The sequence below is a fragment of the Microcebus murinus genome, chromosome 1, assembly GCF_040939455.1.
Source record: "Microcebus murinus isolate Inina chromosome 1, M.murinus_Inina_mat1.0, whole genome shotgun sequence".
NCBI lineage: Eukaryota > Metazoa > Chordata > Mammalia > Primates > Cheirogaleidae > Microcebus > Microcebus murinus.
The window spans coordinates 106,677,284-106,749,372 of NC_134104.1; the positions used below are offsets into that span (position 1 = coordinate 106,677,284).

The window sequence follows — 72,089 nt, forward strand, 5'->3', positions numbered from 1 at the left end:
AAATATTAATACTTTCGTATTACAGAAAGTTCAAAGGGAAAGTATGGTACACCTAGTATATTTTCTGATTAATATTTTTTAGTGTAAATGAGAAAAAAACAGGCATACTTTTAAAGTATCAGTAGCATTTATGAAGCAAGATGGACATTGCCTCTGCTTTCACAGACTGAATATCCCCTTATATTATGTATTACAACTACTATTCCAGTATAATTATAATATGGATAGTGATAATAATAGTGATAATAATGTTAGAATTATTATTATGGTAATAGCTAATATTTGTGAGCACATTTTATATGACCTGGGCAGTATATTAAAGTACTTAAATTTTAATGAAATCTAAAATTTTTTTGTCTCTTGCCATAAACAACTAGAAAATAGACAATCTACCAAATAAAAGTTTTCAGACATTAGACCATAGACTGTACAGCACCCTAATCATTGATAAAAGAGAAGAAACAAGGTGAACCCTACAATTGCCCCAGTTCTCTGCCTGAAGGATACTGTAAGCCATGGAGTAAGAAGAGGATACTGTGGCAGAGCACAGGAAGCTAAATTTAGAAGATAGAAGTTGAAGATTACAGAAGCAGAGGCAATAGGAAATGACAGGCTAGAGTACGTGATGGGAAGGAGCTATGTAAAGGAAAATCTCTACAGAACTGAATAAGGGTCTCTGAGTCTTTGGATGAATAATACAGAGCAAATGCTAAACAAGAAATTCCACAAAGAACAACCATGCAATGTTCAAATAAAAACTCCAGAAAGTCATACAGAACTTGGCAATAACTGAGACCCAAGCAGCCACAGTAGAGAGTCCTTGCTGATAACCTGGAGCTTTCAGAAGGGACCCAGAGAGTTTATATGTATGTATATATATATATATACACATATATAGATACACATATATAGATACACATATATATATCATATATATACACATATATATATGAATGACAGTGTATTCAGCTTAACAAAGTTTTAAATCTTTAGCAAACTGTAAAACTAATCCTTGAGAGAAACAAATGGAACCATAAGAAACTTTACTTGCTAAACAAAAACTCAATACTCTTTATAGGAAAACAGCAGAATCTAGATAGTTTACTTTGTAACATTCATAATACTAAGGTTTCAATTATAATTACCAAACATGAAAAAATATGTGACCCATAGCTAGAAGAAAAGTTTAGTCAAAAGAAATCAATCCAGAAATGAATTAGCAGATACTGACTTTAAAGCAATTATTATATATATGGCCAGGAACTTATTTAAAAAGATAAAAATAATGAGGTAGAAATGAAAAGTATAGGGAAAAATCCAATGAGAAGTCTAGAGCTGAGAAGTAAAATATATCAAATAAAAATTTTAGTAATTATGGTAAAAAGCAGATGAAATACTGCAAAAGGAAATATTGTTAATTTTGAAGACAGAAAAAAATGAACTATCTAATTTCAAGTACAAAGAGTAAAAAATACTGCAATAAAATCTTCACTCAAAATTATACATATATGAAAAAAGTAAAATTAAAATTATATAATAATTAGGTTATTTTATGCACAGAGTAATAGAATTTACTTTGCATTACCAAATTTTTTTGTTAACTCTTTGTGCTTTTTGACATACTCTTAAATCATTGTGAGATTCTTTATTTTAAAAAATAAGTTCTTTAAACCATTGTTGTTTATTGCTGCATGTTTATATATTATTGACTTTAAATATTTGCCTTTGGAAACTTATGATTAATGTTTTGTGTCCTCTAACAACTAGTCTTGACTTTATCTTTCCCAACTACAGATCCCAAACTCAAAATAATAAAACTAACAAGTATATTTTACACCTAAACTATTTTTCAGTTTTCTAAAATGGTCATTATGTAACACAAAGATATGCTCCTTCACGATTAAAAAAAAAAAAAGACAAAAATACAATAAGAATTACATAATGCTCCTTGACTTGCTATGCAGTTATGACATAGTAAGTTGAAAATATCATAAGTTGAAAATGCACTTAATTTCACCTAACTTACCAAACATCATAGCTTAGCCTAGCCTACATAAAATGTGTTCAGAACACTTACATTAGCGTACATTTGGGCAAAATTATCTAATACCAAGCCTATTGAATAATAAAGTGCTGATTATCTGATGTAATTCATTGCATACGGTACACTATAGAGTTCAGTATGGATCGTTGTCCTTGTGATTACTTGGCTGAAGGGAGCGGTGGCTTGCTGTAGCTGCTCAACATCATTAGAGAGTATTGTAATGCATATCACTAGTCCTGGAAACGATCAAAATTCAAAATCTGGAGTACAGTTTGCAATGCATGTGCATCACTTTGTCACCATCATAAAGTAAAAAAAAAATCAAGTTGAGCCATCACAAATTGGGGACCATCTGTAGTTGGTTTGTTTACAGGTCTCCACATTTTAATAAAGTCTCAAATTGATATAAAAGCTTTTGAAACAGCCTTATGTCGATAAATTTCACAGCATAGATGAAGTGTTATTATATATCTACTGCTGTTTAAAAATTAGTCCAAATATCAGTCACTTAAAAGAACAACTTTAATTATTAATATCTCATAGTTTCCGTGTGACAGGAATTCAGCAGAGGTTAGCTGTGTCCTCTGTTTCAGGGTGTCTGACAAAACAACAATCATAGTATTGGCCTCATTTAAAGCTTTCGCTGGGGAAAGATCCACCTCCAATCTCATATCATTGATGGCAAAATTTAGTTCCTTGCTGTTGGACTAAGGGTCTTAGTTTCACACTGGTTGTTAGGGGAAGCCTGCCCTCAGATCCCTCCCATGAGGACCTCTCCCTAGGACCTCTGACAACGTGACAGCTTGCTCCACTAGAGTGAGCAAAGAAGAGAGTCAGTGAGAGAGCAGCTGTGAAAGGCAGCTCAGAGTTTCTCATAACCTAATCTTGGAAGTAACATCCCATCACTTTTGTCATATTCCATACCTGAAAGGCAAAACATTAAGTACGCCTCACATCAAAGATTGTATGTGCGTGTGTATAAGTGTTATAGCTGTATATCCATTGCAGAAATTAGATTCATAATAAAAAAATCTTCCTACAAAGAAAAACTGTAGTCCCAGATGACTTTAATTGTGAATTCTTTCAAATATTTAAGGAAGACATAGTGTTAATCCTACATAAACTTTTTCATAAAATCACTTTCCTGCTCATTTTTTGAGTCCAGCATTACCATCGTATGAACCAGACAAAACAAGGGAAATGTAGATCACTGTTCCTCATGAATATTGATGCAAAGTTTGAGCAAAACATTAGTAAATTACTAATATAGAAGATTATACACAAAGAATTGCATTCCATTATGGAGTTTATTTCTGGAATGTAAGATTTGTTTAACCGTTTAAGATTAATCAACCACATAGGCAGAATAGAAGGGGAAAGTTTATTATTATTATTTTACTCCATAGCAACCACATTTGACAAAATTGAACAATCATTTTTTTTTGTCCTGAAGTCTCTTAGCAAACTAGAAATAGAGAAGAACTTACAAAATTTCATAAAGAGCAACTACAAAATACCTACAGTTAATACCAAATTTAAAGACTGAATATTTCCCACTAACATTAGAAAAAAAGAAAATAATATCCATTCTCATGACTTTCTTTGTTTCAACATTAAAAAAGATAGCGCAATAAAGCAAGAGAATGTAGACTGGAAAGGAATAATTAAATCTATTTTTTCAGAGAATATTATTGTCTATATAGAAAATAATAAATCATTTATTATAAAACTATAAGAATTTTAAGTGAATTTAGCAAGGTTTCAGGATACAAAATTCAATATGTAAAACTGACTATGTTTCTATATATTAAAGATAAGTGATTAGAAAATGGAAATTATAAAAAGGAAAAATTCATAATTTTAACAGACTCAGAAACATGAAATAGTTATAATAAAACATACATATGTATGATATGTACATTATGCTTTTGGACCTCTATTCTTATCAAATCCATGTGCATTCATTTATTTGGCAATGGTTTTACCTCTTTTATGTGAAAGCATCATATGCAATATTAATAATATAATGATTTAGTCAAGCAAAAATTGTTACTATACTAATATCTGATTAACAAGTTCCTGGCACTGGCTTTATATGCCAAGAGTTTTTGTTGTAGCATAATGTCCCTTGATGTGGGCAAAGGGTGAATAACTGCCAAACACAAGCAAGGAAAAGATTCAACAAAAGAGTTTTGAAAGACTTCAAATTATTACGCTCAGACATGTTACAGAAAAACTCCATTTAGGAGCATATATACAATGTTTTAAAAATCCATCTCATATAAAATATCCTCAAACTTACTTATTTCTTCAGGACTATTTTATTTTCCTAGAATTATCTTAAAATATATATTGCTATTATTATCAGTGACAGGTACAGTCAGTTTCCCTTCCATCTTCATTCACTTTCTTATTTATCCTAAAGAAATAATGGTATTGTTGAAGACAATGTGTTAAACTAAGTGAGTCAATTTCCTGGCTCAATGGCAGCTGGATATTTAAAGGTGTGATAAAGTTCTTCCATAATAATATGTACATGGAAATATTCTTGGTGGGACTTGTAGCCGTTGTTGGATTACATGCCATGTGTCATCAAAATAGTACATGCCATGTGTCATCAAAAATTTTGCCCTTTACTATTCTCCTGCCTGGAATAACAAGCAAATTCATAGAGGTGCCACAGACATCTTGCTAACAATAAAACAGAAGCCATAAGTAAGAAAGTAATGAACCTGGATGCTTGGGGCCCTGAGAAATTATGATCGTAATCTTAGATTTTCTATTTCTGTACTTCTATAATTGTAAAATACAGTATATAATATACTCACTATAATCATTTCCATAGTCTCATAACTTAGCCAGTTTCATTTTTCCTTTGACAACATTAGGATGGATCTATGACTTTGGACAGATTTTTTTTTTCCATTTGTGATTTGGTATATATATATGAAAAAATATGTGTGTGTGTATATATATATATGTGTGTGTGCATGTGTGTGTATTTATGTCTCTTCCATATTGAAATATAAAAATACAATATCCTCTATCATGTCTGCATTTCCTTTTTGTCTGACTCATATTTCTCATTTTTCCTTCTCAATTAAGCTTCTTGAGGGTCTTCCAAGTGAAAGTCTCTGCTTCATTTTCCTCATCTCTCCACTATTCAGCCATCATAACTGATTTAACATCCTACCATTCTATAATTTCTGCACTCACACAATCAATAAAAATGTCCAAGTTCATGACGCATTTTTTTTCTCTTAATATCTCAATATCCCTTCAGCATTTGGTACAACTAACTCCATCTTCTTTTTGATATTCTTTTCCCTCTTGGCTTCCCTTATATCTCTCAGCCTTCTTAGTCACCTAGATTATATCTCTTCCTTCACCATTTGAAAATAGTTTCATGTGAGCACTCTCTAAGCCCCAACATATAACACTGCCAATCAGAATACCTTTTAGATCTAGGTAACTGAGGCCCTTGCCCTAAGCCCCACAGTTAGGACTGTCTATCCATCCTCTGATTGCCTGTTTTACCATGGAAGACAGAACCAACAGAGCGAAAAGGCATGCCCTTTGTCTTCTAGGCCATACTCCCAGTAACTGAGACCTTGAGCTTTGAATAGTCTTTCTATTTTTAATCTAGTATCCTGTTCATTGTCATAACCCACATGAGGAAAAGATACTAAATGTCTTATTATTTAAACATGAAAGATGAACTATTTTTCTGGAGAACATTTTGATCTTAGAAAAGAATAAAAATATTGTTGGAGAAAAAAAATGAAAAGGAAAAGACAACCCATTATTTAGTCTTATAATATTAAGCAGGAGATAATTTGAAGAAAGCAGACTAGGCCTTAATATTTAATTTTAATAAATGGAAGCATTAGGAAAGCATATTTGGAAAATAATTATTGATTTGAGTCTTGAAGGAAAAATAAGATATTTCCAGTGGTATGTTAGCAAGCCCAAAATGCACAGAGATTTTTATATCTTCCAAGGACCTTGGTCTTTATCCTGTAAAATTTGTAAGTTCTGTCAGTGAGTGGTAGGGTCAGAAACTCTTAGATTTTTTTGTAATAAAATGTTTCAAATTCCAACTATTAATCAATTTTTATTTAAGCTGAGATTTTGAAAACTCTATTAATTCATATTGCTTCAATGAAATAAACTTCAGAAGCAAAGGCATGATATTTAATCTGTAGATTGTGACATGGGAGTAGGCAAAGTAATATTAAAATTGTATTAAATAAAGTAAAATTTCCAACATATCTCACTTACCATAACTATTCAAATATCAACCACCATGATGGATATAAAATAAACATCTTAATGATTCTGGCTTCTGCTTTGGCACATATATGTGTACAGGAATGTTATTAAATGTTGCATCTCAGTTACATTTTCATCTAATGTTGGTGGCACCTCTAGAAAGAAAGATTGAAGAGAACATCATAGATTCCATAAAGTGGTTTAGTTTTGACATCTCAGCAAACAAGGCCTAAAATAAAACATGTATACATACACATATACATTCTCAGCATCAAAAATATTCTTGCACAAAGAAATACACATTAATATTCGACATGATCCAAATTAAATTACAATCTTTTGGAAAAATTATAACACTAGAAAATACAGAAGTTCAAATGCTGTAATCATAAGACTTACTCTAAGCAAAACTAATCCTCATTTATGCATTACTCAATAGGGATACCATTATGGGTCTAAATAATGGGCCTGTGGGTATAATTCTGTGCTAACTACTGTGAATATTAAGCAGAACCAGGCAAATTCCTCATATTCAAAAAACTCAGAGCCAAGTGAGGTCATAAATTACAAAATAATGTCTTATTATAGGTATGAACAAAGTTCTTTGGGATAATTGCAAGGACATGAGAGAAGAAAAAGAGCTTTTAACTTGGAGTTGAACTGGAATTTGAAGAGAAATAACAGTTTGAACAATCAATTGAGCAGAAGGCCTTTCAGGTAGATTCAATGAGCTCAGCCTCGAGAAAACAGAAAACATTGTGTCAGAGAAGAAAAGGTCTTCTTCTATCCCTAAACTTCTAGAGCTCACCAAGGTGAGTGGAAGGAGAGAATCCTTAAGAAGAATTTATTAAAATACATATACATTAAGGAAAACCAAAAAACATCGGAAACCATGATAGAAATATTGATAAATCCAATTTGTTTAAGATTAAGGATTTATGTTAATCAAACTATCCTGTAAAATGATTGAAAAGACAAGCCACAATGTGGATAATAAAATCTATAATACATATAAATAAGAAAATATTAGTGTCTCAGATATATAACAAACTCATAAAAATTAGAAATAGACCAACAACTCAACAGAGAAAGTGGGCAAAAGATATCAACATATTTTGAAAGTCCTAGAATTGTTGGGATTTCAAGAAAAAAAAATCTACTCATTTTTAAGTAAATATATCAAAAGGAAGGACAAGATGTTTTAACCTTCACTTCCTTCTGTAAAAGAGAAATCTTAATACAATGATGTTAAGGAAGAGAAATATATTCATATAAACTTCTAAAAAAAGGACTATTACCAAGGATGAATTCATTTCATAATGACAGAAAATCCAGTTCTCTAAGGTGACATAGCGATCCTAAATGTGTGTGTACATAGTAATGGAAGTTTATGAATACATGAAGCAAGAACTGAAAAAAAAATGAAATGAGAGATTGTAATATCCAACCTTATTAATGAGAGATTAACACTCCTATCATTAATTAATAGAAAAAGTAAGCAGAAAAACAGAAAGCATACAGAAAATTATTTCTTGTACAATCTTCACAAGGTATAGGCAATGTTAAACATTAAAATTCCATTGTATAATGTATATTTTAAATTAATTCAGAGTTACATAAAACTGATTTGTTTAAAGAGATAAATCTTAAAAATTTATTTCACAAGAACCAGCTGCTCCAAATGTACTAAAATTTGTTTTAAAATAATATATCAGAAATATATTCCCATGTTTTCACAGCCTATAAAATACTCTTCATAGCTCTAACTAGCAGTTGCATCAGAAGAATAATCTTTTTTCAAAATTAAAAATTATCAAAAATTATGATCTTGCATTTGCCAAGAGCAACTGATTTCACTTTCTATTATATCAATTGAAAATGAAGTTGCTGAAAAATATAATTTGAATGACCTAATAAATGAATTTACAAAAATGTAGGCCAGAAAAATCTTACAATCAATCAAGGTATCACATGGATAAATTGTTAGTATTTATTGCATTATATAAAATGATATCAACATATATTTTTGTATTTATAACTTTATGGTATATTCATGTGTCACTATTACCCTTGCTATATTTTATAAGTAATAAAATTTTTAAAGGAAAAGACATTATATTTTAATATTTTTAACTGCATTTTTTCCTGCCTTTTGAACAAGGTTCTTTGCATTTTTATTTTGCACTGGGTTCCACAAATTATGTAACCAACTCTGATATGCACTTTATATGCACATTTAATGATATGGGTACACAGACAGGAGCTAGGCTATTATGATGCTTGTCTAATGGAATTTGATAGCCTTTATCATGAACATCAGTGCACTTATAAAAACTGCAACAAAGCTAGCAGTTACAATGGTGAAGACATCTCATATTTCCTTAGCCTGTGCAAACATTCCCAAATTTGGCGCACAGTAGTAGCATTATATCTAAGGACTAACTGTGGAAGAGAAAAGTTCTGTTCTCTGAGCTTCTTAGGAAGAGTGTAAGGGCTCTATGACTAATAGCTTTTGTGCCCTGTCATGAAATTAGCAGTCAAAACTGGTCCTTTCCCAGTTCACAAGTGTCTTCTGCTTTCCTTCACATAACCTGTAGCCCTGCTAGTGACAAGAGCTGTGCTGTGTGCTGTCAATAACGTTTTACATTTGAATGGCTGTAGTGATGTGCTGCATTGATTTACAGCAGGTTTAGTCCTAGTTTAGCAGGTTTAGTGTTTTTCTGCAGCTCTACAGGTAGGTTTATTTGGTGGCCTCCTTATTCCTCAATATTCAGTAACAGTGTGCTTCATAAATTTTACTTTTATAGGTCAGTCTATTTCACCTACATGAGATATAACAAATTTCTTGCCTCTCTTTTCAATTAGAACCATTCAGTGTCCATAATTACAGATATACCAAAGCCTGATATTCCAAGTTTGTGGCCAGATTCCAGAATTCTTAAAAAGAAAGATATTTACTAAGAAGCTCAGATGAATTTGGCAAGAAAAATATAAATCCAAACTGGAATAATTTTTCAAGTTCTGAGAAAAGCTTTGATTTGCTACCAGAAACAATCATTAGTACCTTTTAGAGTCACACAAAATCTAGATTTTGATTACAATTTAAATTCTAAAAGTATTTTCCTGAACAATTTTGGAAACTTTATCACAGCTGAAAGTTTGAAAGTCATCAACATTACCTGACTGGGTTAATGTTTCTTTAAATGCAAGTGAAACTTTAAATATAAGGAAAAATTTCAGAATTCAGGTTCATAGTAGGCTCCTGTGATAGTTTTCCAGTGTTTTTGAGTATAGCACTTCAAATTGCCATTTTTGCTCTCATTTTTGGCCACCTGTTTTGCATTTAAGGAAAATCAACTCCTTTGTATCGAACACACCACCATTGTTTTTTTTTAAGAGCAGACTCTGCTACTCAACATCCATATCTTTATCTTACAAATCCTCATAGATAATGTAGGAAGCATTTCCTTTCAGCTCTTTCTTAGATGCCTGACTTGCATAAATCTTTTATATCAACCTTAAATCACTAGGGCTTTTCCAAGAAATGATACCGGATAGCAAATTGGAGAAAAGTAAAGTTTGATTAATAGTTCTCACTATTTATTAACATAAATTCCAATAGGAACAAATATTTAAATATTAAAAGGAAGCCATGAATACCCTGGAAGAGAGCATGGGTGAATTCTCCTATAGCCTTATAGAAGACCTTTATAGCTATGAATCAAATTCTAGAAGTTAAAAGTTGATAAAGTATAATTTTAAAAATTAAGAATAGTAAAAAAAACTTTATCATGGCCAACTTATGTAATAAAGGCAAAAGATAATCTGGGAACAAAATCTATATTTTCCTAGTTTAGAAAAAAATTTTTTAAAAAACCCAGTTAAAAGTTGGACAAAGAAGCTTTTCAGAATTAAGAAAAAGAAATGCAAATGACTCAAACAGATTCTAAAACTTACTCTTAATAAGTGACATATTAAATAAAATTATACTAAGATGTCATTTCTCATTTACATTGAAAAACAAAATCCAGAAAATTATAACATTCTTCTTTGAGAAGCTGACAGGACATAGATATCTCATGTCTTGCTTGTGGGAGTGGCAATTATTAAAGGATAATTCTGCAGAGAATAGCAAAATTACAATTGGTCAAACAATTTAACTTCATGGATTTATTATTGACAAAATCCAGCCTTCAAATGAAGTGTGTTATTCATGTAATACTGTTTTATTGTCTGTAGCAACAAAACACTAGAAAGAATAAAAATTCCCATCTGATTAAATAAACTATGGTTTATGCATATATTGAATCCTATCCAGCTGTGTAAAAGAATGAGGACGATTTACATGTGAAGATGTAGAAACATCTATAGGATATATGATTAAATGAAAAACATAAAGACCATAATAGTATACATGTGATGCTGTTTCTTGCTTAAGAAAGTGGGATAAGAATACATGCTTTTAAATTACTTGTATTGTAATTACTGGTATTACTTTTATGAAAAATCACCTGGATGGATCACAAGACGCTAATAAAACTGATGACCTATGGAGGCCTGGTTGAAAATAGGATGGCTGAAGTTAGGAATGGAAGCAGGATGCCTCACCGTATTATACTTTTTTCGTATTGTTTCGATTTTTGAACTATATGAATGTATTATTATTCAAAAAATAACATTTATTTAAAATTATTTTATAAGTATGAGGTAGGCTACATAAGAAGGAGTGAGCTCTCCACTCCTGGAATGTGCATGTGAAGGGCTCTTCCTGTCTAGCAGTTTCCAATATTTACCACGAAACAGTCCTGCTGATAATAGTTAAAAGTTATTCTATGTAGAGACAGAGACAGAGTGAGACAGAAAGAGATTGACAAAGAGAGAGACAGAAAAAGTTAATATTGTACTGAGAGAGTTTGAGTGGTCTTTCTCAATGAAATAGTCTAGGGAGGCATTCATTCTGCCATTGCTATTAACCACATCTCTCATAGCTTTTATCATACATTTTTCAGTCAGCGAATCTATAGTATATTCCATAAGAACTTACATGTCTACAGTATATACACCAAATCCACTATTAATGCTTAAGTGTTATAGATAATTACAGAGTAGCTCAAACACATGACTTCTGAGTTTTGTCTGAAATTTTAAAATCACACTTCAGTATGACTTTAGGGTGGTGAGCAGGTGGGGGGGGAGGAGGGGAAGGGTGTGTACTTACATAATGGGTGTGGTGTGGACCACCTGGGGGCTGGACACGCTTGAAGCTCTGGCACAGCAGGGGGTGGGCAGGGGTAATATACGCAACCCTAACAATATCTGTACCCCCATAATATAATGAAATAAAAGAAAAAAGTATCAGATATTTTTTATGACCTTACTGCTACTAGAAAAGATCATTTTGTTATAAACATAACCTGAATACTTCCTTGTTGTTTACCTTGTTAGTGGTATGCTTTTGGATCATACTGGGGTATAATAAAGAAGCCAGCAAAATTTGACAATAGAAAACCAAAGACATTAAAAGAAAACACAACAGAATCCTGAAAAACTTGTCTTTCTTGAACAATAAAATTTTTCACTTACCCAATATGATGACTTTTCATAACAGCATTATTTTCCATGGCTCCTCAACATTATCTGGGAAGTATGTATAAATATAATATGCTATGAGGACTTAATGTCAGAAGTTAAAAAAATTTTTTTCCCATATTGTTATTCTGTTTCTTCAGCAAGAGAGCATTATAGGTTATTTCAACACCTGAAATTAAATAGACATTGGGCAAGCCCCATTCAAAAGTATTATCTATCTTCCTAGCCCTGAGACTCCTAATTAGCAAAACACCTTGTCATGTTATAAGGATCAAGTGTTGTTGATAAGACTGCAAGTTCCAGAGAGCACTGTGAAAAAGAAAAAACTAACCTTTGGCAAGTTCTGTCAAAACTGCCAGCATTATGGTATCTTCAGATAGTCACTGGACAAAGATCTGGAGACCACCAACTTGGAGAAGAGCATGCTAATTCTCAGAGATTCTGGAAAATATAGTAGAAGCACATCCTCCCAGGAGGGAAAACTGATTCATTAAAAATTTTGAACATATTGTTAATGATTTATGTTTATCTTCATTCTATCTTTAATAAAAGCCAAATAATTATGTACAGATTGAATATTTTAAGTACTGATTGGAGTGGTTTATAGTGAATAATGGAAAAATTAACTGATTCATGTCTTAGAATAGTTAATTATTTGATGTATATATTAAAAAGGACCTTGTAAAATAAAAGAAACTGAAGTGGACTTTGTTAATACAACTTTTAAAGTGAATTTCTCAACTTAATATGTAACTTCTTCCTCTTTCAAGTTCTACCTTCATTAATATATAACCTTAACTGATATGCTGTTGAACAAAGGCACTTAAGAAATGAAGGAGTCCTAAGTGTGTCCTTAAGCTAATTCTGCTGACTTCAATGTAAGAGTAATTCTTTCTTTGCCACTGTTATACATTTTAGAAAAGCAAGAAAAAGAATTTGGATAACCACCTTTTTGTGTTACCAAGAGAATTCCTTTATGGAGAGTGATGGTATGAAAGGAAAAATGTCAACTTACAGCAGAGGTTGCCCAGGAGAGAATCAAAACTTAATGCTGTGTTTCACTACAACTCTTCTAATACTAATCTTCTTAACAAACCATGTCCCTGTTAGTAACCCTGTTAACCCTGACCTGAAGCCATCGGAAGATTGTTTCCTGACTAAGAATCAATGAGGCTTGTTTAAACCAATTGTAACCAGGCAATTGGACTCATCTCTACTACAGGAGGGCTAGTTATCAATAATTAATAACAAATTGTGAAATGTAATTTTAATCTTATGCAAAAGAAAACTGTTCTCATATAAAAATAATATGTGAAAATTAAACTTCAGTTTTACAGTTATTTTCTTAACTGTAATATTCTCATTTTCAAATGCTGCTCCTCCATATGGCATAAAATTCCTTTTCTCCAGCTACAATGTACTTTGACCAATGTCTTAAGGGCAACTTTTTTTTGATGCCCTTTTCCCTACATTTAAGGTTTTGCTTCATAGGAAAGAGAAAGGATAAGAGTCCCAATGGACTTTGGTCGCCATTCTGTAGCCGCTGCTGTTTCCCTTCCAGGTCTATGGCATAAAGGAAGCTTTCTCAGGCGTCTCCCCAGTCTTGTGTGTGTACAGGTGTGTGCGTGTGTAAATCTATCCTATCTACTCTATCTCCATAGCATATAGATAGCATAAATAGACAGATTCATTTCTCTTCAAAATACTCCAATTTTGAGTAGGTTGTCCTCTCAATGAGCTTCACTGGCTGAGCTGGATGGCCTATTGAATTTTATCTGACTCATCTCCATATTTATTTACAGAATCCCAGGAAGAAGTGTAGATTCAAAAGTAATATGAAGAAAGCAAGCTAAGGTCTGTAGACTTCAGCTGAAATTCTGTCAGAAAACACTTTTGCATTCATTACTTTGGGGCCAGTCCAATTTCAATGTAATCGAAAGTTTGCAGTGTGCTAGAGATCAAGAAAATGGAATTCTGAGTAAGATCACGGTAAAGAAAGCTAAATAAACCCTCTTTCATACAAGCCCATGTAATAAAGTTACTTATTGTTTAAAAAATACTCCAGTATAAAGCTATATTATGTTTACTGTTTTAAAAATGAGTAACCCCCACATAATTACTGGCTTTATGATCTAAGGCAGGTTTTTTTAGACTGTTCTTGATGTAGTTCTTTCATTTATAATAATGGTATGCTAATTCATATCTAATAATGTTATTTGGATTAAGCTTGTAATGAATGAAAAGAATTAAGCGCAGTTCTTGGCATCTAGGAGCTCCTCAATAAATGGTAATGTTATATTTACTGTTGTTATCACTGTAGGTAATGTTATTATCATTATAATGAGAAAGGAACATAATCTTGATTCATGCTGAGGTGGATCTGAATTAATCCATCCCCCATTTTAAAAAATTTATGCCATAAACTGCTGACCTGAAATATGTAGCAATTTAATACATGAGCCCTAAGAACTGTTTCTGCAAATTGGGTGGTAGTACAGGAAAGCCCAAGATTATACAGTGCAGAAAGCATAATATATAAAGGCATGATGACCAATGAAAATTAAAATCTTTTCCTTGACTACTTATAGATTATTAATCTGTTAAAAATGGAGAAAAGAAATAATGCATAAATCATCCATTCTAAGCAGAATTCTATAAATTAAAAGAATGCAGTTTTCACATGATAAGAAAAAGGTTTTGTTGATTTTTTTCTCCTCTGTACACTTAACTCTTTTTTGGATAATACACACTACATAAGGTTCAAGTAAGTCATGCTTCTAAGAGGAAACTGATGGGAAAAGTCTTCTCCCTTATCTATGAGCAAATATTGAGTACACAGAAGCATTGTGCATAGGGCAAGTATGTTAGCAAGGAATGTGCTTGTTAGGAAAAGGATATGTTTCCCTATATGGATCTGTACTAGAGAACAGAAAAACAAAATAGAAATAATGATACATCAAAACCTATATGCAATAAGAACATAAAATACTGACATAAGAGCTTCTTGCTGAACCAAATCCTTGACTTCTTTTTAGATATTTAGTTTTATTGATAGTTGAACAAGCTTTCACCAAGGTGGAAAATGTGAGGCTTCTAATCTTACATCTATGAATAAGTTTCCAAAACGTTCATGGAAATACTTTCAGAATTTAAATAATAGCTAAAATATAGGATCTTATTTTCTGTGACTCAATTAAATGTTAAGATTTAAATGTTTCCAGTAGCAAATTAAGGCTTTTCTCAAGTGGTTAGAAAATGATTGTGATTTAGGAGTATACCATTCTTGCCAAATTCATCCCAGCTTTTTAAATTAATATCTATCTCTCTTTCCGAAGGACTCAGAAATTTACTCATGCACTGAAATGATCATTGTGGATATTGAGAAAGGTCTCCTAAGGGAGAGCAAAACATTATGAAAGTGGTTGCATTTACTCCCTTTAATCTTACCACTCCATCTAGAAAAAATAATTTGATTTCAAGCAATCTGTTTATCCAATGGGTTGATCATTAGTTGTTGACCAAAGGAGATTTAACTAAAGCAATCTTTATTGCTGCAGAAAGACACAAACCTAACAACACTGACATAAATCATGGTATATTAACATACAACCATTCAAAATAAGACAATTATTGATATTGTAACTCAGCACTTCACCCTGGCAGGGCCCCCAGTTGTGCTATGGGAAGCAGGAGAATATTGTGAACTAAGAAATGTTCAGATTGGCTGCTCCCTTCATGTATTGGCCTCCAAAGCTGTAGGTCAGGGAGCACAAAATTGGGGGTAATTTATTTCCCACAGCCAGAATTTTTAGCTATGTCATGCTGCTACTTCTGGTGCCAAGAATTTAAATGCTTACACAAGGCTAAGAATATAGCAGATGTTTTTACCTCTCTTTGAATGCCTGCTGTATACCAAAACAGGCTGAACTTTAATCCATGCAACTGTATACTCATACATATATTTCTATAAAAGAACATGTTTTAATTACCCTCTCTATTTCTGTCTCTCAACACTTAACATCGAGAACTTGTTTTGTGGCTATATGCCTAGTTCCAAACCCAGAGCCTTTCAGTACGTTTGTTGAATAAATGGATTTTTGTTAACTGTGAGGATATGATGATACTTCTGTGACAAATAATTCAAAACTTTTTTTAAATGTTTGCTTCATTTTTTGCATATTTCCAATAATAAGTGTCTTACAAAAAGCAAAGGGTGTGAATTTTTATAAAGTCCAATTTAACTATTTTCCTTTTATAAGGAAAGTACTTTTTACTATTCCACCTCTTGTCTAAGAAATATTTGCCTAAAAGTTAACAAAGATTTTTTCTTGTGTTTTCTTCTAGAAGTTTTAAAGTTTTAGGTTTTGTATTCTATGATTCATTTTGAGTTAATTTTTGTTTATGGTATAAAGTAAAGGTCAGGGTTAAGGATTTTTATATGGATATCAATTGTTCAACCAACATTTAAAAATACGTACTATATTTTTGGAATTAAAATACTGTGACAACTTTGTCTTAAAAAATTGGCCCTATCTGTATAGGTTGATTTCTGGACTCTCATTTTATTACCTATGAGCCTATCCTTATTGAAATACCTCATTGAAATGAATCCTTATTGAAATATCTTGATTACAGTAGTTTTATATAAAATCCTGACATAATGTACTATAAGTGCTCCAGATTTGTTCTCCAGAATAGTTTTTAAAAATATTTCACATGCCTTTTCATTTTTCATATATGTTTTAGGATAAATATAACATTTTCTTTAAAAAAATAAAGCTGTCTAGGATCTAGACTGGAACCATAGTAAATCTAGAGGAGAATTGACATATAAATAATCTTGAGTTGTCAGGCCAATGAACATGTTATTTCTCTCCATTTATTTAGAACACTTTTAATTTCTCTCAGAATAGCTTTCATTTGTATGTGAATATATCTTGTACATATTTTGTTAAATATATCTGTAAATATGTCATTTTTCATGCCACTCTTTACATAAAAGCTCTATTGAGATATAATTCACATATCCAAAATTCACATTTTAAGACACTATTTTTTAAAAATTTTTCAAAATAATTAAGGGTGTACAAATGTTTTTATGACATGGCTTAAGTCGGGGCTATAAATGTACCCCAACTGAATAGTGTTCATTGTGCCCGTTATGTTTTCCCTCCTCCCCTCCCCCCACTTGATTTCTAATGACTTTTTTTTCCCTTTATGCACTTGTGTGCCCATCAGTTAGTTCCAATTTATTAAAGAGTACATATGGTGTTCGTTTTTTCATTCTTGAGATACTTAACTTAGAATAATGATATCCAGTTCCTTCCAAATTGCTCTAAAAGGCATTACTTTAGCCTTTTTATTGCTCAGTAGTACTCCATGGTATAGGTATACATATATCACATTTTGTTAATGTACTCATGAATTGATGGGCACTTGGGTTGATTCCACATCTTTGTAATTGTGAATCGTGCTGCAATAAACATTCCAGTGCAGGTGTCTTTCGGATAAAATGACTTGTCTTCCTTTGCATAGATACCCAGTAGTGAGATTACTGGATCAAATTGTAGGTCTACTTTTAGTTTCTTGAGAAATATCCATACTGTTTTCCATAGAGGTTATACTAATTTGCAGTCCCACCAACAGTGTATAAGCATTCTTTTCTCTCTGAATCCATGCTGGCATCTACTGTTTTTGGCCTCTTTATTAAAAGCCATTCTAACAGGAATAAGATGATGTCTCATTGTGGTTTTAATTTGCATTTCCCTAATGATAGGTGACATTGAACGTTTTTTCATATTTATTGGCCATTTTTTGTCTTTATTCTTTTGAGAAGCTTCTGTTCATGTCTTTTGGTCACTTTTTAATGGGGTTGTTTGATTTTTTTTCTTGCTAATTTGTTTGAGTTGTTTGTAAATTCTGGATATTAGCCCTTTATTGGATGTGTAGATTATGAATATTTTCTCCCATTTTGTAGGTTGTCTATTTGCTCTGTTGATTGTTTCCTTAGCTGTGCAGAAGATTTTTAATTTAATAAAGTCCCATATATTTATTTTTGTTGTTGCTGTAATTGCCATTGGGGTCTCAGTCATAAATTCTTTGCCTAGACTAATATTTAGAAGTGTTTTTCCTGAATTTTCTTTGAAAATTCATAGGTTTCATGCCTTACATTTAAATCTTTTGTCCATCTTCATTTAATTTTTGTGAGTCATTATTCTGTATGTGGCTATTCAATTTTCCCAGCACCGTTTACTGAATATGGATTTTTTTACCCAGTGTACATTGTTATCTACTTTGTCAAAGATCAGTTGGCTGTAGGTAGGTGGTTTTATATCTGTGTATGCTATTCTGTTCTATTGGCTATGTCTCTATTTGTGTATCAATACTATGCTATTTGGGTTACTATAGCCTTGTAGTACAGTTTGAAGTCTGGTAATGTGATCCTTCCAGATTTGTTCTTTTTGCTTAGGATTGTTTTGGCTATTCGGCCTCTTTTCTGGTTCCAAATGAAGCATAGAATTATTTTTTCTAGATCTGAGAAATATGCCATTGGTATTTTAATGGGAATTGCACTGATTCTGTAAATCACTTTGGGTAGTACCAACATTTTAAAAATGTTGATTCTACCCATTCATGAGCATGATATGTTTCTCCATTTGTTTGTGTCATCCACAATTTCTTTCCTCAATATTTCATAGTTTTCCTTGTAGAGGTCTTTTACCTCCTTGGTTAAATATATTACTAGGTATTTTTTGGTAGCTATTTTGAATAATATTGAGTCTTTGATTTGACTCTCAGCTTGGCTGTTATTGGTATATAGAAAGGCTATTGTTTTTTGTATATTGATTTAATAACCTGAGACCTTGCTGAATTTATTTATCAATTCCAAGAGTCTCTTGGTAGGGCCTTTGGGATTTTCTAGATACAAGACCATGTCATCAGCAAAAAGCAATAGTTTTATCTGCTCTTTTCCAATTTGGATACCCTTTATTTCTTTCCCTTGCCTGATTGCTCTGGCTAGGAATTGCAACACTTTGTTGAATAGAAGTGGTGACAGTAGGCAACTTTATCTTTTTCTAGTTCTTAGGGGGAATGCTTTCATCTTTTCCTCATTCAGTATGAGGTTGGCTGTGCATTTGTCATATATGCCTTTTATAATTCTGAGGTATGTTTTTCTATGATTAATTGTAGAGGGTTTTTATAATGAAAGGGTACTGGATTTTGTTGAATGCTTTTTTCGCATTTATTGAGATGACCACATGGTCTTTGTTTTTGCTTCTGTTCATGTGGTGAATCACATTTATTGATTTACATATGTTGAACCATCCTTGCTTCCCTGGGATGAACCCCAGCTGGTCATGGTAGATTATTTTTGTGATGTGCTGTTGAATTCAGTTTGCTAGTATTTTACTGAGGATTTTGCATCTATATTCACAAAGGATATTAGTCTGTAGTTTTCTTTTTTTCTAGTGTCTTGGCTTTGGTATCAAGGTGATACTGGATTCATAGAATGAGTTGGGAAGGATTCCCTCCTACTCAATGTTAATTAATAATTTCTACATTATGGGTACCAATTTTTCCTTGTATGTCTGGTGGAATTTGGCTGGGATTCCATCCAGGTCAGGATTTTTTTGTTGTTATTGGCAGACTTTTTATTACTGATTCAATCTCACTGCTCATTATTAGTCTTGTTCAGGAGTTCCATTTCTTCCTGATTGAACCTCGGAAGGTTTTGTGTTTCCAGGAATTTATCCATTTCCTCTATGTTTTCTACTTTGTGTTCATAGAGATTCTTGTAGTATTCATGGATGATATTTTGTATTTCTTTTTTTTTTATTTCGGCATATTATGGGGGTACAGATTTTAAGATTTCAATAAATGCCCATTCCCCCCTCCCCCCACAAGTCTGAGTCTCCAGCATGACCATCCCCCAGATGGTACACATCTCACTCATTATATATGTATATACCCACCCCCGTTCCCCCTCCCACATGTCCAATATCCTATTACTGTAGTACCTATGTGTCCACTTAGGTACTGTTAATACCAATTTGCTGGTGAGTATATGTGGTGCTTGTTTTTCCATTCTTGGGAAACTTCACTTAATAGTATGGGTTCCAGCTCTAACCAGGAAAATATAAGATGTGCTATATCACCGTTGTTTCTTAGAGCTGAATAGTACTCCATAGTATACATATACCACATTTTATTAATCCATTCTTGGATCGATGGGTACTTGGACTGTTTCCACAGCTTTGCAATTATGAATTGTGCTGCTATAAACACTCGAGTGCAGGTGTCTTTTTTGTACAGTGTCATTGGATCTTTTGGGTAGATGCCCAGCAATGGGATTGCTGGATCAAATGGTAGATTCACTTGTATCGCTTTAAGGTGTCTCCATATTGCTTTCCACAGAGGTTGAACTAGGTTGCAGTCCCACCAGCAGTGTAGGAGTGCTCCTCTCTCTCCGCATCCACGCCAGCATTTATTGTATGGAGACTTTTTAATAAAGGCTATTCTCACTGGAGTTGAGTAATATCTCATTGTGGTTTTGATTTTCATTTCCCAGATGATTAGAGATGTTGAGCATTTTTTCATATGTTTGTTGGCCATTTTTCTGTCTTCTTTAGAAAAGTTTCTGTTCATGTCCTTTGCTCACTTTTTAATAGGGCTATTTGATTTTTTCTTGCTGATTTTTGTGAGTTGAAAATATATTATAGTTATCAGTCCCTTATCGGATGCGTAGGATGTAAAAATTTTCTCCCATTCTCTAGGTTGTCTGTTAACTTTCATGACTGTTTCTTTGGCTGTGCAGAAGCTTTGTAGTTTGATCATGTCCCATTTATTTATTTTTGTTGCTGCTGTGATTGCCTTTGGGGACTTCTTCATAAGCTCTTTGCCTAGGCTGATGTCTAGGAAAGTGTTTCCAACTTTTTCCTCTAGAATTCTAATAGTTTCATACCTTAGATTTAAGTTTGTTATCCAGCATGAGTTGATTTTTGTGAGAGGTGAAAGGTGTGGGTCCTGCTTTAGCCTTCTACAGGTGGCTATCCAGTTTTCCCAGCACCATTTATTGAAAAGGGATTCTTTTCCCCAGTGCATGTTATTGTCTGCTTTGTCAAAGATTAGATGGCTATTTGAAGATGGTTTTATATCAGGATTCTCACATCTGTTCCACTGGTCAATATTCCTATTTTTGTGCCAATACCATATTGTTTTAATTACTACAGCTTTGTAGTATAGTTTGATATCTGGAATATTAATGCCTCCCATTTTGTTTTTGTTGCCTAGAATTGCTTTTGATATTCTGGGTCTTCTTTGGTTCCATACGAAGCATTATTTTTTCTACATCTGTAAAGAATGCTGATGGGATTTTAATAGGTATTGCATTGAATCTGTAGATCAGTTTGGGTAGTATAGACATTTTAATGATGTTGAGTCTGCCGATCCACGAGCATGGTATAGATTTCCATCTGTTTACATCCTCTGCTATTTCCTTCCTCAGTGTTTCATAGTTCTCCCTGTAGAGGTCTTCTACCTCCTTGATTAAGTATATTCCTAGGCACTTCAATTTCTTTGTTATTATTTTGAAGGGAATTGAGTCTTTGATCTGGTTCTCAATTAGATTGTTGTTGGTGTATATGAATGCCTCTAATTTCTGTGTATTGATTTTGTATCCTGAGACTTTACTAAATTGATTTAACAGTTCCAGGAGTTTCTTGGTTGAATCTTTGGGGTTTTCTAGATATAATATCAAATCATCAGCAAATAGTGAAAGTTTGATCTCTTCTTCCCTTATTTGGATACCTTTAATTCCATTTTCCTGTCTGATTGCTGTAGCCAGGACTTCCAGCACTATGTTGAACAGAAGTGGAGATAGTGGGCAGCCTTGTCTGGTTCCAGTTCTAAGTGGGAATGATTTCAATTTTTCCCCATTCAGTATAATGTTGGCTATGGGTCTGTCATATATGGCTTGTATCATTTTTAGGTATGTCCCTTCTATGCCTATTTTCTTAAGTGTTCGTATCATGAAAGGGTGTTGACTTTTGTCAAAAGCTTTTTCTGCATCTATTGAAAGAATCATGTGGTCTTTGTTTTTGCTTCTGTTTATGTGGTGAATTGCATTTATAGATTTACGTATGTTGAACCATCCCTGCATCCCTGGGATGAAGCCCACTTGAACGTGATGGATTATTTTTTTGATAAGCGTCTGGATTCGGTTAGCTAAGATTTTGTTGAAAATTTTTGCATCTATATTCATTAGGGATATTGGTCTGCAGTTTTCTTTTTTTGTTGCATCCTTTCCTGGTTTTAGTACCAGAGTAATATTCACTTCATAAAAGGTGTCGGGGAGGTTTCTGTTCGTCTCGATGTTGTGGAATAGTTTCTGCAAGATAGGTACTAGTTCTTCTTTGTAAGCGTGGTAAAATTCGGGTGTGAAACCTTCAGGACTGGGACTTTTCTTTTTAGGGAGATTTTTAATTGCTGTTGCTATTTCAGCTCTTGAGATCGGTCTGTTCAAGGAATCTATTTCTTCCTGGTCGAGCCTTGGGAGGCTGTGTGTTTCTAGAAATTTGTCCATTTCCTCCACATTTTGCAGTTTGTGTGCATAAAGATTGTTGTAGTATTCATAAATTATATCTTGTATCTCTTTGGGATCAGTTGTGATATCTCCTTTTTTGTTCCTGATGAAGCTTATTAGAGATTTCTCTTTTCTGCTTTTCGTTAGCTTAGCCAGTGGCATGTCAACTTTGTTTATTTTTTCAAAGAACCAACGTTTTGTTTTATTAATCTCCTGAATAGCTTCCCTGTTTTCAAGTTCATTTAGTTCTGATTGATCTTGTTGATTTCACTTCTTCTGCTGGGTTTGGGGTTGGTCTGTTCTTTTTCCAGCTCTTTGAGTTGTTTTTTTAGATTTTCTATTTGTGATCTTTTTGACTTTTGGTTATAGGCATTTATGGAGATAAACTTTCCTCTCAGAACTGCTTTAGCTGTGTCCCAGAGGAGTTGATAACTTGTCTCTCCATTGTCATTTTCTTCATGGAATTTTTTTATTTCCATCTTGATTTCTTCATTTATGATGTAATCATTTAGTAGGAGATTGTTTAATTTCTACATTTTTGTGTAGAAATGTGAGTTTCTGTTAGGGTTGATATCTACTTTTATTCCATTGTGATTTGAGAAGGTACATGGTATGATTTCTATCTTTTTAAATTTCTTGAGATTTTCTTTGTGTCCTAGGACATGGTCAATCTTAGAGAATGTCCCCTGAGCTGATGAGAAGAACATATATTCAGTGGATTTTGGGTAGAATGTTCTGTAAATGTCAGTCAGACCCAAATGTTCCAGAGTTTTGTTTAAGTCCATTATTTCTAAATTAATTTTCTGTTTGGAGGATCTGTCTCGTGCTGTCAGTGGGGTGTTGAAATCTCCGGTGATTAAGTAATTGCTATTAATCAATTTGCTTAGATCCAGTAAGGTTTGCTTTATGAAACTGGGTGCACCTAAGTTGGGTGCATATATATTTAAAATTGTTATCTCTTCTTGTTGAACTGTGCCCTTCATCATTATATAATGACCCTCTTTGTCTTTCACTACTTTTGTTGGTTTAAAAACTAAATCGTCTGAAATTAGAACTGCCACACCAGCCTTCTTTTGGCTTCCACTTGCCTGGAATACTGATCTCCACCCTTTTACTTTTAGTCTATATGCATCCTTGCAGGTTAGATGTTTTTCCTGAAGACAGCATATACTTGGCACGTGTTTTCTTATCCATTCAGCCAGCCTATGTCTCTTGAGTGGAGAGTTTAAGCCATTCACATTTATTGAGAGAACTGATAGGTAAAGTAGATTATTGTTCATTCTGTTGTGTTGGATGTTGTTGCTTTGATTTCTCTCTTCAGCCATTGTATTATCTGGTCTTTAATTCTTGGGTTTTAGTTGTTTTTATATTCATGAGTTTTTATTATGGTGTTCCATGCATAACACTGTTTTGAGTACTTCTTGTAAGGCTGGTCTTGTCTTGGTGAATTCTCTGAGACTTTGCTTGCCTGAGAATGTCTTTATTTATCCTTCATATATGAAGCTTAGTTTTGCAGGGAATAAGATTCTAGGCTGCGCATTGTTTAGTTTCAGAAGAGTGAGAATGGGGCCCCAGTCTCTCCTTGCTTGTAAAGTCTCATAAGAGAAGTCTGGTGTTATTCGAATTGGCTTTCCCTTGTATGTTACTTGCTTCTTTCACCTTACAGCTCTTAGAAGGGCCACTTTACTTGATATTTTGTTCAGTCTGATGACTGCATGTCGTGATGTTTTCCTGTTTGCATTGAATCTCCCAGGGGTCCTCTGAGCTTCTTGAACTTGTATATTGAGATTTTGAGCAAGGCCTGGGGAATTTTCCTCTATTATATCTTTAAATAGCTTGTCCAACCCTTGAGTGTTGTCTTCTTTCCCTTCTGGTAACCCTATGACCCTCACATTAGGTTTCTTCACATAATTCCACATCTCTTGTAGGCTTTGCTCTTTTCTCTTGTTTCTCTGCTCCATCTCTATGACTGTTTTATTTAGTGGGAGGGTGTTATCTTCAATCTCTGAGATTCTTCTGTTTGATCTACCCTGTTCTTGAGACTTTCCACTGTATTTTGTAGTTCCCTGAATTGATTCTTCATTTCCAGGAGTTCAGTTAAACTTCTATTCATTGTGTCTATTTCTTTAGTGAACTTTTTTCTATGTCCTGGAGGCTTTTTGTGTTATCTTTGTGTTGGTTATTGAGTTGTTCTTACAGGATGGTGACTGTTCTTATGATCCACATATGAAATTCCTCTTCTGTCATTTTGGTTGCCTGATTTTGGTTGGTGTCCGTTTCTACGGGGCTGGTGCTCTTCTTTGGGGGTGTGTTTTCTATTTGGTTCTTCATTTTTCCTGAGTTCCTTCACTGATTTCTTCCCATGTCGATCAGTTGTTGTTTCTTTTCTTTAGGTTTTTGTTTGGGTATTCACACGCCTTGTTTATTTTTGAGCCGGTAGGTGGTGTCTGTGGGTGAGATTCGACCACTCTCTGTATAATGAGTCAGTAGGTGCCATGAAAAGGCTGTGCAGGATGTCCTCCCTGTCAGTAGATGGTGCTTGCTTGGCGGAACAGGCTATGCTGTTGTTTATGTGTCCTGTTATCAGCTCTTTTTCCTGTAGATAGGCAATCTAGTGCCTCAGGTAGTCAGTGGGGCCCTGGGACTTCCAGGTGTGCCCTTTTTTTCCCCTCAGCTGGTCTAGGAGAGAGTCTGGGTGGAGCTGGGTTGGGTAAGTCTGCCCTCAGGCACCACCAATGCCGTTATCAGAGGTCAAAGTTCTGTTCTTTGCTTCCAGGAAAAGCTGTCAGGGAGGTGCTGGAATGGCCCTGCTCAGTCAGAGAGTCTGCGTGTGAGGGTGGGGCTGTCTGAGACCCGCAGTCTGGAGCAGGCCTCATTTCTTTCCACCCTCCCCAACTCCGCAGCTACTCCTGGGCCTCTGCCAGCAGGCCAGACCACACACCACTAGGCCTCCCCAGACTGTGATATGGGCGGGGAGGTTCCCCGTGCACGAACGCCACCTGGGCTGGGCATATGGCCTCCTTTTGGGTGAGGGTTGCCCTCTAGGATGCTGATCTGCCCCTGAAGGCACACACACCTCAGTAGGCTGTTCACATATATCCCTTCTGTGCCCCGGGCAATGTGAGCCCTCATGACACGGGATCTGGACTGCAGGTCTGACTTCTGGGTCCCAGAGTTCAAACTATATCCCCACCTGGGAGAGGAGTGCCAGTCCCAGTTCGCCCACAGGGAGCCCAAGCTGGGTCTATGTCTCTCAGCCTCTGAGTCTGCACCATTCTCCTGGGATCACTGTGCCAGTAGCACCTGGGAGGGCTGGCGGGTAGGGAGCCCACAGTCTGAGTTCCCCTTAGTCAGCTGTAGGGTCCCAAAAGGGAAGGTCCCGTTCCCTGGAGGTGCCTCTGGCTAGTGGCTGTATTTTCTCTCTGGGCAGCTGGGGGTAGGGTCGGGGCAGGGGAGAAGGAGGCAATATGGCACCTGCCGCATGGCTCAGGTCTATGCACACGGAGGTGCCAGGAGGGATTTGGGAGCCTGGTGCCGTGTCCGCTACAGGCTTACCACTCGCTGGTGGTGGCCATCTCTGGGCTTGTGTCCGTAGGTCTCTCCACCTGCTTCAGCACCCACCAGCAGTCCCAGATGCAGGGGAGGGTAAAGGTGCATGATCCACCTACCCTTCCCACTGGTCTCCTGGCTGCTCCGGCGGTCTCAGTTTCCAGTTCTCCTCCGCAACCTCCTCCCGTGGAGTCTCCTGTGGTCTCAGGTACCCCTCCTTCCGGCCCTCGTCCGCTATATGCTCGTCTACTTGCTTCTTTTTTCTAATTTCTGCTAGAACCTGTCTTTTCTGCAGAGACACTGCAGACTCTGTCTGGCAGTGTTTCTCGTCTGCCATCTTGATCCTCCCCCCCCCCCCCAGGACTCAGAAATTTAAGCAAAGGTTGATTTCCTTTTACCCAGAGTCCTCAGGCAGCTGTGGCACCTGGGGTTGAGCAGCTTCTTCCTCCACTGCCCCGCACAGGTTTAGACTGAGTCTGCCTGCTTCTGTCTCCACAGCATGGCAGCCGAGCTGGAATCTGGATGAGCAGCTCAAACAGAAGTGTGGTCTGGCCTGGAGTGACGATGCAGATCGATATTTTGTATTTCTGTGCTGTCAATTATAATATCTCATTTTTCATTTCTGATTGAGCTTATTTTGGTTCTTTCTCTTCTATTCCTGTTTAATATAGTAGAATATCTATCAATTTTATTTACCTTTTCAAAGAACCAACTGTTTGTTTCACTGACCTGTTTTATTATTTTGTTTTTTCCATTTCATTTAGTTCTTCTCCGATCTTTGTTATTTCTTTTCTTTTGCTGGCTTTGATTTTTTTTTTCTCTTCCTTTTCCAATTCATTGATATATGGTATTAGGTTGTTAATTTGTGATCTTTCTGACTTTTAGATGTTGGCATTTAAGGCTATGAGTTTTACTCTTAAGAATGCTTTTGCTCAACCCCATATATTTTGATAGTTTTGTGTCCTCTTTGTTATTCAGTTCAAGGAATCTTTTTATTTCCATCTTAATTTCATTATTAATCCAATAATTTTTCAGCAGCAGGTTGTTTAATTTCCATGACCTTGCGTAGAATTGAGTGTTACAATTTTTGAATTTGTTGAGACTTGTTTTGTGGCCCAAGATATGGTCTTTCTTCCTTTCTTACTGTTTTTCTCTGTGACTAAGTGATTTCCTCTGGTTTTATGTTATAAACCATTGCTTTTTATTTGTATTGTATCTATTATAGATTTTTGCAGTATAATTACCATGCAGCTCACAAAAGACTTCTTATAGATATGACAAGTTATTTAAAAGTTGACAATTTATCTTAGATCACAAAGGAAAGAATAAAAACAAACAAAAAATGCAAATAGCTCTATACTTTAACTCCATCCCCCACATTTGACTTTATGTTGTCTCAATTTATATATTTTCATATTGCCTATTTCTTAGTAAGTTGCTGTAGGTATTATTGTTTTTGATAGATTTGTCTTTTGGGCTTCATACTAGAATTGTGAACGGATTGCATACCATGATTATAGTATTAGAGTATTTGGACTTAGTCCATGTACTTAATTTTTCCCCATGAGTATTTTATTTTCAGAGATTTTTTTGGTTTTGTTTGTTTTCTTTTGTTTTTTGGACTTTACTGTTTTTGTCTTCCAGATTGAAGAAATCCCTTTAGCTTTTCTTGTGAGATGCTGGTGGTGAATTCTCTCAGCTTTTGTTTTTCTGGCACAGACTTTGTTTCTTCTTCTTATTTTAAGGATAGTTTTGCTGGATATAATATTCTTGGAAGACAGTTCCCCCTCCCCCAGCACTTTGAAAATGTCCCCTACATCTTGCTCTGTATGGTTTCCTGTGAGAAGTTTATTGCCAAATGAGTTGGATCTTATTTATGTATTATTTGCTTCTCTTTTTTGCTGCCTTTAGGATCCTCTCTCTGTCCTTGACCTTCAAGAGTTTGATGGTTATATGTTTTGGGTGTAGTCTTTTTTAGTTCAAATCTGTTTAGTGTTCTCTGACCTTCCTGTACCTGGATTTTTATCTCATCTCAAGTTTTGGAAAGTACAAATAATATGGGAGATAAAAGACAAGAAGTATGGTCCTAAATTAAGTACTAGATCTCAGATTAAAGTTGATGAAGGCACTGATAAAAGCTTGAGGATGTTGCTCATAATGAACCATGAATTTCAGAGAGCACAGTGGAAATAATATGAATTGGAGAGGGGCTATAGAAAGGACAGAATAAGGTATAGGGAATGCTGTAGAGGGATTAGGGTTTGGGAGATAAGAGTTAGGAATGATAATTGATATAGCGAAGGATAAAGAGCCATTAGCAAGAGGACGTCCTGGTGATTAGAATCCAAGAAGCCACTTGATAAATTATGGGACATACATAATAATTTATTCTATTTTACTTTGTAAAAGCTGAAGGTGGGACCAGGATGGGCTTTTGGACCATAACTTGAACCTGTAAGGAATTTTTTATTTCTGTTGCTTGGTTTGTTATTATTTCCCCATTTTACTATATCTTTCTTCAGGGAAGAGTCCTGGGAAACATGATATAATTAATATCAGTTTATTTCATCATTATTAATTATGTAGAGTTAACAAGGTATTTTGTATCATAACTCATGTCTATATTTAAATGTACCTTCCAGTTCTAAATTAAGACAATGTTCCCACTAGGCAGTTAACAGATTATTTTGATTTATGGACATGTAGTTTAAAGTAGATAAAGGAGTGGGACACAGAGATCCAAGTGAAAAAGAACAGAAAGGCCTTGTTCAACTGAGTACACAAAATATCCCAGTGACATTCCACTGGGAACCATAGGCATGATTCATTTATACATCCATCCCATGCACTATATGACTTCAGATATTCCTACTTCTTATCCACACATAATTTTAACCACAAATTCCTTTAGAATTTTTGACCTATCTTCCAGTTGCCTATATACTACTCACATGGTTTTACTTGAAATGATATTAGTTTCTTCAGAATGATGTGGTCAGGTTAAAAAATATGCTCTCCAGGCAACTTTAACAGATAAGTGGCCATATGAAATATAGTCCTATAAAATGAGATATAAATAGAAATGTATAGAGTAGGGCTTTCAAGAATGAGATTGTCTATCTTGATAACGCAACCAATATAAAAGTGTATGATTTCCCCTGTCACTCTCCACCCAACACCTCTGTGTGCCTGACAACAGCTGAGAAGAAAGGCATTGATTTCTGATGGCTGTCAGGAGCCTGTATACTGCCCATAAACTGTCTTTCTCAGTGAATCTCTAATATGATCAAATATTACATAAGATATGATCACTATGGCTTTTTCTCTGTGGTATAAGAACAAACCAGTTTAATTTTGGTTTTCCCTCCAGCGTACCCATATAGGACATAAGAACTTTCAGAGATTTAATTTTTTTCCTTTGGTTACATTATTTCTTCCATATCCTAAGCTTCACTCACCTCTGTCAGCCACTGTCACATGTGGGGCTATTGCCTTATGCTAGCTTTTTTCCTATCTCAATGTCCCTAATTTGTCACAAGATTATACCTGGCTTTCCCTAAAGTGCCTAAGAGATAATTGCCTTTAAATTTGGTATCCTAACACAGGAATATATTTGTATTAAGAAGTAAATTTTACAGTGATAGGCAAAATTTTTTAGAGTTGGCACGTAATTCATATCCGTTCCTACAGGGCCATATTTCAATGCTCTAAACCCATGCTGACTAAAACTCTGGCATTTCACAAACCAGATGTGTTTGTTTAAAACTTTCTTCTCAACTGTAATACTCTTAAGCAATCAAAAAACTGGGACTGTATATTAGATATATAAGAAGTAAATGATAGTATCAGGAAAAAAATAGGAAAGTATTTTCATAGAAGTGAGTGAATAACACTTAGAATAAGGAATAAAATGGGCAAGAATTTGTTAGATGTCAAAAAAATGCCACTATAGCTGGGTACCTTTGGAAGGTCACAGATAATAAACATCAATGTAAACACCAACCCTTTGATTTTCATTATTTTTTTTCTGTTCTGAGGCATATATATTTTTAATAAACCATTGCCTAGATTTTCACTATAGATTTTCATGTAGCCAACTCATATACTGATTTTCTATTCTATATTCAATTTTAAATCCATTATAGGAAAGTGCTCCATGGTATCCATCCTCAACATGGTTATGGGTCACTTGAACTCCAGCATTCCGAAGTCGGGTGACATACATGATTCCCTCATCTCTTAAAACGTCATATTGACAAGTGATGACATAGGTCACAGGTAAACCACGCAACTTGTTGTCATCAGCCAACAGCGGGGCTGCCCTCACATCTAGGAACCCTGGATATTTTTTAGCTAGCTTGGAACTACCATGAGTTGGATTATTATAAACATGCCCTTTTCTGAACTTCTCAGGGAGCAAGGAACTCCAATTAACAAACTTGAACAGATGGCTTGATTCCACTGGTATGTGTTGATTGAAGAGCATGGCTTTTTCAAGTGATCTATCTGTGGTAAAGTATTCACTCCAGAACCTGACCATAAGTGATCTGGGTAGAAGTGGAAAGTTTGGATATTCTCTATATGATGGTAAATCCATATCAAGTGTCTGAAGGGCAGGATATATTAAAGATTGGATTTTAAGTTTGATCTTGACATCCGGGTCCTCTATGAGCTGAAAAACAATTTAAATTAAGTTGCAAATGAGTAATTTTCATTTAAGATCATATTTTTTCACTTAAAAACAATATATTAACATGACATAAATTCAGAATCTCAAAAAGATAATCAGAAACAACAAAAATATATCTCAAACAACTTTCCAGTTCTCAATATTATAGGAGTCTATTAATACTGTCAATGTAAGCAAAATGGTTTACACTATTTTCCCCATCAGTGGGGAAAGGGGCCATATCCTTTGTGATTAAAAAGCAAAATCTCTACTTCTAAAATAAAAAATGGCCACCACAGGAATCCAATCTTTTTTTTGAAAGTAAAAGTTTACGTACGGCCGGGCGCGGTGGCTCACGCCTGTAATCCTAGCACTCTGGGAGGCCGAGGCGGGCGGATTGCTCAAGGTCAGGAGTTCAAAACCAGCCTGAGCGAGACCCCGTCTCTACCATAAAAATAGAAAGAAATTAATTGGCCAACTAATATATATAATATAAAAATCAGCCGGGCATGGTGGCTCGTGCCTGTAGTCCCAGCTACTCGGGAGGCTGAGGCAGGAGGATCGCTTGAGCCCAGGAGTTTGAGGTTGCTGTGAGCTAGGCTGACGCCACGGCACTCACTCTAGCCTAGGCAAGAAAGCGAGACTCTGTCTCAAAAAAAAAAAAAGTTTACGTACATATATTATTATATTAACAAGCATGAACATTTAAGGGAAAGATAAAATAACTAGGAATTCTAATTTGGCTCTGACAGCAAACAAAATAATTCCTGGGTAGGCCTTAGAGTCCCTCTGTTAAAAGATGTGGGTCAGATTAATTTTTTTTAATGGGAATATTTCAAGTGTATTCTTTTATTTTGTACCGTGATCATTTATGTAATTATGTCTTCAATTTCTATAGGGCAGTGGTCTCTTAATTGGGAAATAACTCTGGTGTTCTGTGGGGGTTGGCAGCCAAAAATACAAGAATGTTTATTAAGGTTAAATAAGAAAGTCTAAGAATTTCCATTCCAATTATGAAAGTCTAATTCATTTTAATTTTTTGTGTTTTAAATATTCAACATACATTAGTTTATTAAGACAAATATTATCTATAAATCAATATGCATATTTTCAGTGTATACTAAAAGTTTCCTATTAATAGGGTATATGACTAAAACTATTTTCAGATTAGTAATATAGAGCATTATAGTTTGCCAGGTGTTTTTATGTATGTTTACTTCATCCTACAAGTTAGAATGGCCCATTGTGTCTCATAAATGAGGTTCTCAAAGTACAGTCTCTGAACAGTGACATTACCTGGGCATTTGTTAGAAATACAAATTCTTACACTATAGCCAAGACTAACTAAATCAGGGGGTAGAGACCAGCAATTATGAGTTTGAAAAAATACTTCAGGGGATTCTGATACATGCTAAAATTTGAGATTCACTGGTATAGGTCATAAATAGTAATTATTAAAGCCAAATACATTCTGATGCTTCTCAGAGTAAAGTATAATGGGTAAATAGAAGTCTAATTTTGAAAACTTGCAACAGAATTTTCTATACAGTGTTGAAAACCACAGTAATCTGACATTCTTTCTTTGGCATAAATATGACATTTTCCATAAGATAAAATAAAATATACACATGCATCAGCAAAAGCAAATGGATGCAGTGTTTATCTTATTGCATTTAGAAAAAAGTTAATAATTAGAGTTAGTTAGATAGTTTTGTGTATAAATAATTTCTCTGTTTAAATAATCAGGCCAGGCGCGGTGGCTCACGCCTATAATCCTAGCACTCTGGGAGGCCGAGGCGGGCGATTGCTTGAGGTTAGGAGTTCGAAACCAGCCTGAGCAAGATCGAGACCCCATCTCTATTATAAATAGAAAGAAATTAATTGGCCAACTAATATATATAGAAAAATTAGCTGGGCATGGTGGTGCATGCCTGTAGTCCCAGCTACTTGGGAGGCTGAGGCAGGAGGATCTCTTGAGCCCAGGAGTTTGAGGTTGCTGTGAGCTAGGCTGACACCATGCCACTCACTCTAGCCTGGACAACAAAGTGAGACTCTGTCTCACAAAAAAATAAAATAAAATAAAATAAATAATTGGTTCAGTGTTATGTCTCAGGTAAGATTACTACATTCCATTTAGTTCAACATCTAGTATGAAGGATGCTGTTTACATTAGTAGAGGTGTGGTAATAATCAAATATGTAGGGAGTAGGTGGCTGATTTTATATAGAGTTAAGAAAAAAAGCATTTTATATTTGACTATTAAATTAAACTTTACAGGTAAGTAAAATCATTGAACCTACAGATTTTTTAACTTATCTATTATCATTAAATAAAATATACATAAAATCAAGTACATAATTTAATAAATCTGAAATGTAAAATATAACAAATATATTTAAGGTTCAGGGAGTTCACCTTGTGGTCTGAATTGATCACACATATTTCTTCCCTACTAGTTATCATTAACTTTTGTTTTGTGATATTCAATATTTTAGGTTTCCTTAGAATTATACCACTTGTGCACATCCTTAATCTATGTAGTTTATCTGGTAAAGGAAGTTCCTCCTACCTCTAGTTAACCAATAATTGTTATTATAAATTTTTCTAAATCCTTTTTTTTGTATTTAGTGAGATGATATATGACTTTACTTCTTTAATTTCCTGGGATAAATTAACTGATTTTTATAAAGTATAATTTCCTTGCATTATTGGCACCTTGGTCATAGTATATAAGGATGTGTGTTTATATGTGTATATTTTCTAATATTTTGTATGTGTTGATAATATCTTAGTTTTATGAGTGTGGCCCACTGCTATACTCCTGAAACTGCTCTTGCCAGATTGAGCATAAAGATTATGCTTTTCTGAAACTAAATCAGGGAATATACCCTATTTTCATATTCTCAGACATATATTTTTGTGTTTATTTAGAATTATTTTATTTGTGAATATTTAATACATTGTGCCACTGAGGTTTCTTACTGGTACTATATTTTATTATAGGTTGAGTATTCTTATTCAAGATGCTTGGGACCAGAAGTGTTTAAGGTTTCAGATTATTTCAAATCTTTTTAGATTTTGGAATATTTGCATTATACTTACCAGTTTAGCATCTTTAATCCAAAAATTCTTTGAATGTCATGTCAGCACTTCTAAAGTTTCAGATTTTGAAGTATTTTGAATTTAAAAATTTCAGATTAGGGATACTCAACCTATATTTATTTAGTTTGTCTAATAGTTATAAAATGGCTCAGAGTTTCATTTCTTGTTGTGTCTGTTTAACAAGTTATATTTTTCTTGGAATTTGTTCCTTTACTTTAAAGATTGTTCAATTTTAATTTAAAAGCTTTTCAAGTTATCTCTTTCGAGAATTATAATGTGTATTCTTAATATATTAAAGGCTAATTCTTTTTCATTTCTGAAGGATCTACAGTGCTATTCCTTTCTTAATCCTATCATTAATTATTTGTACTAATTTCTGTTTTTACTCATTTGTTTTCTAGAGAATTTAAAATTGTATTAGTCCTTTCAAAACATTAAGTTTTTGTTTTTTGTTCATATGTACTGTAAGTTTGTTAGGAATATCATAATTTCTCATCTTATTATTATTAGCTTCCTTGTAATTTTAGGAACTTATTTTGTTCTTTTTAAAAAATTCTTTGAGTCAGATCCATATTTTCAGCCTTCCTTATTTTCTAATATACGCTTTAAAGATGCACAATTTTCTGTAAAATTTCAGTCTAGGAGAAAGGGGAAAAAATGGCAGACGAGGGGTGTCCTCCTGGTTCTCTGCTCCTAGAGTGGAAAGTGAAGAAAGCAGATAACCACATGCTAGTGAGCTGCACTTCCACAGGACCAGCTTCACAGGCTTGCAGAGAATCACTGGGAAATGGACAAAAAGGAAAAACTGCAGCCATAATCAAACGTGAATCAGATAATCTTTGGCAAAACCCAGGGAATCGGAAATATACAACAGGGAAGGAGTGAGGCGCGGATTGACCAGCTGACAGCCAGCTGCAGCATCACCTCTACCTTGTGTTGGGAGATGCCCCACCCCCCACGAGCTCCACACCCACTCAGGCCGGGAAGTGCCTGAAGTCGGTGGGAAGCTGTAGCACTGGGCAAAGCTGTGTGGAGTGGAAACTGAAGCAGGGAATATTTTGAACTCTCCTGAGTGCTCTGCTGAGGCAATTTCAGGTGAGGGAGGGTCCGAACCCAGCAGTCATTCCCCTGCTCAGCAGGAGTGATAGCCTAGTCTGGCCTCTTGCTGCAGGATGCTTCCAGGACCAGATTGAGGGGATTATACTGGAAAGGAGGATTTGACCTTGGATATAGTTGAGGTTTTGGCTGGCGCTGGGTAGACAGAGAGCGCAGTTTGGTTCCTTGAACCGTGGAGTCTCTGCAAGTTGAGGAAAATATGTCTGCTCCTCCAACACCACCCCCTGTCCTCCCATTCCTGCAGCTTGACTTGGACTCAGTGTTTAAAGGGGCAAAAGGTGGAGAGTGGCAGTTCGCATGGCTGCCCCACCAGATTGATCTTGGATGGTCTCTTACTGCACACAACTGCCTGTGCTCTGAATCCAGAAAGCAGAGCCCATCTTGGCAAGGCAGAGTTGTGAAAGAGCCTGCTTTTCCAGATATAACCTGGAGAGGTATTATCACCCACACCCTCCTGTGACTTGGGTCTGGGTGCTCCGTGCCAAAGGGTCTGACTCCACCTCTGGGCAGAATTGAGAAAGAGGCTATTCAACCTGAAACCCGTGTTGCAAGACTGTCACCTTTGTTTTGCTTCCACCTCCCTGCTGGCACTGGCTATGGAAAGGTGGCTCTAACAGCCTAACAGGACAGTCTATCAAGCTGAGTCCTGTCTTTACCTCTATACTGTAGCCTAATAGCTGGTCCTCCAGCCAAAAGGGAAGCTCCATTCCTGGGAATTGCAGATGGGGGAGGGAATTTGCTGTCTGGGCTGAGATCTGCTGGGGTTGAGGAAGACCCTTGGTGGTGACCAGCCTACTGGGGTTTCATGCGGAAGGGTCTAACCTCACCCTGGCAGGGGCTAAGCGACGTGGCAAGTCTCATTCTGGTCTGGGACTCTCAGGGGCCTCAGGTAGGGCTTCTTCAACAACTCTGAGAATTAGGCCACATACCAACTAGATATACTCCTCCATTGGAAGGACAGGGGAACGAGAGTATCCATGTCTTGGTTAGGTAGCCCTAGGAAGTGTTTTTTCCTTAGGCTGCAGAGTTATCTTCCCCTCTGACAGGGTAGACTCTGCCCTTGGGGGAGGATAAAATAAAAAAAAGACGTTTCCAAGCTTAGGACTTTCGAAAGTCTCACCCACTGCTTCCTCCCCAGCCCACCAAAGCAGACTCAGCCCTGGAAGGTGAGGAGAAAGAGAAAAGTCACTTTCCTTCATTGGATAGCTTGAATATGTGCATCATTGGAATTAAGCAAAAGGGGGCAGAATGATGTCTACATATAGCTGGTTGGTTTTGATTATCTGATAAGCTCAGATCACAAGGGCTTTCCTTTGGCACCTAGATTGTTGCCAACTTACAGGCTTGTGGTTCAGGAAGGAAAATCACAACCATAATCCTTAGCATCTGCACCAATTGAATAGCCCCACCAGGAGCTCCCCTGAAAGTGTGACAAAAGATCTCTGAATAACATATTAACAACTCCTCCCTAACTACAGATCAAACAACAACTGAAGTACTCCCTCTTGGGCTCACTGATTCCTGAAGCTCCGTTCACCCCTCCTAGAGTAGTAACAGGTCTATAGGAACCCTAGGGAGTGACAGGACATTCCTAGAAGACTGAGATACCTGCATATCCTCTGTGGAAGCTTAGACTGCAACACTAAGGACTTGGAATAATCTGATAATTATCTCCTTCTCACAAACCACAGAAGAGAGAATAATCTCAGAACCTATTATAGTGCTTCCCACTTCAACCTAGGGGTTGAGAGTGAACTTGCTCTCACAACAGTGATCTAACCACTGAGTCTGTAAGCAAGGGGCCTAAACCCATTAATGTCTGTAGACAGAAGGTGAGGACATTAGGTCAAAGATAACCCAACAGACTCAAACCCTCTAAGATGATACAGGACCAGAGCACATACACCCAACCCTGCCAAAGATCATTCCTTTGGAATCCCAGAATTTAGCTCATAACTCATTCCCAACACCTCCAGTCCTCGACAAAACACCCAGATGAGAAAGAACCAGCGAAAGATCACAGGAAACATGAAGGAGCAGAGAGAAAAGTCACCACCAAAAGAAAATACTCAGCCTCCATCTATCAACACCAACTTACATGATATGATTAAACTGATAAAGGAAGAATTCTGAGTATGGATTGTTAGAAAACTCAATGGAATTGAAGATAAAATACAAGAACAATTCAGGAAATGAATGGAAAATACTCCAGAGAAATTGAAATTATATAGAAAAACCAATCAGAAATTTTGGCAATGAAGGAAACAATCAAGGAACTCCATAATACAATGGAAAGCATCAAGAACAGGATGGACCATGCAGAGGAAAGATTCTCAGAGCTCGAAGATTATGCCTATGTGCTAAACAAATCAGAGAAAGAAAAAGAATACAGAAACAAGAGAGAAGACCAAAGCGTACAGGAAGTGTGGGGCTATGTAAAAAAGCCAAATCTCAGCATGATGGGACTCCAGAAGGGGAAGAGGAACAATTACAAAGGCTGGATAACTTATTTCATGGAATACTGGAGGAATATATGTCGGGCCTGTCCAGAAATCTTGATATCCAAATACAAGAAGCACACAGAACTCCTGGGAGACTCAACATGAAAAGGCAATCACCTCGTTACATGGACATTAGGCTGACCAAAGTAAGTGTGAAAGAAGCAACCCTCCATGCAGCGAGGTGAAAACAACAATTAACCTATAAAGCAAAACCTACCAGACTAACAGCAGACTTCTCATCTGAAACCTTACAAGGCAGGAGGGATTGGGTGTCTACCCCAAATCTTCTAAAACAGAACAAAGCCCAACCTAGAATTCTTCATCCAGAAAAATTAACTTTCATCTATGAGGGAGAAATAAAGTCTTTCTCAGACAAGCAATCACTGAAGGAATTTACAAAGTCCAGATCAGCCCTACAGGAAGTTCTCAGACCCGCATTTCTAACTCAACAGGGCAATAGACACCCCTCAAAGTAAAATCTTCAAAGAATTAAAGATTCGATCTCGATCTGTATGATGGCTCAAGGAGTAAGACAAAGCAACAAGACCTCAACCAACAATATGAATGGAAATCTTCCTCCAATTTCAATCCTCTCAATAAATGTAAATGGCTTAAACTGTCCTCTAAAGAGACATAGACTGCCAGAGTGGATAAAAATCCACAAGGCTAGTATCTGCTGTCTACAGGAAACACATCTAACCCACAAAGATGCCTTCTGGCTGAAGGTCAAGGGAAGAAAAACTATCATCCAGTCAAATGGAAGTCAATAGAAACCTGGGATAGCTATACTATTTGCAGATAACATAAACTTCAAAATAGCAAAAGTAAAAAAGGATAAAGATGACCATTTTATAATGGTGAAAGGGAAGATCCAACAAGAAGATTTAACAATTCTTAATACTTATGCACCCAATGCAGGACCACCCAATTACATAAAGCAAACCTTGTCTGATCTAAATACCATGTTAAACAACACTGCCATAGTAGCCTGGGACTTCAACATTCCACTGATTGAACTGGATAGATCCTCCAAACATAAAATAAGCAAAGAAATAATGGACCTGAACAGAGCCCTTGATCAAAAAGGTCTGACAGATCCCTACAGAACATTCCACCCAAATAAAGTTACATTTACATTCTTCTCAGCAGCCCATGGATGTTTCTCCAAACTTGATCACATCCTAGGCTGCAAATCAGATCTCAAAAAATTCAAGAACATAGAAGTTGTATCTTTTTTGACCATAGTAGTATAAAATTACAGTTCAATTCCTATAGAAACACTCAACACCTCACAAAGTCTTGGAAACTAAACAATCTATTATTGAAAAATCATTGGATCAAGGAGGAAATTCAGAGGGAAATCAAGAGTTTCTTCAAACAAAATGATAATGGAGGCACTTGTCACCAAAACCTGTGGGATACAGTAAAGGCTTACCTGAGAAGAAAACTAATAGCAATAAACACTCACATTCAAACAACAGAAAGCTTAGATATTGACAGACAACCTAATGAATAGACTCAAGAAATTGGAAAAAGAAGAGTAAACTGATACTAATCCTAGTAGAAGAAAAGAAATAATGAAGATCAAAGCAGAACTAAATGAAATGGAGAACAAGACAATTATATAGAAGATCAACAAAATCAGAAGCTGGTTTTTAAAAAAGATAAACAAAATTGATGGGCCTCTTGCTAAATTGACAAGGACTCAAAAGGAAAGGACTCTAATAAACTCAAAAAATAAAAAAATGACAGATCACAACAGACACCACAGAAATACAAAACATTATGTTTGACTACTATAAAAAACCATATTCCCCAAAACTACATAACGAGGAGGAAATTGACAAATTCCTGGATTCATACAAGCTCCCTAAGTTCACCCAGGAAGTAACAGAATTCCTGAATAGTCCAATCTCAAGCTCAGAAATTGGAGCGGTAATTAATAACTTACCCAAACAGAAAAGTCCCAGACCAGATGGCTACAATTCAGAGTTCTACCAAACATACAAAGATGAACTCATACCTATAGTACCCAAATTATTCTACAACATTGAGAAGGATGCTATCCTTCCTAACTAATTGTACAAAGCCAATATCACCTTGATACCAAAGCCAGGAAAGGATGCAACAAAAAAAGAAAATTACAGACCAATATTCCTCATGAATGTAGATGCAAAACTCCTCAACAAAATTTTAGAAATAGACTTCAGCAGTACATAAAAAAAAATAATTCACCATGACCAAGTAGGCTTTATTCCAGGGATGCAAGGCTGGTTCAACATACGCAAGTCTATAAATGCAATCCGCCTCATAAATAAAAGCAAGAACAAAGACCATATGATTCTGTCAATAGATGCAGAAAAAGCATTTGACAAATCCAACACACCTCTGTGATAAAAACTCCTAACAAAATAGGCATAGGGAGCTCATATCTTAAATTTATCAAATCTATTCATGACAAACCCACTGCCAATGTCATTCTGAATGGGGAAAAATTGAAACCATGCCCTCTTTGAACCAGAACTATACAAGGATGCCCACTATCTCCTCTTCTATTCAACATAGTGCTTGAAGTCCTAGCTATAGCAATCAGGCAAGAGAGTAGTATTAAGGGCATCCAAGTGGGTGCAGATGAGATCAAACTCTTGCTATTCACCAAAGATATGATATTATACCCAGAAAATCCCATGGATTCATCCAAGAGACTCCTAGATTTGATAAATGAATTTGGTAAAGTTTCAGGTTACAAAATCAATATATACAAATCAGAAGCATTCATATTTGCCAAGAACAATCAAGCAGAAACTCAAATCAAAAATGCAATACCTTTTACTATAGCCCCAAAGAAAATTAAATATCTAGGAGTATATTTAACAAAAGATACGAAAAACTTATACAAGGAGAACTATAAAACGCTAAAAAAAAAAATTTTAGAAGATGTAAACAGATGGAAAAATCTACCTTGTTTATGGATTGGTAGAATCAATATTGTTAAAATGTCAATATTACCTAAAGCAGGGGTCCTCAAACTTTTTAAACAGGGCCAGTTTATTGTCCCTCAGACTGTTGGAGGGCTGTTGGAGAGTGTGGCGCACATTCCACACATGTGCACTGTGGGCCCGGGACAAGTCGGCTGCTAAGCAGGACAGGCAGCGGCAGCAAAAACATCCTGTGGGCCAGATAAATGTCCTAGGTGGGCCACATGTGGCCCACAGGCCATAGTTTAAGGATGCCTGACCTAAAGTGATCTACAGAATTAATACAATCCCCATCAAAGTACCACCATCATTCTTTACAGATCTAGAAAAAATAATTCTTCACTTTGTGTGAAACCAGAAAAAAACTTGTATAGTCAAAGCAATCTGAAGTAAAAAGAACAAACTGGGAGGCATCAGCCTTCCTGACTTCAAGCTGTACTATAAAGCAATAATAGTTAAATTAGCCTGGTACTGGCACAAGAACAGAAGCATTGATATTTGTGATACTGGCACAAGAACAGAAGCATTGATATTTGTGATACTGGCACAAGAACAGAAGCATTGATATTTGGAATAGAACTGAGATTCCAGAGATGAAACCATCTGCATGCAGTAACCTAATCTTTGATAAAGCAGACAGAAATATATAAAGGAGAAAAGAATCTCTCTTCAATAAATGGTGCTGGGAATACTGGATAGCTACATGCAGAAAATGAATCAGGATCCATACCTTTCACCTTACACAAAACTCCACTCAAGATGGATAACAGATTTAAACCTAAGGCATGAAACCTTAAGAATCCTAGAAAAAAATGTTGGGAAAACCCTCTCAGACATTGGCCTAGGCAAAGAATTCTTGAGAAAGACAGACCCCCCAGCACAATCACTGCATCATCAAAAATAAATAAATGGGATCTGATGAAATTAAAAAGCTTCTGCACAGCCAAGGAAACTATCTTTAGAGCAAATAGACAACCCACAGAATGGGAGAAAATATTTGCTCTCTACACTTCTGATAAAGCTCTAATAACAAGAATCTATCTAGAACTCAAAGGAATTAACAAGAAAAAAAAATCAAACAACCCCATCAAGAAATGGGCAATGGAAATGAACAGAAAATTCTCCAAAGAAGACAGAATAATGGCCTGCAGACATATTTAAAAAATGCTCAACATCTCTAATCATTAGAGAAATGCAAATCAAAACCACAATTAGATACCACCTAATCCCAGTGAGAATGGCCTCTATCAAGAAATCCCAAAACAACAAATGCTGGCGAGGATGTGGAGAGACAGCAACACACTTACATTGCTGCTGGGACTGCAAATCAGTGCAACCTTTGTGGAAAAGAACTTGGAGATACCTCAAACAGCTAAAAATAGAAATACCATTCAACCCAGCAATAGCATTGTTAGGCATCTACCCAAAAGAGCATAAGATATTCTATGATAAAGACATCTGCACCCAAATGTTTATGGCAGCACAATTCATTATTGTAAGGACATGGAAACAACCCAAGTGCCCATCAATTTGTGAGTGGATAATTCAAATTTGGTATATGTTCACCATGAAATATTACTCAATTCTAAGAAATGACAGTGAGCTAATACCACTTATACTATCCTGGATTAAGCTTTAGTCCATTATCCAAAGTGAGGCAACATAAGATCAGGAAAATAGGCTCCACATGTACTCGACATCAAATTGGTACTGACTGATTAAAACTATGGTGCTCAAATGGTGGTAGTGTTCACCAGGTATTTGAGGGTAGAGGGGGTACACCCACATCTTAGGGATGTGGTGAGCGTTGTGGAGGGGAAGGGCATACCTCTAAACCTTCCTAGAGAGAGGCAAAGATATAAAATATAACCAAAATGTAAAAAAAAAAAAATACAAAAACATTTATCCGGTGTTGGGCAGGTGGGAGGGGGAAGGAGGGGATAGGTGTATACTTATGTAATGAGTGCAATGCACACCACCTGGAGGATGGACACGCTTGAGGCTCTGACTTGAGGGGGAGGGGAGGAAAGGGCAATATATGTAACCTTAACAACATTTGTATCCCCATAATATGATGAAATTAAAAAAATTCAGTCTAAATGTGAAGAATATCTAAAAGATGTCCAAAGCATTCAAGAACTTTATGATCTCGTACTTCGTTTTTTAAAATGGTCATCGTGTCCTTGCTTATTCTGTTCTTCATACATCCTTTACATTAAATGTGTTGGTTGCTATTCCTGTAGTCTCTCATCTTCCTATAACCTCTGTCTGCTTTTCTCTTTAATTTCAGAAAGAGGTATTTTTAAATCTCTTGTCTTGTAATTCTCTTAATACTTTCTTCATTTACTTTAAGGCTATATGATTAAATCTATACAAATTTAGAGTTATTATATTTTCTTGGTGATTTAAACCTTTTCTGTAATGATGTGACCTTTTTTAACCTAACAATATTTTTAGATGACATTTCAGGGTATGTATTTTCTTCTCATTTACTTTCAAATGTTCTATTGACTTATGTTTTTAACATGCCACTTGTAAACTACATATGATCAGAAATTGTTTCTTCAGTGACTCTGATATTCTTAGTTTTACAATCAGATCATTTAGATTGCTATTATTTAATATAATCACTAAAATGTTTGGTTTCAATGTACCACCTTATTTTATTCATCCTTCTCTTCCTTTTTCTCTATATTTGCCTTGTTTCAGAGTTGTGGACCTTTCAATTATTCTATTTTTTTCTATAATAGGTTAGAAGTTATACATTTTTTCTATACTTTAAATAGTTACTTTAAGAGTTACAACATGTATTCTTAACTTCTCAGAGGCTAATGAATTTATCAAAGGTCAATCCTAATACTTTATCTCCTTTTGGAAAATAAAAAGAGTTTACAACACTTAAAATCTATCTTTTCCACTCCTCTCAATTTACAGCTCCTTTTTTATTATATTTTAATTTTGTATATTTTATTTTTAACTTTCCAAATTCATTAAGATTTATCCACACCTATTTTTGTGGGGCATAACATTAGGTGGGAAGTACTTTGATACCACTTTGTACTTTGATACCATTATTTTACTGGCTTAGAAGTGACATTGTTGCTATTCAGAAGTAAATTATCAGAATAACTGATGCTTCTATAAAGGTACTCTTTGTTTCTGTTTTATGATTTTTGTATTTCTTTTTGTTGTTTGGTTGTCTACACTTTTGCCTTGCTATGTCTATATGTATATTTCTTTTCTATTTATTTATTAATTATTTTATTTATTTATTTATTTTATTTTTTCCAGCATATTATGGGGATACAAATGTTAAGGTTACATATAGTTCCCTTGCCCTCCTCCCCCACCTCAAGTCAGAGCTTCAAGTGTGTCCATCCCCTAGTTGGTGCGCATCACACTCATTATGTATGTATATACCCATTCCCTCCCCCCCACCTGCCCGACACCCGATAGATGCTATTCCTGTATGTCCATTCAGCTATAAGAAACAACGGTGATATAGCACCTCTTGTATTTTTCTGGCTAGAGCTGGAACCCATTCTATTAAGTGAAGTATCCCAAGAATTAAAAAATAAGCACCACGTATACTCACCAGCAAATTGGTATTAACTGATCAATACATAAATGGACATATTTATTTATTTTTAACCTTTTCAAAAATGATGCTTAGGGTTCATGGGCTCCTTTTATCTATAGTTTATCTTGTGTCAGTTCTACAAAATGCTCTATTGTTATAGTTTTAAATAGTTCTTTCCTGCATTCTCTCTCCTCTGTCTCTGGTATAATATTTAAAGTACTATTGGATTTTCAGACTGGATCCACTATATTTTTTATCTTTTTGGATCTTCATGCTTTATTTTGCATGGTATATATGGGTTGCTATGAGTCATCTTTTAACTTACAAGTCATCTTTTCAGCGTGTAAAATCACTTAAGCCATTTGTTAAATTTTTTAATTTTGATAATTTTATCTTTTAGTTTTAAAATTTTTATTTGTTTTTCAAAACTCCAGTTTTTGCTGAAGTTTGTAACCTTGGTTGTGAATTTATTGATAAAAGTAGGATAGTTCTTTTATGTTCTGTGGCTGATAGCTCTAATATCTGAACTTTGTGGAGTATTTTTTATTGTCTGCTGATTTAGCTTGCTTTCCTTCATCGTTTCTTGTTTAATTGTTTGCCTAGGTATGTTTTGCAGTGTTTTGTACATTAAATTTCAAAAAATATTTTCAGAAATAATTTAAATTCTATGATGATACCATATTTCTCCAGAAAGGACTTTTATGCATTTTAGTCAAACACACAGTAATAAAACCACCCATACCAACTTAATTTAAGTTCAAGTTCTAAGGTTCCTCCAACCATCCAGATTATGTGATATAAGTCTTTAAGTGGATGTGAGGTTTTTAAGATTACCTGCACCATGTCCCTGAGAGCATATCTCTTGAGGGCCTCACTGAAAGTGAGGAGTGGTTTATGAGTGTCCTCATGTTTGAAGAGCCCTTGAATTTGGTTTTAACTCTTTAACCCTGAGAAGCTTCCAAAACTTATCATGGTTTAATTGTTTCCTTTTGATTAGTGTATATCTTTAGGTCATAGAGGATGTTGAATGCTAGGATTATTTTTAGTGGGTTTTTTTTTTTTTTACTGTCTTCTTAAAATTTTTGCTCTAGAGACTTTCTGTTTCATATTTTCTTATCTATATCTAAATCTTTGAAGCTTTAAAGACTATTCAAAGGTGTTTTATCCAGATTTTTAATAATTATGGGTCAGAATTAACTGATTTACCATTATAGAAGCCTGAATTACATAAGAGGAGAGAATTATGCAACATAGTAAAAAGAAATTGATATTTGAAGAGATGAGGTAACTTGTCCAAGGGTCACAGCGGGACATTGCTTTAGCTCCAAAAATCCATGTCTCCTGATGGGTGTTTGTACTGCATCAGGATGCCTCTTGGAATAACAATGAATAGGCAGTGTACAATTTAATTTGGGGGAAGTTGCATGCATCTGTTCTACAGTATATTAGAATAAATCACAGGGGATTTGTATTTTTCCTTTGGCAAGAAATCATGAGAAGTTTATCTTAAATATGTCAGCAGCAAAAATTCATACACTTAAAAAGTATCTAAAAATAAATAATAGATCAACATAAACAACAGCAATATTTTATTATACAGTAAATTTATGGGAAATATTTGTGACTAAAGTCACATGTTAAATTACAGACATTAATTTGCAAAGTCTATACAATTTTTTTTCCCACAGTAACATTGGTTCTAAAACATCAATGTCTGTTTTGTTTCTTAAGTCAGAAAACCAGTATCAAAAACAATTTTACCCATAATCTAGTAGGCTAATTATAATTAAGTAATACTTTAAATTGATAGCTAATAGGTGTATAGCATTAGCTAAATGTCATATAACTAGCATGAATAATTAATATCTGGAAATTGTGATTTCCTCTGCAAGTAAGTAGTATCTTTGAACTTGCTAACATATTTTTTTCTGAAAGTAATTTTATTATTCTGCTTATTTGTGCAAGTTTTACTTACATACTCCACTGAAGAATACTAAAATCATCTGATTCTCTAGTTATGGTGATTGGTGTCATTGATTGATTTTATATGTGTATCCCCTAACATAACAAAACAGTGTGATGATTAACTGACCATAATAATTGTGTTTAAACCAACAATCTAGAAAGAATATTTTATCATTTTATTAAAAATAGTAAAGAAACCTGACATGAGATAGGACTAGAAGGACTAGATAGATACATTTTCTCTAATGTTAATCTCTATGTATCCTAATCTTTAATATATTAACATAACATACTTGCATTGATATTTTAATGCCTGAAATAAAGATATTAAAATGTAGGATATTTTAGGAAATAAAATAAATCTAAGCAACATACCTGTTGAGCCACTGCTGCTGCCAAATTTCCACCAGCACTGTCTCCAGAAACACCAATTCTTTCAGGATCTACGCCATATTTTTCAAGAACATCTTGGTGTAAGAACCACCTTAATGCATTATATACATCTTCAAATTGACTTGGAAAATGATATTTAGGTGCTAGTCTGTAGCTGTGGGCAGAATAACAATTTAACGTCCATTATTTTCAATCTAAGAAATGCGTGTGTACTTGTTCTAACTCTAAAATCAAAAGTAAAATTTTTCTCTAGCAAACCTGATTTTGGGGTCATTATAAATCCAAAGATGGATTTCATCCTTATGATGTTGCTTGATTTGAAAACTTTTATAAATGTCATTTTTACAACACTTGAATAAAAATCTGGATTAGGTTTAAGAAAAATAAAAACAGGAGTTAAGTTCTACTAGGTAATTTCTCCCAGAATGCTAGATTTTATAATCATTACACTTTGGTGGTAACCAATAAAAGGCAAAAAAATAGTTAGCAATTATTCTAATATAATGACCAAGTTGGCATGTAGTCACTTTGCTATGAAACTATGTTTTTTCATATCTTCTTAATTTTTCTGCTCATTCCCTTTGGGATTATTTTCTAGTAATTATTAATCTACAATGCTTTTTGAGAATAGATTTTGCTTGTTCCTATGTGTGTTTGGTGACTAATTGCTTTTAATGAAGGGTTACACTATGACTCACACTGTACTACTTTAAATGCACTTTATCATCTAACCCTCAAAACAACCCTATTATGTAGAAAATAGCATATGATTCTTAGTTTACAGCTGAGGAAACAAAGCTAAGAAGATAGTATTCAACTTGCACAAGGTCATAGAATTGATTTAGAACCAAGATTTCAACTGGCTTCTCTGATTCAGAAGCCCTTATTCTTATTTACTCTGCTAATGAGAGCTAGGCTAGAAATCCAGCAGGGGTAATTTTATTTTTCACAGTATTATAATTTAATGAATTATCATAAAATGAGCACTCATGTGTACATTACTCAGGTGGACAATTAGAGCATTTCCAGTCCTCAAGCATCGTGTACCCATCAGCAGAGGTAATTTGTTCATGAGATGCAATAGTTTAGTTTTATTCTAATTATTTCTAAACTTCCTGTTTTTGATTCCTATTTGATCTAACTTACTATTTTCTCTCTGACTCTGTTCTTTTCATGCTCAAGTTCATTTTCCCTATGCTCACCCTCTCAATTTCACCTGGAACTCTCTTAGCATAACCAAGTTTATGACCAAAAAAGCAAGAATATCTTAAATAAGGCACCTTGCCAAAAACTAAAGAAACCAACAATGATCTTACTTGGTTGATATGACAACAGCATCAAGTCTATCAGCTGTCCGTCTTGACAGCAGGTCATAATCAAAAAAAGCTGAAACAAAAGAAAATAAAATTAGAGACTGCCAAATGAACTGATGAGTGCTTGTTTCAGTAGAAAGCCTAATTCACCTTGTTCCTCATATGTTCTAGAGAAAATATTTCTACTAATAATATTTCATCATAGCTATAGAACATGAGTTCTGCTCAGTGATGCTTTTACATGTGCATTGCCAGCGTTCTTGTCCTTTCCTGTATATTTACACTTGATAATTTAAACCAGTTTTATTCTCCTCAAGATTAATCTCTGCTTCCTTCATTTAGTAGGTGTTGGGTGTTAAAAGTTCAAATACATAAATGTTAACTGCCCCCTGACTTTAAGGATGTCACAATGTACTATAGTTAGGAGTAGAGAGGGGCAGGCATATACACCAAAAGCAATAATGAAAAAATAATAGTTGCCTTAATGGAAGGGTACAGAAAGAGCTCTTTGGAAATTGTAGACAGAGAAGAGAAAAGACGAAGTAGGGAAAGCCGAGATTTGATTTATGTATTCATATTTTCTAGGTACACAAGAAGGAACGTGTTTGCTGTTATGTTTTGTTTTGTTTGGCGTGTGTATAAAAACTGGAAATGGGCCATACATCTTTGTCATTGCACTTGGGCAAGGGCCCTTTTTGCAAGTAAGAAAATTTTTAAAAGATAAAATAGAATTTGACAGTGATAAGTGTTTGGAGAGATCACAAAGTGCTAAAGGGAAGGGGCAGGATAGGGTCAGAAAGACCGTATCTTGTGGTCCATGAAAAGAGTAGTAGATATTATCTTGTGACATTTCCAAAATTAAGTGCCGAATATTCTTAAAATGTCAAATACACACAAAGTGTTAAACTTTTATTTAATCTTTATTATATAAATGCTTATATTTTGGATTAGAATATAAATTTTTACATTTCTCTCTCTTTTTCTTTTATGTTTCTCTTTAATATTGAAATAGGAAGCATCAGGCAAATGCTCTTTTGTTCCAAGGCCTGTTCTTTTCCTTAATAAACATTCTTATTCTTCAGGGATACTTCGATGGAAAAGTTTTTAAAGAAGTACTTTGGGTGCAGAGATTCATGAAAACTGTGATGTATCATAGTCAGATTTTGTGTTAGAAATATCACTGCATTGTCAGCTGATGATTTTACTGCCTGAATTTATAGAAAATGATAGACAGAATCACCTTAGTTACAGTTCCAACTTACATTTCCAATCTATATCAATACCCACCAATACCTCTTATCCTTCTGTCACAGGTAAAGACATGATCCTCCTCTCCTGTATTGCCAATCCTTCCTCTCTGGATTTAATCCAATCCCCTTCCATATTTTCTAGGTCAGATGAACTCCCACCCCTTCCTCCAGCCCTCACTCTGCATATTTCCCCAACATACCTTAATTTACCACCATCTTAACTTCAGCTGATAAACACATTCATAGACCTCCCATATACAAATATAAAATGTATTTAATATAAAATATATAAAACATGAAATATAGATTTGTAAATAAAATTAAAATATTAAATTAAATATCAAATAAAATTATATATAGTAAAATATTTTATTACATATAGTTATAGAAATATATACATACATAAAATAAAATATATATATTCTAATATAAAAATAAAATACCTGTGTTCAACTTTGTTTTTCTTTTCTATCTAGCACCTTCTTTCTCATTTCCTTTATATCTAAGCTTACTGAAAGGCTAGAGTCACCATCTCTATTACCTCATATTTCATCCACCATGTAACTGCTTCATTTTTGTTTTTAGTGTAACATTCCATTAATCTATAATTAACAATAAATTCCTAAGTTCATGAAACACTTTCTCTTCTTATCTGAGATTTGCTACAGCTTTTGATATCAGTTATTCCCTCTTTCAGAAGAAGATGTAAAATAGTTCCTTTAAACCAGCATAACTTAAAAGAAATAAATTTTAGACAGCTGAAGTGTTTTGTTATCTGACATATATGTCTTGATATGTTGGAGTCAACATCTCAATAAAATGTAAGTTATATAATAAAATAAAAGTTTCAACCAGGAACACATACCAGCATCCCCCAAACACCAACCACCACCATGGATATAAAATAAACCTCTTCTTAGTATCTCTGACTTTCGGTTTGGCACATATACGCGGACAGGAACATTATTGAAAGTTGTCTCCGTCACAGTGACATTTTCATCAGATGTGATGGGGACTTCTAGAAAGCTCATAAAGAAATTTAAAGTGTCCATGATATGGCTGATTCCCAAGAGTTCAGCAAACCAAGCCTAAAAGAAGACAGACAGGAAAAAAAATACTAGATTACAAATATCCAGTGCCAATATTATTCATGAACATAAAAGTATGTATATGTGTTCTCAATGGTCCTGTGTCATATTCTCAAATGTGAATCTGAATGACATAGTTAGAAATACTGGAGGTTTAGCTGTGTTACCCGCAATAGTTGCCTAAGGTAAAAAAAAAATATTAAACAGTTATCGAGGATTACAACTTGTCAGATTTCATGCTAGATATTAATAGTTTGAGTCCAAAGACAAGACAAGTTCTCTACTTTAAAGAAGTTCAGATTCAAGTGGGAAAAATGGATATATAAGCAGTTACAAAACGGCATAACTGCGTGTCTCATAGACATATATATAAAGAGCTTCGGCAATGGCCAACGAGTCTACTTGTTGCCAGGACATGGGAATTGGGGAGGAGTTTCCAAATAGTAAGTGAACTCTGATGTGAGTACTGAAAGGGGAATAGAGTTTGGCCAAACAAAGGAAGTAATCTCATCCTAGGCCAAGGGAATAGCCACTGGGGAACTTCTATTATAATCAGAGAAATGCATGTAGTTTAGTAATGGTATAAAGTCAGGCCCAGAGAGGAATGCATGAAAGAAAAGGGACCTGAAGAGGTAAAAGGGAACCAAACTATGACAGACCACTAATGTTGGTACTCCAAAAATCAAAAATACTTGTTTCAATTTTAAATTAGGAACATGTAGACTACCAGGCTAGATGACCAAACAGCTGGGCCAACCTCTTTCCCATTATATGAAGATTAAACATGTCCAAAGGAATAAGCAAAATTGTCTGTTTCAACACTGAATCATCCCCACCACATTTCTGAAAGGGAAGCCAGGGAAAATAATTCCCAGTGTTCCTCGCCAGTGTAACTATAGATTAAATTATTTTCTCTGTGCCACTGTTGGTATTCATAGACATTGACAAATGTGTGGCTTTCAATGCTTCTTCTTGTCCTCCTGAGAATTACCATTTCAGTAATGCAGGAAGCTGCAATATTGGTAACTTCCCTTCACTCCCCATTCTAAAGACTGTGTATCTCAAATGCCCTATTCTGAATCAGGTCCCATTGAGATACTTATATAATAGTAGTGTCTATGTTCTGACAAAACAACAATTTATAGAAAATACAGTCACGGAGTTCTCAAACAAAAGAACCTTTAAGGTATGTGTTGGAATTAGGTATCTGACCTAGTTAGATTTAAAGACAGTAATGGACTCATTGCGAGTGTAAAAGGAGAGTCTGTTAATGCATGAAATGCAATAGCAAACTAGTTATTTAGTTTAACACCTATCATAGTTCCTATTAAGGGAGAGCTTTGAATGACCAAGCAGCTATTACGTAAAAACATTATGGAGAAAATAATAAGTTCAAGCAGTGACTGCACTTGAAAGGTTACACAAAGAAAAACTACATTCTTAGAGTTTTCTATCTGAAATCACAGTCAGAAATGAAGATGCCACTATACCTTCCCTGAAAGAAATGTCTTATCTCTTACATCTCTGTCTAAAAATAGAACCAATGAATGATCTTGCAGATTGTGGAATTGCAATGCAAAGTGAATTCACAGTCCTAGAAAATGTTTTAGCTGAAAGTTAAAGCCTGTCTAACATTCACATCTAAATAATATTCTTAGTACTAGATTAGAAACATTTGTATTGATTCTAATACACCTAAACATCCTGAACTCCCAAATCCCATCAAGCCTTCCCTAGCAGAAGCAGCAGCAACCAGTCTCAGCAGTAGATGCATTTAGGGAAGGTTAGATGCCAGAACTTTCCTGGAGATTTCAAAGAAAAAGATATATTGAAGTTAATTCTTTCTAACCTGAGTGTTTATTGGCTTGCCAAGCTGATGAGTCCCCTTTAAGAGCACTGGGGCCCTTAATGCACCCCTTCCTCGAGTTCCCTGTGAGAACTCAGAAATGAGTTGGTAGCAATGGGGTCTCTTCTGGGACTCCCTTTTGGTCAATCTCAGAGGAGTCCCTGAGGAATAAGTTTCTTCTGGGAGAGAGGGTCCTCAATGCAGGTGAATATGTTATGCCAGAACAAAACTTACTGAAGGCCCCTATGTGCAAAAGACAGTGATAGAAGGTGTGATGGATTCAAGATGCTTGTGATATAGTTTTCAATCTTCATAGACTGTATGAATAAGCTCCACTCTACTCATAAATAAACTCTTATACAAGGCAGAATGAGGAAAGATTTTGAAAAGGCTGTTCAGGTGGGAAGAGGAATAAGATCAGTTCTAACTGACCAACATAGAGAACATTTCTGATGAATGTCCTATTTGATCTTAATATGTTGGTTCTGAAAAATTGTGAGTGTTTCAAAATTTTCAATTCCGAGAAAAAGGAAAGAGCGATTTGATCAAAGGCTTGAATAAAGGCAAGGAATTTCACAGGTGTTTGCAAAAACTATTTTATCTGGAAGCTAATTTTCTTGGGCTATATGGTTGAAATTATCCTGGGAAGCTCTGTTGAGGCTGCATTGTGGAGAGCCGTTTTCAAAACACAGCTGTTCATTTTATCTTTACAGGAATATTCACAGGCAACTTAAAATGTTATAACTAGCCAATAACAAAATAAATGATATGTTATGATATATATGTATAATTAAATATAATGATTAAAGAAATTACTAAAATTTTAAAAATTGTGAGCATTTGAAATATAATCCTTGAGTTAAACTACATGATAATCTCTCCATAATTTTATAATTTATATATTGAAAGATTTGTTCTAATTATTATTCTGCATTATTTAGTTTAATATTGTTTCAGACTAATTTCATCCAAAATATAATATGGACATATAATCAGTAGTTGTTATTAGATTTTTCCTGAAGTTAAGAAGTTAGTTATAGTCAAAAGAAATGGTAAAAGGTAGCAAGTAATCAACTAATAGAGAGAAAGATAGATAGGGATAAATAAGTACTAACAACTTCATAATATAATTTCACTTATATAATGTACTCTATGTATTTATACTATTATAAACCTTATTTAAATCCATAATCCATGCCCAAATCTCTATTCATATGCAAATCTATCCCCATGCCTACATCTATATCTATATATTATTTCTATAAAACTTCTAGGACAGCTGTCATGATAGAAGGAAGTGTGGAGGGCCCTAAATGTGGTAGATCCTGGAAAAAGACAATAGGTATTTGCACTAAGAATGAATGTGCCTCACCAGGACTCCTACAAACAGGACTAAAATATAATAAGGTTTGATTACTGGGATAAATAGCTAAAAAAATCCAAAAAACTCAGAATTATCCAGGAAGGTCCAGAGGTAAATGACTATAAAACAACCAAATTTCTAAAGTGGAGGATAGGCTGGGTGTGGTGGTTTACGTCTGGAATCCTAGCACTCTGGGAGGCTGAGGCAGGAAGATTGCTCGAGCTCAGGAGTTCGAGAGCAGCCTGAGCAAGAGCGAGACCCTGTGTCTACTATAAATGGAAAGAAATTAGCCAAACAACTAAAAAAAAAAATTAGCCGGGCACGGTGGCACATGCCTGTAGTCCCCGCTACCCGGGAGGCTGAGGCAGGAGGATTACTTGAGCCCAGGAGTTTGAGGTTGCTGTGAGCTAGGCCAATGCCACAGCACTCTAGCCCAGGCAACAGAGTGAGACTCTGTCTCAAAAAAAAAAAAACAACAAAAAATTAAAGTGGAGGATAACATTGAAAAGGAGCGAATGGGTGTATGCTTTACTAACAACAAACATCAATAGACTAGGGAATTCAGGAAGGCTGGAGAGAAAAAAATAGGTGAAAATATAAAGGAGGGTTTTATATTTATATCTATATCTACCTATTAATCTATAGCTATGGATTGATAGATAATTTAGCTGTATGTATAATTATAGCAATATATAAATATAAATTTTATATATAGAATATATACTTTAATATTTATAAATATTATGTATAAATATATAAACATTATATATAAATTTATTGCAGCAATAGGAGTCCTAGAGTACTAAAACTAAAGAAAAAAATATCTTGGCCCTGCCTCTATTCCCTAGATAATTCCTGTATAGTTTTTTCAAGAAAAGCCATCTGATTAAAATGTGAATAATGCAAAAGTGGTATACATAACATGCATGCTGGGTACTACATATTATATGAAAAATAATAACAATCTCCAACACATGAAGAAAACAAACTAGAAAAAAGTTGCTATAAAGATAAAACATATTACACAATATTCTAAAACAAAATGATGAGCCAAAATAAATATTTTGTACAGGCTGTGCTCAGGGGTTGAATAAATAAATAAATAAATAAATAAATATTTTGTATATAATTCAAGAATAACTTTTAAAATACAAGGCTTGAAGCTACATTCCAGTGAAAATGACCCAAGTCCAACAAAAACATACAGTTGACTTTTGAACGACATGGCTTTAAACTGCTCAGGTCCACTTATACTCGGATTTGTTTCAACTAAACCAGCAGATCAAAAATGCAGTATATGTGGGATGCAAAATCCACCTATAAGGAAAGCCAGTGGTATATGCTAATATGATTACTAAAGATAATGAAATAACTAATAAGAAAATGAAAATAAGACATGTATCATGCTTGAATTATTATTATTATATCATTATTAATAATACTTATATTATTATATTATGTTATTATTAATATTGATTTTTTTGCTACAGGGAGGCAATTTGCTATGAAGAAGTTTAAAGGAAATAATGTATGGTTTCATTTTCTAGTAATTAGCCTCATCGTAAAAGAACAACAGGTCTCTGAGGGCCGGCATGGACATTGGTGGGCAGCCAGGCAGCTGCCTTGTGACCTCAGTTGTTCCCAAAACTGGTTATCACATGTGCCCCATTTTTCCCATGGCTTTTTATCAGTTGTCCTTTCTACAAAATATTTCATTAAGAATATTTTTAACATCTGAATCCAAGATTATTGCGTAGAATTTTATGTAACTAATCACAGTGCTGCTCAATCATACCTTTTCTGAAGTTTGTACTTCAGCCATGCTTTGTTCTAGCAGTATTCATGCCATGAAACTCACAATAAGACTTTTTGTTTTTCTTAGCCAGCACATTTTGTTTCTGAATATTTGAAATTAAGACTACTTGAATACTTCCTTCATGTTCATTCTGTTAGGGGTCTGCATTAAGGAATGAAGATTTTTTTAAAAGTGTTTAAAATCAGCAAGTAACTTTAAAAGCAAAATTTCCAAGAGAGTAGAAATTAAAAAAAAAAAATAAAGCAGGTAATTATTTTCTCCTGATTTAACCTTAAATATTCACATAAGTGATAAAATTCTGAACTTACCACATCGGTGACCATTTTCAAATTTGTGGTTGTCCACACCAGTTTCCAAGGCTTCTCAATATTATCTGGGAAAGGAGTGTAAATGTAATATGCCCCAAGGACTCCAACAATCAGAAACAAAATCATTTTTTTCCCCATGATGTTTCTTTGCTGCTCTTTCTAATTTGGCAATACAGCAAATACACTTTTGAAACATTCAGATGCTGAATTTTCATAGTTAGTCTTGAATCCCATCATAAAGTGTTACCTAACTTCCTGAGTACAAATTCCACTGCTTAGCTTGTCATTTGATAGGCAGTTTAGAAATAACTCTACTTAGCAGAAATACAATGGAGAGCTCTGCAAGACTAACAGCACTTACATTGATTGTCTGCAAGTTCTAACAGATTCAACAACCGTATTATATTGCAAGGCAGTTAATAAAGAAACATATATTGCACAATTATTAGGTGCACATTATTTTTTAGAGGACCATTTTAAAGTACAGGAAACCCAGTATAAGTCTCAAATAACAAATCTTAGAGTAGAGGAGAACAAGAAGAATATTTAAATAGTATTGTGAGATTTTAGGAAGTAAGACAGGCATGGTCACATGTAATACACATTATTTTTATTCTTTTGCTACAAATACAATTATTAGTCAATAATACGAATTACATTAAATTATACAATAATCATGAAGATAGCTCACAGTTTTGAGCATTTACTCTGTATTCCAGGTGGTGTACTAAAATAATTAAAACTTATTTAGTCCTCTCAATAGTATTATTGTCATTGCAGAGAAAACTTGAGTCTGAGGAAAGTTCAGGAAGTTGTACAAGCTCACTCAATCATATTTAATGAAGCCAGTGCAGTCCTCTCTGAGAGCACATTAAAGATAAGCAATTGAGATTAAGAATATGTAACTTGCCAAGGTCATAAAAAACCCAAGTAGAAATGTCAGAGACATCTATTGCTCACTGAATATCCATGTGCTCCTCTGCTGTGGTCTGAATGTTTGTGTTCTTCCCAAATTTCATAAGTTGAGACCTAACCTCCAGGGTTAAGTATTAAGAAGTGAGTTCTTCAGAAAGTGATTAAGTCATTCTGCTTTCATGAATGGAATATTTGCCCTTATAAAGGAGGCTTGAGGGTATGTGTTTAAGCCTTCTGCCATGTGAGGATGCAGCTAGAAGGCACCATATATGAGGCAGAACTAGCTCTCACCAAACACTGAATCTGCTCACCTTGAACTTTGATTCCCCAATTTCCAGAACTATGATCAATAAAATTCTATTGCTTATAAATTACCTAGTCTACGTATTTTGTTATAGTAGCCCAAAAAACTATAATACTCTTTATAATTTTTGGGTCCCTTTTAGTTAAGTGAGATTATGGGACAAGTTCCAGCCACAGATATCTGATGTGAAATCATGTATATATCACTTCCAAGCAGAAGTAGTTAAAATCCACGAGACATGAAAACAATCTTTTGAATGGTGGCGTTACAAAATATAGGTAGTTTGGATTGCTAAGTGACTCAAGGGTTCAATTGATCAAACTCCATAATAATTTTCTTGAGGAGCAAGAAAATTTCATGCCAAGTTTAAGGTATTGTATGAGTTAATCTTCATATCAAATTAAACATATTTTATCACTTACTCCTCTTATCAACACGAAAATGTAAGAACTAGTATTATAAGAGGCTATCTTTCTTTCTCAAGGTCACATCATTACATATTTCCAAAGGTAACATTTAGCCTGGATCCTCTGGTGCAGAATTCTTTATTCTTAAGACTCTGAAAATTAATAAAATGTAGAAATCTAAAAGAGCTAGTATGTCCATGTAGCATATTATGAATGTATGGAGTGTGTTATGAATATTTGTGTTTATATGTTGAAATCCTAACTCCTTATGTATTGGCATTAGGAGATTGGGCCTTGTGGATGTGATAGGTCATGAAGGTGGAACCCACATGAATAGAATTAGTGCCCTTAAAAAGGAGACCCCAGAGAGCAATCTTGTCCTATTCTACCATGTGAGGACACAGTAGGAAGACAGCCATCTAAGAACCAGGAGGCAAACCCTCAGCAGACCCTGAATCTCCCAGAAGCTTTATCTTGCACTCCCCAGGCTCCAGAACTGTAAGAAATAAACGTTCATTATTTAAGCCACCTAGCCTATGGTACTTTTGTTACAGCAGCCTACATTTGTCAAAATTCTTAAGAACAAGAACCAATAGGAGTAGATAGATACAGATACACAATCACGCATCACTTAATAATTGGCATAGTTTCTGAGAAATGCTTCACTAGTTGATTTTGTCATTGTATGAACCCCATAGAATGTACTCACACAATATTAGATGGTATAACCTATTGTACACCAAGGCTATATGCCTGTTACTCCTAACTACAAACTTACAGCATGTTACTGTACTGAATACTGTAGGCAATTGTAATTAAATGTAATTAAATATCTGCCTAATATACAGATATATATAGTATAAACTATATAAAATAATAGTATAAACTGCCTAATTATTTCTATATCTAAACATAAAAAGGTACAGTAAAAATATGACATTATAATCTTATGGGACCACCATTATATATGCAATCTGTCATTGACCAAATCATAGCTATGTGGTGCATGATTGTGTGTGTGTATATATATAATATATACACAAAATAAGAGATTTATTATGGAAGTTGGCTCAGATTATCATGGAGGCTGACTAGGTCCCACCATCTGTCATCTGCAAGCTGGAAAACTAGGAAAGCTGGTGGTGTAATTCAGCCTGAGTCTGAGGCCTGAAAACCAAGGGAGCTGATGGTATACTCATCATACTCATCATATTCTTATTTTCCTCTAATTTCTTAAACATATAGAGCATATTTACAATAGCTGTTTTAAAATCTTTGTCTACTAATTATATAATCTCTGTCATTACTGGGTCTATTGAATAATTTTTCTTCTGGTTTAAATTTTACTTTTCCTTGTCTTCAGATGTCTGTTAATTTTTCATTAGATACAAGATACTGTAAAGCTTGTATTGTTGATTGCAAAATAACTTTTATTCCATTAAAGTGTTGGGATTTTTTGTCACACATTAAGTTGCTTGGAATCAGCTAGATACTTTTAAGGTTTTCTTTTATGTTTTGTTGAGTGAAGGTCTAGCATAGTCTCTAGGGCTAATTTAGCCCAATTATTCAAGTGATACCCTGCTGAGGACTCTACCTGATGCCCCATGTATAAGATCTTTCCACTCTGGCTAGTGAGAACACAAACAATTTCGAGCCCTGTGTGTGCTCAGGAATTGTTCCCCCTTTTCCTTTCCAATGTCCCTTTCCTCTCTGTAGTTTCCTTTCATTCATGTGTAGCTCAGCAAGCAGCTAAAGATTCAAGAGCCTCTGAGGATCACCAGAGTTCCTTTCTGGTATTCTAATATACAAATTATAGACCATTTTAGTCTCCCTAGACTCTAATAACTGTCTCCTCGATTCAAGTGACTAATATTTCCTTTAGGATTTTTCCTTCTTGTACTGAAGCCTGAAAACTGCCTCCAGTTAGTAAGTGCAGACAATTTGAAGGTTCACTGTGTGTGATTCCCCTTCTGTTGGGCATTAAAGTTCTGTGCTTCCTGTGTTCCAATATCTGAAAACTGACATTTCATGTACTTTTATGTTATTTATAAAAAAATTTTAGAGTTATTTAAGTCAAAAAGGTACATCCAGTCTCTTGTATTAATCTTTGCTGGAAGGAAAAGTCTAGCATTATTTGAAAGATACTTTTGCCGAATATATCATTTTAAGTATTCTTTTTCCAAACACTTTAAATATGTTATCCTATTGTCCTCTGTCTGGTACAGTTTCTGAGAAGAATTCTGCTATTCAATGAAGCTTTGTACCACTGTATAAAATGTATCTTTTTACTCTCGGAGGCTGCTTTTTTTTTGAGACATAAAAGATAATCAGCTGGTACTAGCAAAATATCATTAATATAATTTTGGGTTCATAACACATAAAATTAAAATATATAACAATAATAAGTCAATAGATGTGATGAAAGAAATAGCAGTATGCTGTTGCAAATTTTTTACTATTTATGTGAAGTAGTATATTATTTGAAGTTATATGTGATAACATAAAGATGCATATTACAACCACTAAAGCAACCATTAAAAATAATAAAACCAAGATGTGTCTCTCATAACTCAATAGTGGAGAAAAAACTTAAATAATAAAAAAAGTGTATAAAATGATGAAAAAAGAATAAATGTGATAAATAGAAAACGAATAGTAAGAGGACTTGATCCCATTCATATGCTTCCCAGATATATCATTTCCATGTCACCAAAGAGCTCTGTCGTAGTGTTCCATATTTAACAGAAAGTCTTGCTGATGTTACCCATGACAGAAAACATATCTCAGCTATTTATATTATCTGGTGGACTTCTGTGATAGAAGCTTTTTTTGACAATGCACAAAAATAGACCAACATTGGTTGTTCAAAAAGCATTACTATGCTGCTGCATCAAGTAGATTTTGAATCCCAAATCCAAAAAGACAGAGCTGGGTGACAGAACTTGACTTCTACTAGAGTCTCCATCTGCAGTGTCTGAGTGATGGACACCTCCAAAGTAATCTGTGCATGCCTGTTATTGTTCTGGGTCCAGGTCAAATTCAGAATTATTGCCAGTAACTTAATGCAAAGGAGTGTGTAGGGTGTGTACATTTGTGTGTATACCTACCAATATACAAATAGCCTGCAGGCATTGTGCTTCTTTTTATCATCCATCCACTAGAGATAGTTTTTTTATTCCATACATCTGTGGAATGTAAATAGGGGTCCTGGACCAAGTTATTCTTAGAAATTTTATTTATTAGCTTGGCTCCTATATTTTAGCCAGTTTGATTAACCATCCTCAACTAGTCAATTGCATCAGCATAGTCTTTCATTTTCTCCTCAGAGAGAAATTATCCTATTATTACTATTATAAATGAATTATCTTCCTCTTAATATTAGGGTCAAATTATCTTCCTCTTAATAATAGTCGGGTCAAAATTCTCCCTAATATAATGAGGACAGCATGTTAGAGGTCTCAAATCTCCCCGGGGATGTGGAAGGGGGCAGAAATATTGGAGTCCTGCTCAAAGAAAAAAAATTGTGCCTGAATTTTTTATGAAGGTAGAATAAAAAAGAAAGCATTGGCTAAATCTATAACAGTATACTAGTCAACTTTAGCTTGCTGCTCTCCTCAAGGAGGTTTCATCATGTTGGGCAGAGCAGCGGCTATTGGTAGGCCTACTTTATTTGATTCCTCCATAGCACATATTTAACCTTCACTTTCATACAGTCCAATTAGTAAACTGGAGAGACTATCCATCCTGTCATCTCTTTTTATCTCCTATTGTCCTACTGGTATATGGAATTAATTAATATTAATTATAGAAGAGAATTTGAACAACTATAGATTTTTCTAGTCTAAGTGATTCTTCTGAATTCCAAATTGGTGTGTAAAAGTGGTAGGCATTTCAACTGAATGAACCACAGTGACACTAGATACAAAATGAGCAGACAGCCTCTCTGCCTCCCATCCCTTCAAAAAACCTATTCCTCCTGAATCCTTTCACTTAATGGCTTAGTGTCCATTAGACTACACATGAATCAATTGACAAATCATGTTGTCTTGGTTTGGGCTGCTGTAACAAAAATAGCATAGACTAGGTGACAAACAACAAACATTTATTATTTCTTGCAGTTTTGAAGGCTGAGATATCAAGATCAGGGTATCAGCATGATCAGGTTTTGATGAGAATCCTCTTCCCAGTTTCCTTAAATGGCAAAAAGGGAAAGAGAGAGAGAGAGAGAGAAAGCTTTCTCACGTCTCTTCTTACAGTGACAATATCCCGTTCATGAGGGCTTCACCCTTAAGACACAATTACATCCCAAAAGCCCCACTTCCTAATACCATCACAGTGGAGACTGGGATTTCAATATATAAATTTTGGAGGCACAAACATTTAGTCTATAACATCTGTCCATACTATTTTATGTTTCTCTTGTTGTCCAGGCACACCAGTGCAATTTAGCCCTTTATTGGCACTCACCTGTATTCTTTTCACATGTCCTAGACTTTGATTTTTCATCCTCCCAAACCCATTCTTAATGCTGCCACTGCACCATTTTTCTAAAACACAAATTTGATCATGATTTCCCTGGCTCAAAATTCTTCAGTAACTTTTTATCACGTGAATTAAATCCAAATACATAAACACAGTATGCAAGAGCTTAATTTCCATGCCCTTCTTCTACTGTTTATTTTGAATTTTCTGTTCTGGTTTTACTAGACTACCTTACATTCTCTGAACACTCCATGTGCTCACATGACACTTTACTTTGCATGTGATATCGCCTCTTTTTCCATGACCATCTCCATCTTGCCTTCCTGCAAATTCCTAAAGTGTCACCTCCTATTTTTCAGACTTCTCAACTCTGGCTGACTTTAGCAGAGCCATATTCTCCATGCACCTGTACATATGCCATTATAACAATAATTGTTTCTCTGTATGGCAGAGGCATGATGAATGTTTGGATCATCCAGGCATGATCTGGATACATGTTTCCACATTCAAGAGTCTGATAGCAATGACCACATCTTCTCTCTCATTTCAGGGTTCAAGTCTTTCCCCATGGTTCCTCCCCCATGCTTATGGTGAAGGAAATGTGAGAAGAGGCAATAAAAGAAGCAGAAAGGGTGCTCTCCTGTCATGAAATTTGAAGAAACACAAAATATGCAGTGTAGTACATACAAATCAAGGTATAAATGGTTTTCAAGAAGATATTTGCCATACATTTAATACTATAATTCCTTACACTTGCATGGTTCTGAATACATTGGAAAGTGATTCCACATAAAATATTTTATCTAATTCATTTGTTGTTTACCTAATCCTGTGATAAAGAAATAACTATGTCCATTTTATAGATGTATACATAAACTCACACAACCAGTGATTAGCAAAACCAGTAGAGTAGAACAAGGTTAACAAAGTATCATTGAACTTGACAGACTGTATTTACAGAATATTTTCATTAATTAATGGGGGCAGAAGCTAGAGGATTCAGAAATGAATATAACATTAATTACTGCCAGATGCTGAACAAAGTGCTATCTGTGCAATATCTACCTTGATAAGATGACACAAACAGAACAATTTGAGCAAATTTGCTATCAACACATTGACTTTGAACTAATAAAAGGAAATCCTCCACAGCATTAATAAATTAGTAAAAAATTATATTAAAATTAAAATGATTTAAAATACGTAATTAGGTAACATGTTATTTCAAAAACTAATAGATCAACTGCTATGCTTGTGTCATATTTTTAAAAACAACTTGAAGTATGTATAGACTGCAAAGACAATCTGACCAAAATTTGTCTTTAATAGATAAGTATAAGAACTCTCATTTCTTTGAAGGAAAAGTCACTGGTGTTGGCCATTGACATACCTGGGTGTCAATTTTGGCTGCCAGTTTCTAGATCTAGGACACATGATGTTACTTCAGCTCTCTAAGCCCCACTTTTCTTATCTGGGAAGTAATAATGAATAATAATATTACCACATACGATTATTATGAGACTGTGTATTAAATGCTTTACCCCAAACATTTATTGAGCAAGTGTTAGATGTAGTCAGCAGCGAAAAGGCTAAGACTTGGAGAATCCAATTCCTTCTTCAGTGGATCATCTTCCTGCTATTTTTGCTGCTTCCATTTTGTGGGAGTGAATCACTTTGTATTGTACTAATAGTATTTTTGCAGAAGAGAAAGCATGGTCTCTCTGTCTTATGAAAGCATAAACAGAGATTATGTAAGGAAAGTATTTGAAGTAAAAAGAGAAAAGAGAAACTCCAAGAGCCTAAAAGAAGAAAGAACTTCTAGTGGTCATGGGATTAATTAGGAACTTTGAGGCTACATCTAATGAGAAAGCAAATTGTTGTAAAAGATGATTTTGTATTAAAGCAAGTAGTTTAGATTCTTGGCTCCCAATTTCTCATCTTACCAAGATTTTCTTGACTCTAGTGTGGCACAAAAGGAGCATAGTCACTGGTCTTGAAAAAAATCATGAAAATTAACATAATTTATATTTCTGTGACAGCCAGCATTTAGCACCAACCAGTGACGTGAGAGTCCCCATAATCCCTTGATACGATGAGGGATGATAGTCAAGTTGACATTTTTTAACTTTATACTCAGAAAAAATTTTTAACTTGGAAAAACATTTTGAAATATAATTTTGGGTAAGGGAATTCCCACATACCCTCCACCCAGCTTCCCCTAGGAACTGTTACCATCTGATATAACGGTAGTACAATGACTGAAAATAGGAAACTATCATTCACATAACACTATAAACTAACCTGTAGACCTTACTCAAATCTTACTATTTCCCACAAATGCCGTTTTTTCTCTCTCTTAGATTCAATCCATGATCCCACATGTATTCAGTTGTCATTTCTCCTTAGTCTGCTCTAATCTTTGACATTTCCTTAGCCTTTCATTATCTTTGTCTTTTTTTGTTTCATGACTTTGATACTTTTGAAGAATACCGGCCAATTATTCTGTTGTCTCTCCATGAATCAGGGTTAAAATGGTGATTCCTTAATGTTAGATTGCGATTATTCATGCTTGTCAACAAACCACACAGGTGATATTGTTGTATCTTTCTCTATAAATCATATCATGGAACATAAATGTAGGTATGTATGTCTTATTATTCATAATGTTAACTTTGATTAGTTGGTTAATGTAGTGACTGCTAGGTTCCTCCACTCTAAATTTATGATAATAAACCCAAGCAGATAGAAGAATGAAAATAAGAAAGATCAGAAAAAAAATTAATTATGTAGAAAAGAAAGATTGTAGAGAATATTAGCAAAATCAAGACTTGTTTCTTTGACATTGTTTGTGAGACAGATTAACTTCTGAAGAGAACAGTCAAGGTTACAAAGAAAGGTAAAGTACCAATAAACAGAAAGAATAGGATAAGCTGAAATCCTACAGATAAGTTGAAAAAATTTAGGTAGTGCAAGAATGTATCATGATCAAACTTGTGCAAATAAATATGGAAAATTAGAGAAAATGGACATATTCATAGAAAAATATAACTAATCAAAACTGCCTCAGGTTAAAGTTGAAAACTTGAATAGGTTAAAAAATATTAAAGAAATTTAAGCAGTAAAAGTTTTTCTTACAGATATACAACTACAACAAAAGTAACATTAGGTCTTGGTGACTTTACAGATAAATTCAACCAAATTCTCAAGAAATAGATGCTTATAATCTTATGCAAACTTTTCCAGAAAACTGTAAAAGAGAGGATGCTTGCTAACACATCCTTTGATGCAGTATGATCTTGATGTTAACATCAAATAAAAACAATCTAAGAAAGAATAAAGATGGTGCCATCTCACTCATGATCATAGGAAATATATCAAAACTAAGTTAGGCTTATACAGGAAGGCAATTCACCACATTAACAAAAAACTCCATAAGTATATATGTTGATATAGGAAAGGATATTAATGAGTTCAAACTTTTATCTAAGACTACAAGGAAAAATCCTTAATTAAATACAAGTAACCTAACAAAAACCTATAGAAACTCTCTTGCTTATGAAGAAATATTAGAATTATTCTTTTCAAAAATAGAAGTAATACAAGAATACCCACAATTACCATTTTATTCAACATTCACTTACAGCCCTAGCCAGTGCAGCAAAGAAAGGAAAATAAAACCAAAAGGTTTAGAAAGGAAGAAATGACAAAGTCATTTTTAAAAAGAAAATAATTATCTTATAAAATTATCAAAAGAATCTCCATAAAAATTATTTTAAAATAAATGAGTTTAGCAATGTTCTGTGCTGTGAACATTATACAAATAATAATTTATATTTATGTACCAGTACCATAAATGAAATGAGAAAACATCATTTATAATAGAAAAAATATTAAAGCAAACCCAAATATGAAACACAAAGTTTAGATATATATTAAGGAAATTATAAAATTTTATTGAATGATATTATAGAAGACCTAAAAATAACTCTTGTTATGGCTAAGAAGTCTCACTATCTTAATATCTATGTGAATTCTATTCTATCTAAGTATCTATATTCTCAAAAAAGCCTAATACAAATACTAACAGGTTTTTCTTTTTCTTTTAAATTAAGCTTAACAAGCTCGTTCTGTGGTATAAGGAAGAGCAAAATTGCTGTGAAGAGCTAAGATACTTTTGGCAAAAAGAAAAGTAGGATGAAGAGGCTTGTCCTACAAGATATTAAGATTTACTATGAAGCTGAGCACAACTGATTCAGGGCTAATCAAATTGATTAGTCTATAAGCCAGAAACAGATCTACATGTATATATAAATATAACATAAGCAAAAATTTTATTTCCAACAAATAAGACTGTATCCCTTTCTCACACCATACCCCAAATCAATTCCAATTTACAAATTTAACTTGTGAATAGCCAAATTTTAAAATATCTAGAAGAAAATATAAGAAAATGTATTTCTAAACTTAGGCAACAAACAATTACTATGTTTCTCTGAAAATAAGACAGAGTCTTATATTTATTTTTCCTCCAGAAGACACCCTAGGGCTTATTTACAGGGGATGTGTTATTTTTTTTTTTAAGTATGGTAAAACAATCTACATTTATTCAAATATAGTTAAATCGTCTTCTTCTGGAACATCATCATAGCTCTCCAAACCCCGAATTCCATCCTGACTTTCTTGCAACTCTATTTCCTTTAGAACCATTGGCCCCAATCTCTCATGTCGAACAATAGAGTTCTCATTAAATGAGCAGGGCTGGCTTATTTATCAGAGATCCAGTGAGCACTGGGTCCAATCTGCACAGTTGAGCAGAGATGATTTCTCTGGGCTCAGTAGGAGTCTGCTTGCTGAAGCCTTTCCCCTATCCCCTGGTGTTTGTGGGGGGCGAGAGTGGCCCACAGTGCTGAGTAAAATGGCAGCCACAGCTTTCCTTCTTCCCTCTGGGGACACACAATACCTAAAGCGGAGCGTCCTGCTCCTCACTTCACTGAGGAGACTTTCCCCTCAAAGTTTCAACTTGCAGTATGCACAGGATGTCTGGGACCTGACTGGGGGAGCCAACCTTGTTGGTGGGGCTGCCAGCACCTTTCTGGTCACCTCTGGGATAGTAGCTGTCATGATGGGGCAGATGAGAAGGGCTGCTCATGTTCTTTACCACTCCACAACGAAATGCAGGGGTTTGCAGATACGCTGCGTAGCCATGCCCATCACTAGGTCTTATTTTCAGGGTAGGGCTTATAACGCGCAAATGTTTAGAAATCCTGCTAGGGCTTATTTTATGGCTAGGTCTTATTTTCAGGGAAACACGGTATTTAAATGGAGATGCAATGTGCTAAACATAAAAATAATTCGATTTTACTGCTCTAATGTTAACCACTTCCACTTGTGAAAAAACTTCTTTAGAAGGAAAATAAGAAAAGCCACATACTGAAAGATGATGACAAAGATTTAGGATATTATGTAGGCAAATGTCTGTACATGAAAATACATGTGGGAAGAAAAACCAGATTGTCCTTAGATATTATATAGCAATTTTTGGACTAAAAGGAATATATATATATATCAAAGATTTTATATTCAGTCAAAATTAATTGCAAATATAAAAGCTGAAGAAACCTACCACCAATATCAAAGAACTCAAGAAATTTTATTCCTTCTAAGATTAATGCAATCTTGGTAAAAAAAAAAAAATCATTCCTATGAGTTCTTCCTTTGGAATGTTAATGAGAAAGTATTAGGCAGATAAACTTACTGTAGAAATATCAATGTAAAAACTGCTAGTGAGAATTAACTATATGTGTTTCTGTGTTCAACTAATGACAAATGAGGACTATGAGAAAATATAGCTCATTATGTCTTTGTTTTTAAAATGTAGCTAGAGAACAACTACTAAAAAAAAGAAGAAGAAGAAGAACAGCAGTGAGCATACCCAGTGCCCAGATGTCTATTTCTAAATACCATTCTTAATTAAAGAAACTACTTCTTGGAGAAATGGCTTATTTTATGACTGGAGCAGGAAAAATACAAAATAAGCCTGAAACAGCTTGTAATGCCAGAAATCAAAAAGTGCTCAAAAATCAAAAGGATAGGCATATGTCAAAGGATATAAAAGCTAATCTGAAAGAGCTACCAGTGAGCAAAGCTGCAATAATTTGAGTAGTAAAATAAATAATATAGTACCGGTTTATAATCCAAAATACAAAAATATAAGTCTGTACTGCTATAAGTAAATACTTTAAATGAATAAAGAAATGGAAGAGAAGTGACAAATGTTTCTCACAGAAGAATTCCAAACAATTGTGCTCTGTTGCAGATAGAGTTTTAATCTCCCTGTTCCTTGAGTGTGGGCTGAAATTACTGAGTTCCCCCAAAGAACACAGAAATATGTAGAAAAAAGGTAATTTTTGGCCAGGTGGAGACACCTGGCAAAATTGCTTTGGCCAAATGAATATGATTAATATCATCAGTTTTGAGTCATGTTGACAACATTGTATTAATATTCCTTGATGTGATATGATGAGAAGGTCATTTCTCCTCTGCAGTCTTCCTTCCAAAAGCCCATAATCTAGACAGATTATGAGCAAACATGAGACTAATACAAATTAAGAGGCATTTCTTAAAATACCTGACCAGTGCTCCTCAAAACCATCAAGGTTATGAAAAACACGCAAAGACTGAGAACCTATCATAGACCACCAGAGTGGTCTAAACAGATGTGACAACTAAACACGATATGGTATCCTGGGTTAGATCCTGAAATTGAAAAAAGGCATAACTGGAAAAAAGAATGAAATTTAAAATTTAAAAAAAAATGTGATTTCGTTAACAGTAATATACCAAAGTTGGTTTCTTTTTTTTTTTTTTTTCACACAAGAGGAGGTTTATTTTCTGGCTAGCCAGGGTCCAAGCCCCAGAGTACCAACGCAGTGGCCACTCTCGCAGGCAAGGACCCTGACCGGAACAACGGCATGCCTTTTATCTCCATGGTGCCCAAGCTATGCACAAGCTGACTACTCATGGATCATGCATTGACCTTTAAAATGATTGGTTGCCCACTATTGCCTTTTGAAATAATTGGCGGGTTGGTTGCCCTCTATTGCCTGATGGGCCAGTCGTCCCCCCCCGCCCCCCCGTGCTTCAATGACCTCATCCCATAATTCCCCCTACAGCGGTGTAGCAAGCAAGCAATGACCAGAAGCAATGGTTTGCGGTTAGCTCATTGCCCCACCCAAGTAAATTCCTGACAATTGGAAGAATTCCTCTGCCCTTCCTCTGTCCTACAAAGTTTCTTTTTGACACATGTATCGTGGTTATATAAGATGTTAACAATAAGAGGAATTGAGTATACAGAAATTCTCTATTATTTTTGCAACTTTCTGAAAATCTAAAAATTATTGCAAAGTAAAAACTTTATTTTATTTATTTTTTTTAATTTTTTTATTTTAGCATATTATGGGGTACTTGTGTTAAAGTTACGTATATTGCCCAGGTCCCCTGCCCCTTGAGTAAGAGCTTCAAGCGTGTCCATCCCCCAAACGTTGCACATCTTACTTGTTGTGTTTGTATATACCCATCCCCTCGTCCCCCCTCCCACCTGCCCAACACCTGATAGATATTATTCCTATATGTCCACTTAGATGTTGATCCGTTAATACCAATTTGCTGGTGAGTACCTGTGGTGCTTGTTTTTCCATTCTTGAGATACTTCACTTAGTAGAATGGGTTCCAGCTGTATCCAGGAATATATAAGAGGTGCCATTGTTTCTTAAAGCTGAGTAGTCTCCATGGTATAACATATATTACATTTTATTAATCCACTCATGAATTGATGGGCATTTGGGTTGTTTCCACAGATTTGCAATTTTGAATTGTGCTGCTATAAACACTCGAGTGCAGGTGTCTTTTTCATAAAGTGACTTTTGATCTTTTGGGTAGATGCCCAGTAGTGGGATTGCTGGATCAAATGGTAGATCTACTTGTAGTGCTTTGAGGTATCTCCATATTGTTTTCCACAGAGGTTGAACTAGTTTGCAGTCCCATCAGCAATGTAGGAGTGTTCCTGTCTCTCTGCATCCATGCCAGCATTTACTGTTTGGGGACTTTTTGATAAAGGCCATTCTCACTGGAGTTAAGTGATATCTTATTGTAGTTTTGATTTGCATTTCCCTGATGATTAGAAATGTTGAGCATTTTTTAATATGTTTGTTGGCCATTATTCTGTCTTCTTTTGAAAAATTTCTGTTCATGTCCTTTGCCCTTTTTTGATGGGGTTGTTTGATTTTTTCTGGCTGATTTTCCTGAGTTCTAAATAGATTCTAGTTATCAACCCTTTATTAGATGTGTAGCTTTTGAAAATTTTCTCCCATTCTGTGGGTTGTCTGTTTGCTCTCTTGACAGTTTCTTTGGCTGTGCAGAAGCTATTTAATTTGATCAGGTCCCATTTGTTTATTTTTGTTGCTTCTGTGATTGCCTTTGGGGTCTTCTTCATAAATTCTTTGCCTAGCCCAATATCTAGAAGAATATTTCCAACATTTTCCTCTAGAATTCTAATAGTTTCACACATAAATTTGAAGTCTGTTACCCAGAGTGAGTTGATTTTTGTGAGAGGTGAAAGGTGTATGTCTTGTTTCAGTCTTCTACATGTGGCTATCCAGTTTTCCCAGCACCATTTATTGAATAAGGACTCTTTTCCCTGTGCACGTTTTTGTCTGTTTTGTCGAAGATTAGTTGGATATATGAAGATGGTTTTATATCTGGGTTCTCTGTTCTGTTCCACTGGTCAATGTCCCTGTTCTTGTGCCAGTTACAAGCTGTTTTAATGACTCTAGCCTTGTAGTATAGTTTGAAATTGATAAACTGGTAAATTGATACCTTCTATTTTGTTTTTATTGCCTGGGATTGATTTTGCTATTTGGGGTCTTCCATACGAAGCATAAAATTATTTTTTCTATATCTGTGAAAAACTATGATGGTATTTTGATAGGAATTGCATTGACTCTGTAGGTCACTTTGGGTAGTATAGACATTTTAACAATGTTGATTCTGCTGACCCATGAGCATGGTATATTCTTCCATCTGTTTACATCCTCTGCTATTTCCTTCTTCAGTGTTTCATAGTTCTCCCTGTAGAGGTCTTTTACCTCCTTAGTTAAATATATTCCAAGGTACTTTATTTTCTTTGTTGCTATTTTGAAGGGAATTGAGTCTTTGATTTGGTTCTCAATTTTACTGTTGTTGGCATATATGAATGCCTCTGATTTCTGTGTATTGATTTTGTATCCTGAGACTTTACCAAATTCATTTATCAATTCAAGGAGTCTCTTGGTTGACTTGGATTTTCAAGGTATAATATCATGTCATCAGCAAAGAGTGAGAGTTTGATCTCTTCTGCTCCCATTTGGACACCTGTAATTCCACTCTCTAGTCTGATTGCTGTAGCGAGGACTTCCAGAACTATGTTGAATAGAAGTGGAGATAGTGGGCAACCTTGTCTTGTTCTAGTTCTAAGTGGGAATGCTTTCAATTTTTCCCCATTCAGTATGATATTGGTGGTGGGTTTGTCATATATGGCTTGTATCATTTTTAGGTAAGCCCTATCTATGCTTATTTTGTTGAGTGTTCTTATTATAAAAGGGTGTTGAATTTTGTTGAATGCTTTTTCTGTGTCTATTTAGAGGATCATATGGTCTTTGTTTTTGCTTCTCTTTATGTGGTGAATACATTTATAGATTTGTATATGTTAAACGATCCCTGCATCCCTGGGATGAAACCCACTTGGTTGTGATGGATTATTTTCTTGGCAAGCACCTGGATTCAATTGGCTAGGATTTTGTTGAGAATTTTTGCATCTATATTCATAATGGATATTGGTCTGTACTTTTCTTTTTTTGTTGCATCCTTTCCTGGTTTTGGTATCAGGGTTATGTTCACTTCATAAAATGTGTTGGGGATAATTCTATCCTTCTCAATGTTGTGGAATAATTTCTGCAGGATAGGCACAAGTTCTTCCTTGTAGGTGTGGTGAAATTCAGGTGTAAAACCATCTGGTCCAGGACTTTTCTTTTTAGGAAGGTTTTTTATTGCTGTTTCAATTTCAGTACTTGATATTGGTCTGTTCAGGAATTCTATTTCTTCCTGGTTGAAACTGGAGAGGCTGTGTGTTTCTAAGAAGTTGTCCATTTCCTCCACATTTTCCAGATTGTGTGCATAGAGGTTTTTGTAGTATTCATGAATTATATCTTGTATCTCTGTGACATCCGTTGTAATTTCTCCCTTATTGTTCCTGATGGAGCTTATTAGAGATTTTTCTTTTCCGCTTTTTGTTAGTGTAACCAAAGGTGTGTCAATTTTGTTTATTTTTTCAAAGAACCAACTTTTTGTTTTGTTAATCTTCTGTATGGTTTCCCTGTTGTCAATTTCGTTTAGTTCTGATTTGATCTTAATGATTTCACTTCTTCTGCTGGGTTTGGGTTTGGTATGTTCTTCTTTTTCCAGATCTTTGAAATTATTGATTAGGTTGTCTATTTGTGATCTTTTCAACTTTTGGACATAGGCATTTATGTAAAAGAACTTTCCTCACAGGACTGCTTTAGCTGTGTCCCACTGGTTTTGATAACTTCTCCTTTGTCATTGAGTTCAAAGAATCATTTGCTTT

At 34.9% G+C, this 72,089-nt stretch overlaps 1 protein-coding gene across 1 annotated transcript; it reads right to left on the reverse strand.

Annotated features, from left to right (window-relative positions):
• Positions 1-28,400: 28,400 nt before the first annotated feature.
• On the reverse strand, positions 28,401-55,587 carry AADAC (arylacetamide deacetylase). The gene is made up of 5 exons (XM_012791292.3): positions 55,325-55,587; positions 49,769-49,991; positions 47,657-47,726; positions 46,323-46,494; positions 28,401-30,708 (listed from the first exon to the last, which is right to left on the reverse strand). Exons 1-5 carry the CDS (start codon positions 55,460-55,462, stop codon positions 30,112-30,114), a joined length of 1,200 nt encoding a protein of 399 aa, XP_012646746.1. The 5' UTR covers positions 55,463-55,587; the 3' UTR covers positions 28,401-30,111.
• Between the last annotated feature and the right edge of the window lie 16,502 nt (positions 55,588-72,089).

Bases quoted from the DNA above. Each gene is read 5' to 3' on its own strand.
- AADAC (XM_012791292.3), bottom strand. From the start codon at position 55,462: ATGGGGAAAAAAATGATTTTGTTTCTGATTGTTGGAGTCCTTGGGGCA. The intron at 47,727-49,768 runs GTATGTGTTCCT...CTTTTGTTTCAG, and splicing joins TTGGTGTTTGGGGGATGCTG to CTTTTTTTGATTATGACCTG. The intron at 46,495-47,656 runs GTAAGATCATTG...TTCTGCCCACAG, and splicing joins GCTGTTGTCATATCAACCAA to CTACAGACTAGCACCTAAAT.